This window comes from Epinephelus moara, chromosome 4 (assembly GCF_006386435.1).
Source record: "Epinephelus moara isolate mb chromosome 4, YSFRI_EMoa_1.0, whole genome shotgun sequence".
Classification (NCBI taxonomy): domain Eukaryota; kingdom Metazoa; phylum Chordata; class Actinopteri; order Perciformes; family Serranidae; genus Epinephelus; species Epinephelus moara.
In genome coordinates, this window is record NC_065509.1 from 13,170,966 (window position 1) to 13,224,595 (window position 53,630).

The following is a 53,630-nucleotide window of genomic DNA, read 5'->3' on the forward strand; positions in this document are numbered from 1 at the left end:
TGGAGTGCTCAAATAAACGGGCCTTTTTCCCGAACGCTCCTCTGGTCTCCTGCTCGTGAGGGATTCATTACAATATCGTAACATGGTTTAGATTTCTAAATAAACATTCACCTCGTCACTAGATAGACCTACTCCTGAAAAACTCGTGCGCAAGGCTTTTTGTCCCTATGAGGCTGCCGTCATTTACCCGACGGGAGGGGTGAGCGAGTGAGCCCTGCAATCTAGAATTTGACCACTGATGTCACTGTTTTCAACCCATTTTACACACTGGCCCTTTAACCTCTCTGAAATTAAAATATGAAAATATCTTGATTTGCAATTTCAAAAGCTGAATTTGATTTTTTTTTCTTTTTTCCCCAATGTTCACAAATTTAGGTCCAAAAATCAAATTTCAATTTCAGGTAGCTCAAATTTCAATTGGTCAAATTAAAATCTAAAAGTTCCGTGAATTTAAAGCAAATCAATTCAGATACATGGATTTCAAATTAGAATATTTCAGTACCATGAATTCAGCTGTGTTTAAGTTTCAATACTAAGTATACAGTGGCTGTTAAAATTCAAATATTTATGTCTCTTATTTGCCTCCATATTTAGGTGACCTGACCCTGCAGCTATAATAACTGAGAACTTTTTTTCGGTATCTGCTCGAAAGTATCAAACAACCTGAAACTATAATTGTTTCAGCTCAGACAAAGAACCACTGCTCAGGATTTTGAGATAAGTGGCAGCTGTCAGCTCAGCCTCCAGCAAACTAGTACTATTCTTCCATTTAGTGAGAATCTGATGCTCCTCTCATGAATCAGGTCAGCTGCTGCTGTCAGAGATCCACCGCATCCTCTGCTCAAACCGCCGCTGACACTGATGGAGCTGCTTTCACACTCATGTCCCGGGGTAAGTGCTCGGTGTTGCTCGAGCGCCTCTCGCACATACATGACTAGGCGATGGAGTGAACTGACACCCAGCCTCCATTTCACCTTCAGACACCACAACCACCCACAGCAACAGCCACAACAAAGACGTGAGTGGTGCTCCTGCAGCACAGTTTGTTTTTCCTCATATCTCCGCTATAATGTCGTGTCTCTGCACTCGCTCCTTTTGAATCATGTTGCTATAATGTCGTGTCTCTGCACTCGCTCCTTTTGAATCATGTTGGCGGAAAGAAAAAGTTAAGCTTTTGTATTTTGGTGTTTCGCCCCCTGGCACCACATGCAGCATTATTAGAATTCTGCTCTGCCTTCCTGCGGACATCTCTCTGAATCAGCCACCTCCCCCACATGATACACCATATCAATACAGGCTACTTCACGGCTCCCCATCACAAACACACACACACACAGAAAGTGATACTTCCTTCAGTCAAATCACAGCAAGCCATCTTCAACATTTAAGTCCATCAATCTTTCATTAGCTGTATGCTTCAATGAAGACCTCATGTTGCATTAGGCTGCACAGCAAGTCCCCCTGTTTCACATTTACTGGCCAAATTTTTAGCAGGCACAAAGTTCAGAACAATTACCGTGAGTGAAAACCTTCAGCTCATTCTGTATAAATTAATGACAAGGATATATTATAGATGACCAAAAAATAGGACCAAATTTGTACTAAATATATGAGAAGCAGCTGCATATTTCATGCTTTTATAAAATGTAAAACAAAAGCTCATTGAGACAGAAGAGGAAGAGCTAAAAATTTATGTAAATCCTACCTAAAGTAGGAGCCTGGCACCGTAACTCTGTCTCATTCAGGATATTACTTTTTAAATTTTTATGCGTTGCTTAAATATTGTCTAGGATGATGAAAGGCATTTCAATGTCATCCATGGATACAAAGGACATCATAAAATACAGTAAAACATGCCTGGAAAGTTTAATATAGTATGTCACTTTTTTTAAACAATGCACATTTTTCAAGTGAAAAAATTGAGTATAATTTATTCATGTGGAGAATAATGAAACATTTTGCAATAACCACTTGTATGTGGATCTACACATAAAAATCCTCCGCAAAAACAGAATATATTATCCCTGTTTGTAAGAATGACTGAAAGCACTGAATGCGATTATTGTTGATGATGTAATGTTTGGTAATGCAACTATTTATGCTCGCACACTGAAAAACAATAAATCAATATTAGATTATTCCAGTGGATCCCAACCTGCGGTTCAAGACTCCCACACAAAGTCGCAAGAGAGACCTGAAGGGTCCCAACAGAATAAGAAAGCAGATTATCTTTACTTTTTTTTCGGACTTTCATCTAATCTCTGCCTATATACATGGGATTTATTTTTATTTATAACCCCATTCACCCTGACTGTATATATTCTGTTTGTGTAAATAATCTTGTTCAGTTTACAATATATATATATATATATATATATATATATATATNAGTATTTCTGATTCTGATTCTGATTCTGATTTACTGGATAATTTTGCTCCTGAAAATGATTCATGAATCATTCTCTTTGCTTAAACTGGTTACAACTGGTGGAAATACACAACCACTGACAACTAGTTGAAAGCAGACGTCAAGCCCTAAAGGTTGAAGAACACTGTTACTTCACATTATTCCATCAAACCAATCAAAAACTTTACAAGGTCAACATCACTTTTCTCTGGATTCATGCCTCATAGTTACAAAAACATTTGTGTCAATGTGAACAGACTTCAGTATTTTATTGTAAGACATCTTGTGGCACAGTCAGGGCCACATCATGTCCTTACTGCAGGCTGCGTTAGGTTAGCTCAAGTGAATTTAGGGATGTTTTTTTTTAAAAAGTCTTCTCTCTCTCTCTGTAAATTTAAGCACTGTATTTCTTTTACAATTTAATTTGTTGCAACCTATGTCTCACGCACTTGCAGTACTTTGGTCCTAAAATCACATCCCATTACTGTATATTTTACAACAGTAGTTCCCAAAGTGCTGTCTTAAGACCTCTGTGAGCAGTGGTGTAGCGGCAGTTGATGAGGCAGGTGTATTACTGGGTAGGTGGTTAGGTGAGGAGGAAGTGGGTATGCTCTCTTTACATACCAATGGCTTTTTGGCTGATAGGTGAGTATACCGTAAATGGCAAGAATGTGAGGTGGGTATAGAATATCAGGAATGTTTTATGTCATTCCAAGTGCTAACAGTATGCATAGAGAGAGGCATTTCTCCTCTGATGTTTAAGTCTCCCTGTTACAACACATCTAAATACAGAACTCTTTGTCACATGTGGCTCAATGGGACAAATGTTAAAACTATATGAGCTTTTTATATAAGGTCTGTCTAATTAGGCATCTAATAATAAGCCACATGCTGACACTGGCTTTTGTTCCTTGTTGTGCGCTGCTGTATAATTACACAAACAGTAGCTAAAAAAATCAACCTATTTTTCCTTTTAATATTTTTTCTTCTGACATTATGAAAATCCAGTAACTACAAATGTATTGAAGCGGTAACCCCTCCCATTGTCAAAAATACGGAGATATTTCATGTTTAATGTGTTATATGGGCTACGCACGAACAAATATTCATCTTGTTGCCAAAATGTCATGTTTACAGGGGCACTTTGCCAAATTCCAACCAGCTTTGTTGACAGTGTGGGTGTTACATGTAAATGAACTGTGGTAAACTTCCCTCCATCTTACAAGTGTCCTGATCTCCCTGCTCCTCTTCTCTCACACCGTGTCCTGACTGGATGTGAGCATCAGACTATCACATCGCATTGCGTTACAATGGATGTGCTCTGTCCACACAGGATCCTTAAATATGGAACTCTGTCACATCATTTAAACAAACCACTTACCACTGAAACCACTAAATAGATGGGTAAGTACATACTTCCTTATCATTGTTATTTACAACAATACTATTGCGGGTAATTTGTTGTGTTGTAGCTCCCATACTATATCATACCACCATCTCCACTTTGTAAAACAAGCCAACTTGCTAGCATACCACACAATTCTTACCAGAACTGTTCATCTTCCTGGTGACCTCCCTCCAGCTGTTGCCAACTTATTTAGGTTTCTGTTGTAAAACAAGGAGGTATCCTGTAGGCATTCTCGGAACCCATCTGCTGTATTTGGCGTCTGACTTCCGGCAAACGGCGATACAGCCTCTGGGGGCAGACCCCCGATTTTTTGGCATTCCGGTTTGATTTGGGCAGAGGAGGCAAATTTCCGTTTCCGACTTCCATTTATATATAAGTAAATATGCTGAACCATTGCGATGGATTCAGAGTTTGCAATGACGCCAATTATGTTCCGCCTCGTTAGTTCACCACATGGACTGTTTATCCTGGATAACTGCAGCCGGCTCAAACGTGATTGATCAATATCACGCGGACTACAAACAGCCTAGCACCGGAAACCAGGGCTCTTCCGCTCTCCTTCCGGAGGCAAGATCTCCAGGGTTTGCCTACAGACTCTGTATATAGAGACTATCCTGTAGGTAACTCCTCATTTAAACCTCATGAATCAGCCGGTCCTCGACCATTGGGGCACTTCCAGCATGAGTCACACAATAAAAGTAAAGATAGAAACAGGGCATTTGATAAAAAAAAATCAGCTCAAAATGGTTCACTGCATGGCGCTGTGTCGCTCATGGGAAGTTAGTACAGCCCAATAGAAAACAGTTCAACCAAACTGATTTAGTCACTGAGGCACACTCGCATCGCATCCAGGAAGGACACCGTATCAGGGCTGCTAGGCTGTTCCTGGAGCGACAGATTGTACTTGCTCATTTTTATATGCTCACCACCACAGACACATAGACTAACTTTAGGCCTACAGAACCAGACCAAACTCAGATCAAACTGTAAAGCTAGGCAAGATTCTGTTGCTATATTGCTATATTGCCATTTTCTCGACCCAAATCTCTCTAGTTACATATTTTAGCGTCCTGTTTGTGCCTGTTACATGAGATTTGTGAGACAAAGCGACCGTCATACTGTTTCCTGTATTGTAAAAAGAGGATTAAAAAACTGAGCCCAAACAGAAAAACTAAGCAGTGCTGACAAAATATAAACAAAGATTATGTTACTGCGTTGTCTATTTCTCACCTTACATGTTTTCAGAAATGTTAGCTTACCATTTAACTGTAGTTCGGACCGTTTCTTAGCAGCCAGCAGCCATTTTGTTTTCTGTGTCCAAACTGCAAAGCTCACATTACGTCACCCACCAGTGAGAGCGGTTATGGCTCCGCTGCAGTGCATTCTGGTAGTTGTAGTTTTTTTGTTTCTCTCTGAACAACCGCACACATCACCGCCCCTTTCCTCTGTTTTCTCTGGTCATACAGCACCAATTTCAAAAGTATGTGTGTCTTTCTACTGCATCCAGCCTAAATACTTTGTTAAGGTCAGTTAGAGTTGGGATGGTACACCTCTAATGGACAAACTGCTGAGGAATATTTAATGTTTTACATCTGGGGTTACTTCTGTAACCCAAAACAGAGGTAATGCATGTTTTTTTAAGCTATACATAAAATTAGGAAACCTAGTTTGTAAAACAAGGATTACATATGTTTTTTGAGCTGTTAGACGAGTCAGATACAGCAGGACCTGAAAACACAATATTATATTCAAAAGTACTTACTGTACACACTATGGCAGAAGTTTCATCCCCTCAGCCATAGCATCACTCAACAAATCACACCAGTTACTGGCATGTGTAGGTGCTATGTGTCAAGGTAAGTGTGTATAAATGTGGATGTCTTTCATGTAGTTATGTTGTGGTGTATGATGTATGTATGTACCATGTGAGGCCCTGTACAGACGGGCAACACATTTCCCTGGAAAACCGACATGAATGAATTTTGTGCTTCATCATCAGTCACTTAGAGCACTGTACTACCAGGTCACTTAATAAAACTAGCAATTAATCTGCAACAGAGTAGCCGAAGGCATCATGGGACTGTGTAAACCAAACTACCTCTTAACTGGCCAGGATGGATTGTCCTTTGGCTGACTGGTGGATTGATTTCCAGGGTAAGTAATGGTTTTGTGCTGCCTGGAGTGCAGGGAGTCCAGCTCGGGCTGATTCCTCAGTGAAGGTGCACAGCTGGGCCGCTCTGCCTCACATTTGAAGGGAGGGGGGGGTAAATATTTCTCTTGGCCTGCTACAGTGATTCCCCCCTCTGACTGGCAGATAGAATGCTTGATGGCCTGAGTGGAGGGCGTGCGATTAAAGATAGATGCACAGAGAGATGAAGGGCTCAGCAGTTGGAGCTGTGTGCACCCACAGATAGGAGATTAATAAGAAGTAGAGGGAGCATGACAAAATATGCCTCAAAGTGCGGCGCACATCTTTCCTGCTGTTTGGTTTGAATCATTTTGTGATTCATTACACTCATCCGTGTTCACAGAACATTCAGCAGTATTTGGTAAACCTCTTTGAATCAGGTGGGGGTGAGTCGTGTGAGAATTGCATGCTGAGAATGGACAGAAAACTGTTAACCTGGAGCACTTCCCCGTGCTGACATGACACCAAAACACCCAATTAACATTTGCAGCTGGCTGTGATTCAGCCACACGAGAGGGATCTCCATTTACATACTGAATCAGAATGCATGCAACAGGCTCCAGCAGTGCACAGACATGCTGTGTTCTGCAAAATAGTCTTCTCGTTGCTCCTCTATCCCGCAAACACCTGAATTATTTCACCATTAGCTCTGAGAGATTTTCCTCACGTCTCAAAAGTCAAGTCACTTTTCTCAACATACGTTCCTTCCTCAACCGAGGCAGAGTCAGTGACATTTGAGCCCCAGGGAACAATAATTATCCCTTTGGATGATTGTATCTTTTACAGATTTGTTTCCAGGGTGGTCACAATTCATATCACACCACTAATCTATATTCTGTGACAATGTGGCAGAGGAAAAGCTGCCAAGAGCCCAGCCTGACTACGACTATTAATCAACTCTCACAAAGGAAGAGTGCAGATCTTTTTCTTTGTGTGCAGTCCATCATCATCTGCTGAACAGAAACCCTCAAACTTTAGCAGAAGACTCAAACCCACAAAGCAAATACCTGCAATAAAAGATGCTCGTATCAGCTTTCAGTTTTCCAGAGCACTGACCAAATCAAAGTTAGTATACTTGGCTACATGTTTGGATCAATACTGGAGGGAATCAATTCTGTTATTTAACAGCTAACTGGTGGTTTACATAATTCAACCTGCATTTTTAACAAGATACTTAATGTTTTCACAGCAGGTTGGTAAATGTCCAGCCAGAGGGATGAAGAGTGTGTGTGGGCTGGCTCTCACTGCTGATACTAGAGAAGTAGCAGCCTTGGAGTGGGGAGCAAAAAGGCTTGATGACTTAAGAGAAGTGATGTCCTCTGACACTGAGCAGTGGAATTAAATCTGGGTGTTTAAAGTCAGAACAGAAATCAGTTTCTGCCTACAGAAATACAATGTAAGGATGCAGTTATAACACATCATGTGCGTAAAACCTATGAAGCTACATGCACAAGCTTGATGTTGATGATAGTTACCTGACACCGGGGTTTCGGGGACCCACTTGGAGCCCGGATGCAGAGACTGAAACACTGTGCGCACCTCCTGGCAGGTCGGCACCTGTCCGCCGGGCAGGGAGAACAGCTGGAGGAAGGCGCACAGAAGGAGCGCAATGTGGACTGTGGGACCGAGCATGGCAGGCAAGCGGCACTTAAACCAAACCCGGACAGAGGAGAGCAACAAACAGAACTTCAACACATTAAAAGTTACAGGAGCATCCCGTGTCTGCGCTGATGAGGTGAAGCTGCAGCTCCCGGCTCAGCTCCGATCAGCATCCTCCCGCTTGTCTTTCTTTCCTCTTCCTCAGCGGTGCGTCCGCCTGGAAACCTGCTCAGATGGGCTTGTTGGTGAAGCTCCTCCGATGCTGATAACTTATGAGTCCCTCTTCACTCGCGACTCTGACTCTCAGCTTTCTGCACAGATGAACGAGCCCCTGATACATGCGCGCGCAACCCCCTAAAAAGCGCGCGCCACAGCGCGAACCTGCGCGTATAGAGATCTCCACTCGTGTAATAGTAGTGATGTGAGCTGATACATTGGCCCTGCGTGGCTGCAGGACTGGAGATAGAAGGGGGGAGTGTGATGCAGTGCACGAGCTGTTGTCGTGTTAGATGAATGGCAGTGTGTGTTATAGGATGGAATTAGGGCGCAGTACCTGGGGCGCGTAATGTGGCCAGAAGATGCACATATATTACAATAAAAATGACACATACGCGTCGGATATGATCTGAAAATGAGCTTTTATTATTCAAATACATGGAGAAAGTGTACAGAGAGCTGGTGGAACACTGCACTGGAAATGTGTACAAAGAAAGCAAAGTGAACATTATCAGCTTCCTCTTTAATAATTACAGAAATCCAGTTCAATAATTCTACTTAATGGCACTTAATTTTACACTGATTGTTCCTTCCTCCTATTCTGAGCTGACAGTTATTTTACTTTCACTGAGCCCAAAAGAGCCATTAAAGCTGAAATGGTGCCACCTAGTGTTCAGTCTGCATGGGAGCCACCAGAGAAGCCAACATTTGTAACTCATCCACTCTGCAGATTAAACAAAGTGAATTAAGCCACAGAGAAGCACATCTATCCTATCCTAGCTTCTGTGTTTCTACACAGATTAGTACAATCTAATATATGTGAAGCTGTTCACAGCATCTGGCGGATTGCAGATGGATACTGTGCAATTTCTTTTCTTTTGTCTAGTATTGAAATTGTGAAGTCATCCACCTGAAAACAGCGAGACAAAGAACCTTAATGTTAAGATGCCTGTAGAGTGTGACACGACTGCAACAAGGGGGCAAAATATAACAGCTGCTCTCTTGTGCCTGCGGTGAATGCAATGTTTAAGTCTTTCAAGTGTTCATCAAAGCTTGGAACAACAGAAAACGAAAAAGGTGCATCTCTTCCTTTGGCTGCGTGTCTGAGAAACAGAGAGCTTTGCATGGATTTGCACAGCAGAGACTGGCACAAGCTGAGAGCAAACCAACAAAACTCACTGTGAACCCACATGAGTTCCACCTTCGAGTGTAAACAGGCTGATGCATGAGGGAAGGTGACCGGCAATACCTGAAGTGCACAAACTGCAGTAGATCAGAGTGTACTACCTGCACTGTGAGCACTTTGGAACTGCAAAGTCGACAACATGTTTATTATAAGAGTCAGAAAGTCACTAAAGATGTCTGAGGGCACAGCCTTTACACATACACACTTATAAATGCAATATTACTTTCATCCTGTCTGTCCATGATACATGAAGATTTTTATTGGTTAAAACTGGAGAACCAAGTCTACAACATGTTGGCTGTAGCTGATAGGAAGCATTTTTCGGCACAAATGTAGTGAAATATATTTGAGATCCTGAAAAAGAACAAGTCCTCCAGCCAGAAGGAGCAACTAGGGCAGTAGATACTGAACTACTTCACTAACTACACTAGATGCACCTTAGCTGGAGGACCATAAGGAGGCAGAGGAAGTCAAAGGAGATCGATGTACTGGATTGCTTCCAGCTCCTCCAGGCAAGATGCTTCCAGTCCAGACCATCTGAAACAGAACGAAATCAATTGGTAAATGAGATGGAGACAAATATCTAAACCGATGCTGTAACTCTGTATTGGAGAATGAAAACACGCTTTGCAAGCTGCAGCCGTGTGTAGCAGTTTACCTTTCATGCTGTGAGGGCAGCTCATTAAAAACATCCACAACCAAGGATGTTTTATAAAGTAAACCAAACTAAAGTAATGCTTATAAATCTGCAACCAAATCCCTCAAGAAAAATGTTTAATACAGCAGAATAATATTAAAATAAAATGTTGGTGAGTGTTTTCCTTGCAATTATCCAAGACCACAGGTGGATAGGCCGACGTGACTTTAAAATATCTTCACTTAAAAGTTCATCTTAAAAAAATGACATCCACATTCTAATTCGACTTTTAAGGGAGTTTAATTTACTTGTTTAATTTGTCTTATTCTGCAAAATAACCAGCAGACATCAGATAAATGTAGAGAAGGAAACATAATATACTCCCTCTAAAATGGAGTGAAGTAGATGTATAAAGTAACATGAAATGAAAATGTTAAGTTTAGGACAAGTGTCTGAAAATTGTATTCAAGCAGTGGTGACATGTAACTAAATACATTTAATCAAGTACTGTGCCAAAGTACAATTTAAAAGTACTTGCACTTTACTTGTGTAAATGCTGCTCTCTACTTCACTACAATTTGGAGGCTATTATTGTACTTTTTATTCCATTACATTTATTACAAAAACAAACAGAAATCAACTAATAAATTATATTATTAATTATACAATGCAATAATTATTCCGAAATGAGCCATTCGGCATATTAAGTAATAGGCATTTTGGTGCTAACACTTCTATTACTTTAACTTAAGATTTTGAATGCAGGATTTGAGTATTTCTACAATGTAATATCGCTACTTTTACTTTAATAAAATATCTAAGTACTTCTTCCACCACTGTTCTACTTTAGTAGGCCTACATGTATTTATTTTACTTTCCATCACAGTTTAACAAGATCTTTAAACTTAGTTGGAAAATATAATTCTATTAAAACTCTTGAATATAATCTATAATCTAAACATGCTATACTTTTCACTTCATATTTCATGTTTGTAGTTTGTACGAAATCCCAGGTTTCACAGGCTGTCTTGGATAAAAACACTGATTTGCTGTGTGTCCGTGCAAAGCACACACGTGGGGAGAGTTTACACTTAAAAGCTCGACTTCAAAAATACGAGCAAAAAAGTTGCAATACTTTTTTTTTCTATGAGCTACTATCTCAAAGTGAAGTGTAGTGTATATAATTGAGCTGTGATGAGTTTATAAATGTGGTCGCAGCGCTCTGTGTGCAGCTTTAACAAAGTGGCGCCAACAGCGTCTTGTGATGTGGTGATGAGCGCGTCAATTAAAAAATGATCTCAATCACGTCCGCGTTTATTCCGTTACGTAACTGATACAAACAGCAGCTGGTAAACAGTGGGTGGCTGGATTTGTAACTCTAGACGGATTATTAAAATAAGAGTCTGGGTGAGCTCAGTGTGCTGGTGCACCTAACAAAGACACGAGGAAACCAGCTTTTGGTAAACAGAAGTTATTGTGACTCCGGAAGAACAAAACATAAAGTTTGAGCTTCCAAGTAAAGTTTAAAAAAAGACATAATATATATAAAGATGAGCGCACAAGACGAGTTAAACATGCCTTTCTTCTAATTAGCGGATCAGCAGTCCGATTACGATGCATCATTAATTGTTTTTCAGATTTAAAGTTTTTTAAACTACAACAAAAACTTCTGCTGACCACGTGCGTGTATGTGAGCTGAAATCAAGAGGAAAAGCAGCACCCAGCCTACCTTTGCTTTGTGTTGAGCTTTATTCTACTGACTGAATCTACTATTGCCACACATCCTGCAGAAAACTCCCAATATTGCTACGTACCTTACCCGCAGATGTTGCACCCTCTGCAGCCCTCTTTGCCACTCTCTTTGCACAAACAAAAAGTTCTGTCATGCATGAAATTGTGAGAGCATCTTTTATGTTGTTTTTCTCTTTGTGGGGGTGGGGAGAGGAGCGCAGGCGACGCACTCTTTGCGGATGTCGTCCTTAAATCCTCGCAGACGTGCAGTTCTTCGGTTTTTACGCACCAAATGTGGACTTTTCTTCTGGTGCGGCATCCCCGGGAAACTTTTTTCCTGCAAACTCACAGTTTGCAAGAAGTAGCGCGGGTAATTTTTATGAACCCATCTCGCTCATCCATTCAGCGCCTTGCTGGTCAAAGGAACCCAGGAGGCTTGTGACCTGTAACCCCTGTAAACCCTGCCCCCACATAGTCTTCTGCTGTCTGCAAGCGCACGTCCCTCCACCATCCCGCCTCATGTGCAAATATAACAAATATCACGCAATAACTGTTTTTTGCAACAGTTAACTCCACTGAGATCCTCACCATGTCAGATGGGAGCTGCAGTCTTTCCAAAGCATGGTGGCACTTCCTCCACTGTGGGAACGCGCTGCAGCGTTGCCTTACTTGCCTCCTTCCCCGATTGAACTTTAACCTACTTTCCCATACTGCATTTTCTCTGCCTCCTATAGGCTGTGACTGCTGTAGTTTAAAGGAAAGAAAATAAATTGCAGCTGCCCACTTTGACTTATTCTTTCACCCACTATGTTTGATCTCATGGAGCCTGCCAGTGATAGCGGCGGAGGGTTAATTATGGTCAGTAATATTTTAAGCTTATTTGCAGAGAAACTGGGGTGAGTTCATGGATGGAGGATCATTTTGTATTATGAATTTAATGTTACATTAAAAAGCTGGTCTGGTGGAGAGATAATGACTTTTTTGGGGGGGTTGTTTCTCATAAGTTAGCAAGAATTATCATTGACCTCCTCACAGACAATAGGCTGGCAGCCTATTGAGCAGGCCTCATGTTGGAAACCTCCTGGTAGGATGGAATGTGTCCCAGTGTTTTGAACTGGGCTTACTACTGGGAGGAGGGGTTATTTTTTAGCTATATTCATTTGCATCACTGGGTAAATACGTTTGACAAAATGTATATAGAAGAATGTATACAAGTTAAGCAAATATACTTCCACTCATTGTTAACACCACAGATCACATAACATCTGAGTCTTCTTCAATCACAAAAAAGAACACTATACTTACTGGCTGACTGTGGAGCTTTACAAACAGATTATTGAATCCTCAACATCTTGCAGCCAAACTACAGGCCATAGCAGGGCTGAGACTAACAATGATTTTAATCATTGATTTATCTTTCGACTAGTGTTTGATTCATTGTGCAAGTCTATAAAAAGTTTTAACATCTGAGAAAAAATGCCCACTAGAAGTTCCCTGGGCCCAACAGTGACATCTTCAAATATTTAGGTAATGCCTACCATACACTAGAAGACTTTGAAATGACCAAAGCCTGACACCCTCTCACATCAAAAGAAAATCTGAGTTTTGATTTTGCAAAGACTGGGGATCTTACAGGGTCACTATTTGCAAGACTATAACTAGATTCCTTTGCTCCTGGTGGAAAATATTACCATAAACTCCCTTTAAGAAATGTGACAAATATGTCGACAGTATTCTTGTCAACTCAGCATCAATATAATCCATACAAATAAACCGTTTTTGGACTTTGTTGCTACAACTTGCCACCAGTCTCTGTTGGTGAGCTGTGCTACTTTAGTTGGAGGAGACAGTGGGAATGAGAGGAGGACAGTTTCACTAAAATAAGTGCTTGTTGGTGGATCACTCACACAGCAAATTAGACTTCTCTTCACTCTACAACTCCGCACAGTCTCCTCCATGTTCCCTGTCTACCTGGTTTGCTGCTTCTTGTTTGGTGCTGGAGAGAGAACAGATATTCTTCACTGTTTGTATGAGCCAAGGCTTAAAACTTCCAATTATATTGAACATGTCTAATTTTGTAAGAACGGCGAGATGCAATAAAGACTAACTTGAGACAGCTTGGACTGAATTTTATGACACTAAATGATCGAGATCACAGGAACTGACATTGGAAATTTGTCTGCAACAATGAAACTGCATGAAAAATGTTCATTAAGGGGACCTTTAAGTGTAGGCTATTTTGCCGGATATACTGTTTCCAAGGGTCAAGAATGACCTTCCATGCTTAAAATTATTCAAATTTCAAGCATAAAACACACAGAAAGTCTATGAATAACCATCTTATGTTCATCATTTTTGCTTAATAAATGACTTAAATGATAAATTGATAAATTTTTATCCTCATTTTAGCCAAAGGCTTAAGAAGTTTGCATAACTCACACATATCGCTATACTTCAACAGCTGTAGGATGATATGCAGGAGACTTTAGTCAGTGTTACCGGGGGTCGGAGGGAAACCCATTTTCAAAATTCATACATGTTATTCCTTATGGTCTAAGACGGTTCAGTAACATTAGTTAACCTGAACAACTCTGCCCCAGATTCAAGTATAAAGTCTGGAGCTGCTCCACAGACAATGAAAGGCGAAGGATGTTCTCGATGACACTGAGAGCAGCCAGGGGAGTGTTCTGAGTACATGGGTACATTTTCTGTTTCAGAACTGGGAACACTACAACAGAATAAAAGCTAATTTGGGCATAAAGAAGACAACAAACATTCTGTGGGTCCACAAAATCAGGCTCCCATCCATTGTTTATGAAGCAGCTCCAGACTTTGTACTTGATGACATCACAAGTTTGAGACTTCTTTTCTGGTTTCTGGCTTTGAGACAAAGTAGCTCATGTTCACAAATATTGATTGTACTCTACTTTGCCAGAGAATTAACATATTGGAATTTGTAATTTAGCTTGTGTTTCCATTTAAAGATTTAGTTGATTGTGTCTGAGGTGAAACTGAACAAAAATCAGTGGAGACAGGTACAGCACGTCTGTTTGAATAACAGAACAAATTGTTTCCTCAGAAACTTAGCCCGTTTTATCAGCTCACGCCAAACTGTTAACCAAAGTTGAGCTCTCTCAGATCAACTGTCAGATGTGATAAATGTACATATTTGTGTAAATAAACTTAAGAATTGAACTCCCAGGCTACTGAAATGTACTGCTTACTTCTCAGAGGCCCTGTACAGACACATGCACTTTCACTCTGCTGATTAGACTTGGGCGTAGGTGGATGTTTGGTGGAGCTACGCTGGTGATTATGCAAGGTCATCGAACTTCATGTACCAATTAGAATGATTAAAGATGTTGTCCTGACCGAACACCTGCAACATAATCACACACCCATATCATTATTGCAGTAATATTGTGGGGCTGACAATTGAATATTTGATCAAAATATGAGGTTTTTGATAAATAATCATCAGTAATGTGATAAAATGACTAAGCTGGTAAATAGTAGAACGGCTAGAAGAGTCTGATAAGTTCAGAAAATTACATCCGATACTGTAATGCAGCCTGTAAAACCAGGAAAAGACAGCACTTAGGATATTTCGATATCCAAAATCTAAGATGATATCTAGTGTCATATCACAATGTTCATATAATATCAATATATTGCCCAGTCCTGGGTCTAATCAAGTACATTAAGTGGGTGAACCTGACTGCGTAGGGGGATCTTAGCTGCTGCCCATGAAAAGTAGTACATGTGTCCACTAAAGCACTGAAGCCACAGAAAGATAAATTGCCATAAAGTTTTATTTTCATGAATGCTTTCACACTTTTATCCTTTATAAAGTTATGTACACATAATTCGCTCCCATGGTAAATAAAGAAAATATCCAGAGTGTGGAAAGAGAAGGGGAAAAAAGAAGGCAACAGAGTAAAAAAAGTAAAGCACAACAAATATTGAGAGAGAGAAAAAAATCTAATCATGAAATGTATAATATTGATCTTAAGGAATTTGTGTAGATGTCTACATAATATCGCCAGTGATTTATATACTCATAATTAGAGGTAGGGTTATAGAGACACAAAATGCTTTGTTTGTCCAACTAATACAATTGGGCCAAATGTTGCCGACAGCTCCCCCTGATGGTGAGACTGTGTACAGCATGTCCTTCTCAGAGTGCACGTCATGACTAGACTCAATTCTCAAGAAAGTTCAGACACCAAGTTCAACAATATTCTGGATTATTTCTTTTTGAAATGTTTGTTTTTGAACAGTCTCGGACATTATGAAAGCCGTTAATGCAGCAGTTTGCCAGCAGGCTGTAAGTTTGTTTGTGCTCATGGATATATAATATTAATGACTTGTGTTAAGCCAAATGCATAAATAAAGTTTTGAAAAATTGTTTCACATGAAATAAATAATCACAGAGGAGTTGAAAAGTTGATCACTGTCGAATTTTTTTTGAAGAAACTTAAACGCACTTTCAGACAAACTTTCTTTCATAAACTGGTGACATGACGGTGCACTGTGTGCAGGACTTCAGTCTATTTGTGCATAATGTACCACATTCACAGCAGAGTTCCCAAATCAAATTATGGATCCGTACAGGTCTTTATGACTACCTGGTGCAGTGTACCAAATAGTGATTTGTTTAAAAAGCTAAGTAACCACAACTGAAAAACTGAGTGTAGTCTATTGATCCCTATTAAAATATATTTTTACACTCACAGAATCACATGAGAGCATAATGCAGTCGGTGATACACTTCACTAGATGTGGCTCTCACAAAGTAACTAGTAATGGGACTTGAAATGTACACTTTTACCCTTTTCATGTTGACTTTGGTTTAAAAAGGTCTGAAATTTTACATAATCATTACAATCCATTAAATGTCTTTAAATAAGGCAACTTTCATTACAAGGTGCCACACTGCAATTCATTATGAATTAACGTGTGTCTGGCACCACCCGATGAAATATTTAAGTTTAAAAATCTAGTTTTCCATCGAGAAAACCAGGTCGCAGTCCCTGTTCAAGTTTGAACATATACATCAAGTTTAGGCATGCATACAAACCACTGTTGTGTGTTTTAAACTGTCAAATAAAATATATCTCGTCTAGGAAGGAAAGGAAAGAGAACACAGCATTTGCAAACTCAAATCCCATGAGGTATATACTAGAAGACTGTGCGCACAGACAACATACTCTTGAAATCCCCAATGCGCCATTTTCATGACAATGGCAGAAGTAAGGCAATCATTTTAACATAAGTCTTTGTAAGGAGTAAAACAAATCAGTGATGCACGCGAGGAACGCAGTAAATTCAGTGCTTGTCATCCAGAACACACTCATTCCTGTTTTCAAAGTGCACGTGGTTATTTGACAATGTGTTGACATCTGATAAGACGTGCTGTCTGATGCATCACAGGCATGCTACAGTGTTTTCTATTAAAATGTATCATCAAAAAAAGAAACATGACATTTAAGGTCCTGCATGTTAAAAACTAGCGCATGTCTGCCACCCTCCTTTCTTATTGTATCTGTGGTGTCAAAGTAACCAACTGCATGGATGAGAGTTATTGGTTACGTGAGATTAAAGGGATAGTCCAGATTTTTTAAAGTGGGGTTGCATGATTATAGAAAGTCAGTGTATTACCTACAGTAGATGGTAGTGAGCGTGGGCCTAGTTTTGGAGAAGCTGGCAGGAATACAGACATGGAAGCTAAATGTACTGCAGTGGACGAGGGAAACAACAAAATGGATTTTATCCACCTAAAAAAAAATCAAAGTATTTAGAATATAATTGCATACTATTAGACAGCCCTTCCGATCGGGAACTGAAGCCGTTATATCCATCTATAGTCTCTTCAAAGCCACCAGACTCCACTGACAAAATCTGTAATTTTACCCTGCAGAACACAGGAGTTGCTCGTCTACTGCCTCGATCTGTTCATTAGTTTATGTTATTGTGTGACTTTGGTGAACCTGATCCGACTCTTTTAAAGACATTAGTCACACAATAAGACTAACTAACTAACTGATTGTGGCAGAGGTAGACCAGCAGCTCCTTTGCTCTGCGAGATAAAATTACTGTTTTCGTCAACAGAGTCTGGTGGCTTTGAAGAGAGCATCGATAACAGCTTCCGTTCCCTGTTGGAAAGGGCTGCCTGTCAGTAAGGTAGAGTGATGAAAATATTCTAAATATAGCATACACTTAAACTGATATTGATTTTTTTAGGTGGTTAGAACACACTGCCCCCCCCCCCCCCACCCCGACTGTGGATAAGTACCTCATACAACCTCACTTCAAAAAATTGGAACTATCCCTTTGCGCTGATCTAGTATCCCGTCAAATAAATGTCCATTACCTACAGTCTGCCCAATTCTCAATTCCAGTGTAGCAGTTATTCAAAATGTGTCAAATGAAAGCGAAATGAGGGAACCTATTCTGGAGAAAGCAATCCGTTCATAAAAGCTAGTATGAAGTCTCTGCAGCATGTCGACTCATTTTAAATAACACACACCATGCTCTCATTTGAGTATGATAGATTTACAGGGTAACATACTTATGATGCATCTTCATACACAACACCTCCTTGTAAACTGCAATATTATTTCTTGTGTTACGCAGTGCTTATGCTGTAAAAGAGAAATGCCTGAGGTGGCATACATCAAGTAGTTTAACACCCCATGAATTAAATGTTATTATTTTTAAATGAATCGTGTCTATCTGTGCTCTGTATGTGTGGATGAGATAGAGTGCTCCCAGTGAGATCAATTGGTATATCCTGGCTGTCCATGTGAGCGTTGGATGGATAGCTGGTACCCTGCAGCATTATCTGATGCCTTGTTTCTATTTCAGTCATGTAAGCCTCGCTGAGCGCAGCCTAAAAATCACAGCACAATTAATTGATTCCTCTACGGTTTTGATTTCCTCTTCCTGTGCCAGCTAATGCATTGTCGAGTACAGCACTGCAGGATCATTTTCTGACCTCTGTAACCTCACACATGCAACCAGAGGCCAAATAACTACACATTAAATCACCAAAAAGTACTTTGTGCTGACCTGGCCAGCATGATCCACGTCACCCTGCCATAGCTGTATTTCTAAAGAGTCTCTGTGTAACACAACAGCATACACTAAGGCAATAAACCAAACCTATGCAATTAGTTCATGTTAATGTCTTAATGTTCAGAGAGAAGGGTTACTGTGTGTTTTAAACTGTTTACCATGAAGATACATTAGAAAAATAATATATTTACTTCTCCGCCGCTTCTCAATCTCTAAAATATAGACACTTTTCTGAGAAAGACTTTCAAGAACATGTGTTGGTTCTAAATGGGGCGACGTTTTTGTCATTCTACGGTCTCTGCCAGCAACAATGTGTGTGGAAGGGCAACAGTTTAAGGTCCAACGTTACATGAACGGACTAAATGCATTTCATTACCACTAAAGAAGAAGCACTATGGTTTAAATAACAGTTCTTGGCCCACTCAGGTTGCTGGATGGAAATCACCTCCACATCCACACTAAAAAAAACTGAAAGTGAAGGAAGTAATCTTTTTCTATATTTTGTAGTTAATATTAATTCTTAATGAAGCACGTCTTTTAGACTCTCTCTGCAGCTCCAGCCACCACCTGTACATCTACCACCTGATGGAGCAGTCCTCCCCGCCGCTTTAAGCTTCCTCTGGAGCTGCGGGCCGCTTCAGGTCCCGGATCTGTTTAATCAGATAGTTCTTCTCGTCACAGAACTGCTCATCCTCCGATCTGTCGGTCTGGAAGTGGCTCAGGAACTCCACGAGTTTGGTCTGGTTCTTCAGCAGGATGTCCAGCACAGGCTGAGTCTTGTTGGGGTTTGCAACAAAAACCTTTCAAGAGGAGAGAGAGTTGATGTGAATGGACGATTTGAGTTTCATTCTAACATGAAATTAAAACTGAAAAATTTTACAGAGTAGTGGCGGCTGCATTTTTCTCTCTGTAACATTTCACAGTACAATTAGATTTTAAACAGGAAGTTGTTGCACTGATGATAGATGTTTTATGAGCACACCTTGAACACATGGAACGCTTCAAACTGGATGTTTCGGCTGTTGTCTCTGAGTAAGTTCATCATCAGCTTCAAGTTCTCAGCCCGACTGATGTACTTTGTCATGACAGTGAAGTTGTGTCTGTCCAGGAGAAGTTCCCCAAGCAGCTGAAAAGAAAATTTAAGTAATTTAAGACCTTGTTAAGTTTAAGTGGAAATAGACATGTTTATTGCTTGACTTATCATTCTGAAGTGAACATTGATTGCACAGTGCCATGGCTATAAAATAATGAAATCATCAGCATTCAGAATGGTTCCCTATAAGCCTCACTTTCACTGTGCAATTCTGTCCGCCACTGGGTACGATCTCCTGTGAAAATGATGGCTTGAATTACGGCACAAAGGAAGTGCATCAACCATTGCACAATTAAAGCGGGAAGAGGACAGTGCTTTTGTTTTCCCCATTAGCTAGTGGTAGCTATCTGCAGTTAACAGAGTATCAGTGTAAGTTCTTTGCAGTTAATAACACTTTGAAACGCTGGGGGGAAAAGTTGAAAAGTGGTCTGTTTCCACTTTAAATGCACAATCAACTGAAGTAAGTGAAAAGGTCAGTTACACTTGAATCTGTAACTCAAATACAAGTTTGACAGTGATTTTGTTTTTTGACAGAGCAGTGGAGCATCTACCTTCAAAGACTGTCGTTTGGTGACGTAGTTCTCAGAATGCAGCAGCTTCTCATATTCTGTAAACACCTGGGAGACATTTCACAAGCACGTTAGGCACAGCGTGAGCATTCTTTTGATTAAAGATCAAAATCCACACTGGAAAGCTCACCCTGTCATAATTGTTCTCCAGGAAATCTGCACACATAATCTTGTGTCTTGTGAGGAGATCCTGAGCGGGAGCAGAGGACACCGAGTTAGTAAATAAAAATTGTTAGTATGTAGGTGATGGAAACAGAAAAAAGTGGGCAGTGTACCTTGAATGAGGCAAAAGCATCTGAGGCAATGTCAAAGGTTGAGAGCTCAACATAACGGAAGAAGCAGTAGAATTCTTCAGAGAAGAGCACCGTCCGTGCCAAAGGCTCGTGACGCAGGCACTCTCTCAGCATCATTCCACAGTTCAGAGCCACTTCGGCACTCTCATATCTGTGCAGGTTAATACACGTCAGGCCCATGTCATGTCATTTGCATTATCAGAATTCAATATAGGCCAGCTATAAAACCAACACTGTAGATGTAACACAAACAACAAACAGGAAATAAAGTCACTTAAAGGAAAATCCACCATAAACACCTTTAACACTGTAAATGGGAACTAAATATGTATTTGTACTGGCATTACACTTCTATGCCTTCTTATCAATGGAGAGGTATTTTTGCTGTGCCTGAGGATATCTGATGACAAAATCTAGACGATCACCATGCAGCTAAAAGGGAACCTATCAGTTGAAGACTCATCTTACACATCAGTGTTAACTGTCAGGTTTTGATATCCATGTCTGACAATCAAACTGGGTGGTACTGATTAGAGACATAACAGTCAGCACAGATTCACTAACAGTAGCCTCAGTCGACCATAAGACACGTTGCTCTCCTAATAGGCAGGATGACTCAGGTTTTTTTTTTTTTTAGAGCTATAAAACCAGCACGCTACTATCACTCGCTTCATCAACATGTGTTACCCGCAGCTGAATGCAACAAGTTCCTGCTCGTTCCTCCGGGAGTTGTTGAAACACATACTGGGTAATGTAGAAAATCACATGAGACATGTTGAGGTAAAAAGTACCTAAATTAATTTTTGTCAGAGTATAAGATGATCTCAGGTTGGACTTGCCTTTAATATGTAACTGTACACATAAAGCATTGTTATCAAACATGTGTCAAATACCAAGTTCCTGTAGCCTGAAAAGATGAACTTACCCTTTCAGAAGCATGAATAGGATCTGTTGTTGCGTAGAGATGTATTCCACCGTGGGTGTACGGGTGCCAATCTGACGTCTCACAATATTGCTGAACAAATGAACCACATCCTTCTTCCCCTGTAAAATAAAAAAGCACTCAGAGAGATGAACTGGGTGCTGATGATATGCAAAGACATTTTTTGCTTCAGGCATAGATGCTCAAATCAGGCATACAGTTGGTGTGTCGCTGATCATTTGGTGTCTGCACAAAGGGATCAATACTTTTTCCACATACATAAAGTCATTGCAAAAATAAGTGCATGTTCCCCACCTCAAAATCAATCCTCTGCAGGTTTGCAATGAGAGCAATGAGCAGGTTGGTGTTGTACAGCTCTTGTGCAAGCTGAGCTACTGCTTCACTTTGAGGCTCCTTGTCACCTGTTCCACTGAGTACCTCCTTCAGTGAAGCCAGGTTTTTGGACACCTCTTCTGCAACCTTAATCATGGAGAAACAGTTAATTACTAAGACTATCAGCTGGTGTTAAGTATAAGAGACATATTTCAAATATGAGACAGTCCACTGCTGACCTTTTCACACTTTTTGCTGTCCCCAGGATCCATCTTTTCCAAGTATGCCACATTCTCCTTCAAACTCCTCACTATGTCAGCTGGACTTTTCTGAGACTTCCCAAAAGGAAAAGGCATGACTGAAGACTGGTGATCCAAGCCCCAAAACTCTGATGAAATAAAACACTGTTTCAAATAACTGACGTGCAATTAAAGCAATTCAACTTCCTGTACCTCTCTGCATCAGGAAATGGCCGAAAGGCTCTCACCTGCAGAAAGCTACGACACAGCTAACTTATCCTGTCTGACTGAAAGTCGACACTCAAAAGTTTAACTGTTGAGTTACAGTGTTAAAGACCATGACAGCACACACAGCTAGCTAACACTGCTAACGATACATTAGTTTTCAAAGATACTGCGGGTACATTTAGCGCTGAAGCAACACTGTTCCCTTTGATGGTTACTCTCTCCAAGTTAACTCTAGCTCCATCAAATAAAACACGAACTTTCTAACCTAAAACGAGGACATAGCGGGGAACAAGACGGCAACAATGTCAACGTTACAGCACTGGTGAGCAGCAATGTTGAGCTAGCTGGTGACCTAGTTAGCTGTAGCAAGAAACAGGCAAACTAGCGTCAGGACGTGGACAGGGAGTACCGTGAAAAACACACATAACACACTGCTGAAATATTCAGTACATGCTGTCAAGACTCACCGACTGAGCTGTAGTTTTGAAGCTGAAGGAGGCTCGGTGGCTAAAGGTTAGCTAGCAGGCTAGCAAGTTGTCCCCACTTTCCTTTTTCCACTGTAACGCTACTTTGAAACGTCTGTAACGTTATCTGAGATCTGTGGCTGTAGCTGTCTAACGTGTAGTAACTGTAGCTACAAGTTGCTCAAACAGATGACCTTCATAGCTGTTATATTTCATCTAAATCTCCCTACTCGTGACCGTCTGTCACCTAACTTGCTAGCTGCCTAGTTGTAGAAAGAGAGTTGCAGGGCTGGCCTGTCTAACAACTTCATTTCCCTGTTCTCTTCTGTTGAAACTCTCGTCCTCTCCTCATCCCGGGGACACTGGGCGGGTATGTTTTGCTTTACAAAATGACTGCCACTGATGTCAGCCAATCACTGTGAGCCAAGCTAAAATGTAGCCACGCCCTCTCCGCTGTAGGTGCGCGTGTTTCAAGGCTCGCAAATTTCATGTGGGCGGACATATAAGAGAATACATGGGAAGACACTTTGCCGGACTGTCCCGTAACAGTAATCAAGCGCACCTACCCTCTCGGCAAAAGATAAAGCACAGAAATGTCGCTCAGTTGAGACAGCCCCTCTCATGTCATATGTGTCGGCCTATGTTATTTAACTTTTATAAACAATCGTAAAATTAATACCATTTATATATATCAAGAGCTGAGGATTTATGGGGAAAACACTGGGTATTATTTTTTCTTATATTTAAAAATAATTTGAATAAATACATGGGATGATAGATAGATAGATAGATAGATAGATAGATGATTTGCTGACCCATGATCCAAACTCCACACTGACAGGCAGTGTGGGTTGAAATCATTCCCCAGCATTCTCAAACATACAGTACACCAATCCAGATGTTGAAAAAAATGTGGAAAGCATCAGAGGGTTTGTGCTCACTATCACATTATGCATCCAACTGTGGTCATCGTATAACAACTGCTATCCCTGACATTCTGGATCTATTGTTGACTCGTCTGATAAAAAGCAACTTTTCTTAAATAATCTATTTTTATTGGTTTTGATGAATCTTCCTACAGCTGATTCAAATCATATTTTTCTGGTGGAGTTCAAATTGTTGTTGCCAATGGTGTCAACTCAAGCCCTAAGTAAAGGTTTCCCTGAGGTCTCAATCTTATGTCCTATCTGATTCCACATAATAACTACCATAATAACATAATATATTTATTTAATATTTATTTCTACAATTTAGAACTCCAATGACAAGTTTGACACTGTCGCATGTGAAGTCCATGGGTGATTATAATCTGTTAAGGGCCAAAACTTTGCTGTGGGCCCCTATTGACCACAACACAGAGAATACTATAATGAAGCTTAATCATACACCTCATTAGGAAAACTTTTCAAAATGCATATTCACTAAAGAGCACAATAAAAACTTCAAAATGAGGGCGTACAGATTAGGTATTACCTAAGCAAGTACTTAACACTTAAAATACTTGTGTTTATGTGACAAATAGACCTTAAATTTGCTGCAACATTTTTTTCTTTAATTCAAATGTGACATAATTTCTTCTAAATCTGCGTGAAACACGTCCCGCCCTAATATCTGCCTTTGGGGTATTGATACTTCAAAATTAGTCATTTCCACGAGGTAGTTTTTGTAAAGCACTTTTGTTTCCTGCATACTCTGACCTGTATCTTTTCACGGTTGAAACTTTGCAACATACGTTTGTCGGTAAGACTCTTATTTTGAAAGCATAAACCCGGAAATCCCGCAGCCCTGAGCGTAGCAGCTAGCTTGATGCTAGTGCGAAAAGCTCACGATCACTTCTGAAGGACGGAAAGAAACAGCCACTGCTCAGAACACTTTCCCATCTTTTCCCCTGTCTCAGCGCGATAAGATAATATTACCAGGTAAGATGTGAGCCGTGTATCAGCGGCTGGGTGATAGCCGCTGTGTTTCATGGCCTATTGTCGTTTCAGGCCGTATTGCTGGCGTACAAGCCGAGCTGCTCTCTTTTCTCGGGGATACATCACGTATGGCGCTCTTTACTTCGAAACGGTTTGCGAAGACCCGCGCCTGTCATGATAATTTCCCACATTTAAAGGGAAATAATCGCAGTTTTTCGGCTTCCTGCTGAAATAAAATGTCGAAGTGTCATATTTTCCTACCAGCGACCTTTATTTCCCTGCATGAAAAGGCCTTGGGGGAGATTTCGGGGCGTTGAGATGTTCTTAGTTGAAATTTGTTTTCAGTTATCGGCAGTTTGCTGGAGACAGAGACACACACCCCCTTTAATTCAAAACTTTGTCGGAGAAATTTGAGGCACTTTTTATGTTTCACTTGTTCTCGTCACAGATTGACCACAACGTCGCCATGTAGCACAGGATTGTGACATGAGAGGGTTTCAGTGAAGAGCAGAGGGTGAAATAAAGGATATTTGTGTTATTTACATGGGTAGTATTGTGTGTGTGTGCACGCTGGCTCCGCTGCTGTAGCCGCCGCAGTGAGATCCTGGCCCTGCTATCATGGCTGTAATGGCTCTATCAAGGCGTCGCAGCACGCTGCTATTGTGATTTTAAAAAACACCCATTTTCGTTTGTGGACTATTAAGGATTAAATAGATCTTTTACTACTCATATTTAACACATTTATGGCGCCTGGGGCTAATTGTGGACCCCATCAAAAAGGCCATCTCTGCAAATGACAGCACACAATTATAGGTTTGATCCACTCCTCTACTTCACAGAATACAATGATGGATTTACAACCAATCTTTAACGAGTTTTAAGTAAATATTGATTAATACACAACACAAAGGTTTCATTAAAAACGATGCAGTAACAATCCTCAAATCACCCCAGCTCCTAGTAATGTGTAGCCCATGTCTTTCTTTACTGCTTATCACAACAGGAATTATAGTCTAAAATGCCATATTTCCACTGATTAATATTTCTTTGGAGAATGTGATGGCTGCAGATGAGATGTGGTAGGATACTGGAGCAGACTGTGTATGCAAAATGGAAAACATGTTGCATCATTTGCAGAAAAACTACTCATAGGGGGTTTGTGTGTAATTAAAGGTAGCCCCTATGTGTAATAATAGTAGATTAACCTGGATCCATCACATCTGGTGTTCCAGGTTCAGAGTCCTGCTCATGATATCCCTGTTCCTGTTTCCTGTTCAGTGTGATTTACACCAGAAATTACTTGGAGGTTGCTAATTTGCCAGCCTGTGTTGTGCCGATATTGTCTGCCACCTTTAATAACCAAACATAAATAGCATCATGGGTTACCCTCCTGAAACATAAGCAGGAGCTCACAAAATTATTGCCACGTGATAGCAGGTTTAGCACATACTTGTTCTGATGATTTTAGTGTTCACACAGCAGGCCTTGAGAAACTCTCCATAGCACAGTAGATCAAAATGAACTAGAATCAGAAGTTGACAGGTTGCAGTCCTGCCACAAATGTGTGGGCCCCATGTGCAATCCACCAGAGGCTTCGCCGATCAGCACTGTCAGAGTGTTTGTAGGACGCAGGGCTTTTCCTCTGTGACTCTCGTTGCTCTGTTTTGGAGTTGCATTTGTTGTTGAGTCAAAGTTTTTCTTCCAGCTGTTTCTTTGGAAAAGCATCTTAATGGCTCCCCTCCAAAGTGTTTTATTCACTATTTCACAATACTCACATTTAGCTGGTGAGAGAACTTGTTTCCAGGGTACAGTTTACTCTATAATAACTGAATCCTTAAGAGATGGACGGCTATGCAGATTTACAAATATTTATCCATAGTTATGAGCACATTAATTAGGAATCAATTGAAAACTTTATTATCACTTATTTATTACCTTATTACTCAAATGCTGGGGCATCATTTTCATCATTTACTTTTTAACTGCATTGCCAAGGGCATCACCTACATGTTGTATGCATTTGAAAATCTTACAGCATCCAGTGTGAATCAGATAAGCTGATATTATGAGATATATGGCAAATGCACCAGTGTGTATGAAAGCCATTATACTGATATTGTAGAGGACATGGCAGTGCTGGATGATTATGTTAATCGGTCAATTGTTTTTATCACTGCTTTGATAATGTCTGTTTAAAAGGATCTACCAGTCTGTTAATACAGTTATGTTCTCATCTTAACATGTTTGTGGTGCTTTATTATTTTCTGTTTTGTCTTTTGTTTTTTTAATTAGAGACTCGGTTAAACAGAAAAAGCCTTTGGTCATGTCAGGACAGAGGAAAGGAGCTGCATCGCGGCTGCTCAAATGTGCCTTCTGCAGAACCAACCGGGACAAGGAGTGTGGGCAGCTGCTAGTGTCTGACAGCCAGAAGGTGGCAGCCCACCATAAGTGCATGGTGAGGAGAGCACACTGTTCTCAACCGTTTCATGTCTGTGATCCCTCAAGACAAAGTCATGCTCACTTGCACACTTGTGTGCAGAGTAGTGAGTAATTTAGCCGAAAAACTGTGGATTTTGTTTTTTATTTTGTTTCATTTGTGTGTAAGGGGAAGCCTACACAAATAAATGCATTTCATTAAGCAAAAAAAGAGATAAACTCCAACTAAATTAGTATAAATAGTCTTGAAAGGCTCAGATTTGTCTTGTGTCCCCTGTGTGATCCTGACCTCCAGGTTGAGAAAACACTGCTCTACAGCCTCTGACATACCATTCAGAAAATCTGGCAAAACAAGAAATGGCAAATGCAGGATTTTCTGATCAGTGTATGACTGTCTATCTACTGCTAGCCCTCAGTAGTGTAGAAAATGGTGCATTGGCAGTAGTCTAGAGAAATAAAAATGCAGATATTCTACATATCATTATAAGCATCACATGAAAAGACCGCACAACCCAATTTACACTTCTCCTTATAAATGTCCTGTGCAGCTTTTCTCCTCTGCCCTGGTCACATCTCACTCAGACAGCGACAACATCGGAGGATTTTCCATTGAGGATGTGAAAAAGGAGATCAAGAGGGGAAATAAATTGGTAAGTACACGCTGTCCTTCTCAGTGAACCATTAATGACAGAGGAGTGGAGAAGAGTGTTATAGGGCCACAAGGTTGAGCGTTTGGACTGTGTTCCTACAATATTTTCTCATGTGGGAAATAAGAAGTGTATTAACATTTAAATGCATATTACTTGTTGGGGTTAACAGTTCTGAACAGCACCACACATCCAAACACAGTGATGATGATGGTGCATTCATTTGGTACTTTAATTGTGGATACTTGTGTCCTTCTTGTAAAGCCTCCTCTATCTCTGCCAGAGGGTGGTGTGTTTATTCTAATTTTGTGTAATCATGCTGTGTAGGGGTTAATGTATACCAGGCATGTCCAAAGTCCGGCCCAGGGGCCAATCGTGGCTCGTGGATTGATTTCAAACGGCCTGCTGCTCATTGTAGAAAATAAACTATAGGCCACCTGCCACACTTCTTGTTTAATTGCAGAAGATCCCTTTGCCTCATCCCGATACCTCTCATGTTTTATCTCACAGTTTAATGGGGAATATGAGCTTTATCCACCTAATAAAAGAGTCTCCATGCAACGATCTAGCTGTTCTAACACTATCAATTTGTACATGTATGTCAGATACTGAATGATAATAGGATGAACTACAGCTGTCTGTAAGACTGTGCTGCACTTGAATGTAATTTGATTTTTCCATGTGCAATTTAATCTAATTAGCAGTATTTCTAATTTAATTTGTAGAACATGGTGTAATGTAATATCAGTTTTTAACATATATTTTTTATTAACTTTTGTTTTACAATGGTTTTGGCATTAACTCATGCCACGATATTATATATAACTATTCTGTAAAAGATTATGCATATATTCACAGGCACAGGGTTTATTTATACTCACATCTTTAAGCATTATTTTTTACTGTAATTAGGCTTATATGTTTGTTTTGACTTTTATCCCATTTTCAATTCAGTTCATTTCAATAGAACTTTATCCCGAATGAAATTCTTGAAGCATGAACATTTGTTAGATGAGAACAAATGATAAATAATTATGTATATATGGGTAATGTGTCTTTGCATACATTTAAAAATGATTTAATCTTATTTACAGCCTGGTAATAATTAGCTTTCTCTGCTGTTTGTTTGTTTGTTTTTTTGATAATCTTGTGTGCTTCCATGCTCTTTCTTTATAATATTGCATATAGCCTATCAGACATTTGTGTACGTCAGGGCCTCATGTTCTTTGGAGAGAAATCTTTATCATTAATTATTTAGCCCCACATCATAAAATCACATTTCAGGTTACTTATTGACAAACCATATTACTAGTTGTCAGCTATTTTGATGTACTAATGAGTATCAAAGGCCATGGAAATGCTTGTGCGAGGCTGTTCTTCTTAATGATGTAGCTCTCTTTCTTTCTCCCGTCAGATGTGTTCTTCATGTCACCGGCCGGGCGCAACGATCGGCTGTGATGTAAAGACATGCCGAAGGACGTATCACTATTACTGCGCTTTGAAGGACAAAGCCCAGATCAAAGAGAATCCTTCACAAGGGATTTACCTGTGAGCCACTTTGTGTTTGGACTCTTTTGTACATTCATCTACAATTAATAAAGACATTTTCATTCATGTTAGATTGAATTAAAACACATTGTTTTCCTCTTGAACACAGTGTTTACTGTCGCAAACACCGGGATGCATCTGCGGATGGCATTCAAGGTGAAGTATGCTTGAACATCTGTTATATCACTAGGCTGCATGGATGATTGGATTTACAGCTGGGTACCTGTTTTCCCTTTCAATTGGGAAGCAGTGTTTGCGTAAGCAACACAAATCCAAACATTTCGACCCCATGAAATTGAGTTGATTGTAATGATCATTGTACATCAAATTCTATTACAACCATAAAAAATGCTCTTAGAGGAATCTCCCCAGTTATGTTTTGTGCTTGACATTTAGTGTGATCTAATTCTTGATGGGATTTTTGTCTCTGAAATGCCATAAAACCGCACACATGCTGGCTTCTTAGCCTGTATTTATCTTTTATGAACAGAAACGTTTCGCCTAATCATAAATGTTTGTTCATCATTAGATGAAGAGGGGGCTGTGGCCAATGATTCAGACGCATCGCCTCCTCAAAGTAGGGGCAGAGGAAAGTTTGAGAAGGGGAGAGCCAAGGCTGGATCTCGTGGCCAATCGGAAGACTCCCGCTCCACCTCCTCACAGGCTGCAGACGAGGAGAGTTCCTCCCATGTAAGGCAACATGTCTGTTCATGAATGCAATCTTTTAAATGTACTTTAATGATCTGTCCGCTGTATGTGGCCTGAGTGTTGTTCTGTGTGTTCTAGCGGGACAGGTCACCTCTTCGGACTAGCCCGGGAGATGGCGGCCAGCGCTGTGGCTTCTGTCATGCTGGTGAGGAAGAGAATGAAACGAGGGGCATGCTTCATACTGATAACTCCAAAAAAGTGGCGGCACACTACAAGTGCATGGTAAGACTGTTGTGTGTGAGTGCAACATGTTGCAGAACATTTTATGATGTAAATATTTTATGATGTAAATATTTTTATTTACTTAATTGTATTTAATCTCTCTGTAAACTGTGATCCCCTCCAGCTTTTTTCATCGGGGACGGTGCAGCTGACCACTACATCGCGGGCTGAGTTTGGAAACTTTGATGTGAAAACAGTCATCCAGGAAATCAAGAGGGGGAAAAGAATGGTGGGAAGTTTGTCTAACTCTAGTTTTAAAAACCGTTGAGAGATTTTAAAAACCAAATATCATTTTTGACTTTAAAAAAAATGTTTTTCTAGAAATGCACGCTGTGCACTCAGTTGGGTGCTACCATTGGGTGTGAAATCAAGGCGTGTGTGAAGACCTACCACTATCACTGCGGCCTGCAGGACAAAGCCAAGTACATCGAAAACATGGCGCGTGGCATCTACAAGTGAGCTCCTCCACAGATAAACATATTTTCAGTTCCAAATACAGTGCTTCAGCCTCACAACCACATTTACACAACATCACTTGACTTGAGTCCTTTTTGGTCTTAATTCCATTTAATACAGTACAAATACGATATACTTAATGTTCAAACTGATAAATTTAATGGGTTTTTGTAAATTTATACTCTCTCTAAATTTGATGCCTGCAACATTTTCCAAATATGTTGGGACAGGGGCAACATAAGACCAGGAAAGTTCTGGAAAGCCCAAAAAACATCTGGAACATTCCACAGGTAAACAGGTTAACTGGTAACAAATTAAAGTCTCATGACTATATCAATAATGTCATCAGAAGATTCAAAGAATCTGGAGAAATCTCTGCATGTAAGGGGCAAGACTGAAGACAAATATTGAATGACTGTGACCTTTGACCCCTCAGGCTGCACTGCATTAAAAACCAACATGATTGTATAAAGGATATTACTACATGGGCTCAGGAACACTTTGGAAAACTACAGTCAGTAAACACAGCTCATTGTTGCATCTACAGATGCAAGTTCAGACTCTACCATGCAAAGTGAAAGCCAAATATCAACAACATCCAGAAATGCCACCGTCCTCACTAGGCCCAAGCTCATCTGAGATGGACTGACACAAAGTCGCAAAGTGTGTTGTTGTCTGATGAGTCCACATTTAAAATTGTTTTTGGAAATCATGGACATCGAGTCTTTCCGAGAGGAAAAGGACCATTCAGACTGTAACCAGAACAAAGTTCAAAAGCCAGCATCTATGATGTTGTGGGGGAGTGTTGGTGCTGATGGCATTGGTGACTGGCACATCTGTGAAAGCACCATGAATGCTGAAAGGTACATACAGGTTTTGGAGCAACGTATGTTACCCTGCCATTGTTTATTCCAGCAAGACACATTCTGCACGTTACAACAGCGTGGTTTCACAGTAAAAGTGAGTGGGTACTATACTGGCCTGACCTGACCCCTATTGAAAATGTGCAGCGTGTTATGAGGCACAAAATACGACAAAGGAGACCTGGGACTGTTGGGCAACTGAAGTCATACATCAGGCAAGAATGGGAAAGAATTTCACTTTTAAAACTTCAACAATTAGTGTCCTCAGTTCCCGAATGCTTACTGAGTGTGGTTAAAAAGAAAAAGGTGATGTAACACAGTGAAAACATGCTCCTGTCCCAACGTTTTTGGAACATGTTGAAGGCATCAATATGAAACTGAGTGTTTATTTACCAAAAAAGAACAGTTACATTTATCAGTTTGAATATTAAATATCTTGTCTTTTTCCTGTATTCTGTTGAATATAAGTCAAAAAGAATTTGAAAATCATTGCATTCTATCTTAATTTATATTTCACACAGTGTCCCAACCTTTTTTGGAATCAGGCTTATAATAATTGCTTGTCTATTGCTGTATTGAGTCACTTACAAGCTCTCGTGTGTGTGTGTGTGTGTGTGTGTGTGTGTGTGTGTGTGTTTAAGACTATATTGTAAGAACCACAGTGGCAACGAGGAGAGGGATGAAGAAGATGAGGAACGAGAGAATCGCAGCAGACAGAGGGCAGCAAACAACCACGGAGGAACACAAGTGAATGGCAACTAGGTATGTTGTTCGCGGTTGTTGCACACAAAAACTATTTGAAAACAGACAAAATATTCACATTTACTGTTAATCATGAGTGTTAAGATTTTTCTTATAGCAGTAGTGGAACTGATTCAGAGTCCTGCTCTCTTAGTCACTGTTCTAGGTTGGACAAGCTTGACAAAAAGAAACATCGGCTCTGTTTAGCCGGGTGCCACAGATAGTTTTTTAGGCGTCACTCAGTCAGTGTAGCTTCAAGAAGCCAATAGCTAGCTATCAAACATTTTGCTAACATTAGCTAACTTAAAATTTGACTGTATTCAGTGTGATGTTACTGTGAAGATTTTTACAGTCCCCCAGTCACATCTGTTGACCATCTTCAAAATTTGGTTTTCTTTTCAACACAACGAGCCTTGCACATAGCATATCTAAGAATAACAGGAAAGGGGAAGGTTGACTGAGGTTCTGCCGGGTACCAACTCTGCTCAGCTGTTACTGAAGCACTCAACAAAAAGAAGTGGGACTTAGAAAAGGCTGATTGCAACAAAATGAGCTTTAAAGATTCCTGTCATTTCACTGATGCCGTTCTTACAGGTCGGCCTGATGGATGTGACGTGGGGGTGAACACAAAAGAGCTCAACAAGGAGGGAGAGATATTTTTTATAATGAATCTTAGCCTACTCACACAGTCGTGGTCCACAAGCTCCCACGAGTCCTTCACACGGTTTCTTCCAGTCGATGGACATGTTGTCCCGATGTGCCCCAGATGTCTTCTTCATGTGAAACCCTGTTTTGAGTTGACTGGCCGAGCTTTTCACAGACTGGTGGTACTCTGCGGAGCATTGGACCGCTGCATGATCAAGAAAAGCCATGGCTAATCTCTCCCCAAGAGTCAGTTATGGGCTCAGTTTCAAATACATCTATTATTTCCGTGAATAAGAGCTGATGGACTGATCTTCTGATTGTCACTCACTGCCCATGTCCCCCACAGATTACATGACACACACACACTTGCTGATATGGATACATTCTTGCTCTTCCTTCGCTTCTAAAAGACTCACTTTTAAGATGGGTCTGTTTGTTACTAGTCTCTCTATCAAGTTGTGAAGTTTGATTACCTTGTTTCTGTACTCATGTCTTAAGAATACTCTTTTCATGTTAGCCTTTCTTTCTTGATATGTAATATTTTGCTACTGTATTATCATGAGTCATTTTGAATATCTGGATTTCAGACAGTCGCAATTACAAGTTTTGCCAGCATGTACTTTGATTCTCCCACTGTTCAAGGTGGCATTTTTTTATTTAGCTACTAAAGGGCAATGTAGAGCTCTTTGGACGAGTTGGCTTTACTTTGTTTGATGTACTGTTACTTGTATCTCTACAAATGTATCCATGAATGATTGGAATAGAAAATATTTTATTTTACACATTTACTGAGTGAATTGAGTGTTTCATTTGAGAGTGTGTCCTATAGGGTGCTGTAAACACAGAGCAGTGGGGTGAAGATTTCTGGAGGGTTTGAGGAGTGAGGAATGTCACACTAGCTGCAGTGTCATGAAGTCAGACCTTTGTATTCACCTCACAGCCTAACATGCTCCAATCTGGGGCATTTCTAAGTACTTTATATGGATGAGTTTGAGCATTTAGATATATAGATTTCCTCTTATCTTATGCACTTAAGCAAGTCATCAGCAGGTCCACACTGTAATGATAATCTTATAGTAAAGCCTGGATGTTGATGTTGTTTATGCCAGAAGTCAAATAATGACTGTCAGCCGTAACATTTATGGTAATACCTTAGCTGAACAAGTAAGATTTTGAGGGTATGACAAATGTGATAAACCTGCAGATTTATAAGTTATATTGACAACAACAATGACATGTCTTGAAATATAAAAGGAAAAAATATATAGATTTCACATTATTGTTATGCCTGGTGATAGCCGTGGCAGGAGGAATTATGTTTTTGGGTGGTCTCTGCCTTCATATAAACATATGGACATCTGTCCGTCTATCTAATGCATCAGTCTTATTCTCATAAATGTAATACTTCAAGAACAACTTAAGGGAATTTCTTCAAATTTGGCACAAACATTCACTTGGACTCAGCGATAAACTAACTGGATTTTGTTGGTTAAAGGTCAAGATCACTGACCTTGCAACTGTCTCATTCTGATGACTGCAACATCTCAAGAACACCTTGAGGGAATTTTATCAAATTCTGAATTTTGGACAAACGCTCATTTGGACTCAACGATGAACTGATTAAAATTTAGTGGTTGAAGGTCAAAGGTCAAGGTCAGTGTGACCTTGCATCCATCTCATTCTGGTGAATGTGACATGTCAAGAAGGCCTTGACAGATTTTTCTCAAACATGGCACACATGTCCACTTGGCCTTAAGAGTAAAGTGATAAAAATTTGGTGGTTGAAGGTCAAAGGTCAAGGTCACTGTGACCTCACAAAACATGTTTTGGGTTATAACTAAAGAATTTATATGCTAACAATGACAACATTTCACGTAAATGTCGAATAGGTTTTAATGATAAAGACATGATATCATAATGTGACATCATAATGTTCTGCAAAAAAACTTTTCTGGCCATAACTCAACGTCATAACTCAGGAACAGATGTGAAGACATTCAATCAAATACTTAATTGACGTGTGTGTGTGTTAAACATCCATGTTTTCACAGATATGGATGTAAACTGTGAGTGGAATTTGACTGATTCATGGAGGCCTACAACCACAAGGTGGAAATTCTAATTTTACACTATTTTATGGCTCAGTTTTAATGTGTTAAGCTCTGTCCCTATTCCACGTACTGACTGATAAAACTTCAAGAAATGTATGTACTGTTTTTTAATTAGGGGAAATGATGCAACATGTAAAATTTGTCAGTAAAATTGTGACTTAAGAGTGCCACAGCCAAAAATGAAAGCAAAAATGTATTTTGAAAGACTTCAACACTACAATTACTTTTAATGTTTTGCAGCTGTGAGTCGTTGCCATCTGTCTTGCATTGTGGGATACCTACATACATCAAGAGTGCACTCAAAAATCAAACATCACTTAGATTGCATAGACTTTTAGAGTATAAATCTTGTCAGTTAAAGTGTGAACACACTACAGAGTCAAAACCTTCTTAGAGTTAGTGTGTAGTATGGGAAATAGCTCAGGACTGATGAATCTCTCCTTCAGCTAGTGTTGGAAATAAACTGTATCCTTTATACAGTATATCCTGAACAATAGAACAACTGTTATCTGTGTAATACTGGCAGTTGCACTACTCAGATACATTAAAAAAAAAAATCCAGCTTAGTTTTCCGGTTAATAACGGTAAATATGTGATTGCCATCTAATGGAAAAGGAGTCTTTAGTGAATAACATTAAGTGAGGTACAATGACCCATTGTCAGGGCTGTAACCAGGAGTAAAAACGTCCCGATCCCCCCAGACACCCAAAACAAGCCGTCTTTTAAATATGTTTTTAATCTAAGCAATTTCTTGATCATGAACGCCAAGAATAAACTTATCTTGTGTTTGTTTTTTAAATAACCAGGCCATTGTTCCCTGAGTTGCAAAAACTCCCCAGACCCAATAAAGTTAATAAATAAAATAAAATAAAACAGGACATGTTAACTGGATGTCTCATGGTCCTTATCACAAATAGTCTCTTTACCCACCAATACATTGCGACTGACGTTACGCATAATGCTCATCTTGCCCTAAAAAGGCAAACAGTAGTTGTATTCAGCAGTCCGGGGTCATGTTCGGTCACCAAGTGCAGACTTCAAGTTAAGAGTCGGGTGGTACTTATAAATATATTAATACTCTCATTATATGCAAAGACGGGAGTTAATGACGATAATGTGGTGTATTATCATAAAAAATAAAGTCATGAGTTTTGTTGGTTAGAAGTTGGCAGCACTCCTCTCTTCTTCACGGCTTCACGCACAGCTCGAGCACCGCCCCCCCCTCTCAAAGGGGCGGATATGGATTTGCCCGCCGCGCTCTTGCGTCATCATATCCACAACAGCAGCAGAGCTACAGTAGAGCTGCATCCCGGAAAAAGACAGGAGCCTCTTGTAGCAGCGGAGCTAGCTACCTCCATGTGTGTGCTGTCACAAGGGTGAAGTGCCCGCAAAACTAACCGAAAAACACGTTTTTGTCCTCTCTCTTTGAAGGCCACGATAGGCTACGTAAGCCGAAGCGACAGGGACTGACACGGACATGGCGACATCCAGCCCCTGTGTTGTGGTAAGATCTCCCCATTAACCAAAATGTGTAAGAGCTACAAGGTGGTCGTAGGTTACCTCGTCATGCCCACTGGACCAACATGCTGTGTACGGGCCCCACTGCGTCTGCTGAAAATGTAACACCTACTGCAGGTCGTTAGCTGTAAATTACCCCTCTGTGTTACCTGTATGATCACCGTGGTAACACGTTTTTGTGTAATCAGTATAACTGTATTTTCTATGTAGCGTGGCCCGCGACCATGGAGACAGTCAGACACGCGCTCTTCACGTTTGGCGTACATGACGCAGGAAACGCTTTTGGGTGGACAAGTTCAAACCTAATGTGCGGGTTTCTGTCCTAAAGCAGTTGAGGGGCTTTATTTGTGTAATATACAAGTGTAAGCAACAGCAAGCAGACAGCAAGAAACGCACGAGCTGCAAGTAAGGGGGTGTGTTTGAGCTCGCGCTTCATAATTATGTATCTTAAGCAGTGTAAGGTATTATGTTACTGGTGTAATTGGCATAAAATACAGCTGATTGGCTCTACAAGTGTGTCCAAACATGACATTAAATCAGTTTAAGGCGTCATGTCTACGGTCATGACTGTAATGTTGTTTACAGGACAAGATGAACACACAGATAGAGTTTAAATTTGCCCCAAAGTGCAAGAAAGGACAAACAAAACGTACAGTTTGGTGTTTTTAAACCTCACTGGGAGCAAAAAAATGTGTGATCTCTGCAGTGCTTAGCTGTTTGTTTGTGCATTTTCTTTCTGGAAAGATTTTCTCCAGTAATAGTTTTTCTTCGCATGCATTTTATAACAGTTTGAGTTACAGCTCAGAGTCCTCTCTGTGGGGTCTGTGTGCATTTGTGTGACACGTCTTATAGATATTGACAGCCAGCCACTGATGACCTCTATACTAGAATAAGTAAATAGATAACCGATGTGCTCTATTTTCCAGGTCACTCCCAGGAAGCCAGTGTTTTATTTACTCTATTATGCTGACAGTAAAATGAAGCTAGCCTGCAGGCGTATTTTGCAAAAATTGAAAGCAGTGGTGGATGAAGTGCCTGAAAGCCATACTTTAGTAAAAGTACAGATTTCTTACCAGTAAATAAAGGCACCTATCAGAATGTTACTTGAGGTAAAGTCTTAGAGTATTTGATATTTACTGTACTTAAGTACATTAGTATTGAAAGTAAAAGTACAAGTAAATGCTGTTAGTTTTTTAAAAAAAAAGCAAGCGGTCAGAACTGAGGGTTATCAAGTTTGTTCCATTGCAAGATGTGTAACACCTTTAAAAATGGAGCCTACGTTACACTTGAAGAAAAGCACGGTTTTGTTTAACAACTTAAAAGTTTTAAAGAACAACATTCAGTTTTTCCTTCCCTTCAGTTTCTGTCTGTCTGTTACTTCCTCCTGCCTTCCTTCCTCTATTACTCCCTTTTTTTTTTTGTAAGTTAGAAAGATGCTTAGGTAAAATGTTTCAGAGTAATAGACAGTGAAGGTTGACAGAACTTTAAAAACTCAAGTAAAAAACAGATTCTCCCAAAGTGGAAGATTCTGTCTCACATTAATGTCACAAAGTCATTCTAAGAGTGTAACTGGAGTTTTGACCCACTGTAGCACATTTTTGTCTCAAAGTTGTTCTACGAGTTCTGACCTGGATTTGGAGGTGTGTCACATTTGAAATGAAATTATCTGAATAGTGCAGTGTTGTCAGACGTGGACTAGAAATTAAAGGTCACCCCTCTGTTGACCTTAGATAACTTCATTGAGTTGTTTTTCGTGTTCTACTTTACACTTTGTTTCTCAAATAACAGACAACAGGACCATGTCTAATACTGGAAAACGCTCCTTCAGATAATGAAAACATGAGGACATCTGCTCAATATCAGTCATTATTATTTGGAGTTGAATGGGTGTCGCCTAAACAGATGGGCATGTTTTTCCATTTTAACGGGCATAAGTGGAAATGCTTTGTTCTAGTTCAACCACATATGTGAGGACAGGCACTTTGCAATCCAGTGTTTAGTAAAGCTATCACAATTTGTTGACTTTAGAGGATCTAAACTCTGCACCGGTAAAAATACTTTTGAGTATGCTTTTGGTCACTCACATTATTCCCACAGCACCTCCGGCTCTCCACCAGCTGTCACATGATACCAGTTATGTTGTCTGGGTTCATGTGGCATGCAGTTAGAGAATTTATGGTTCGCTCCTATCACCATTAACATCAGTCTGTTGCTTTCTGAAGTGTGCAGAATTAATGATTGATCTCAGAGTTTGTGTTTTGTGGCAGAAAAACTATGCAGGCAGAAAAATATATGGCGGGAGACTATGGGAAAGTAGACCACCACTGACCTCATCCCCTCCCCTCGTACTACCCTGTATCAGATGAATGCCCCGTGTTCCATGTTAGGTAATACCACTGAGATTTTTTTAACCCCATTGTGTCGTGTTTTATTTCAGATCAGCGATGAGGAGCAGGGGTATGACCTGGACCTTTTCTGCATACCAAAACACTACGCCTCTGACCTGGAGAGGGTTTACATCCCACATGGACTTATCTTGGACAGGTGGGGTGCCATGTTTTTTATATGCACTTTGTGGTAGGATAGTGAAAATGTGATGAATTGTCGACATAACAAAGTTGGACACCATTTAGTATTTTTTTCCAGTAGCTTAAACTGTTCCTTTTAATTGTCAAGAACTTGTACTTCAGTTGGAGTATTTCATTCTTATCTTTGGGAGTGCTTTAGAAATGACATCTGTGCCTGTTGACACTAACAGAAAGGAAATGGGAACTACTGCTGACTGAAGCAGAAAACTGAGCCGACTGTCCTCTCTCTCTCTCTTTCTCTCTCTGCCTCCCACGTGACCTCAGGACAGAGAGACTGGCCAGAGAGATCATGAAGGAAATGGGGGGGCACCACATCGTGGCCCTCTGCGTGCTCAAAGGGGGTTACAAGTTCTTTGCGGACCTGCTGGACTACATCAAGGCTCTGAACAGGAACAGTGACCGTTCCATCCCAATGACAGTGGACTTCATTCGCCTCAAGAGCTACTGTGTAATTTACTAGTTTTTGTTTTTCGTTTTTGTGTGTCAGCTGAGATGTACTGCACATTTTAAAAAAAACAGTCACTTTGTATTACATTTTGTTAGCACCCGCTAAACAAAGAATACAATAACATGGAAAATTCTTGGTAAATTGAAGTCATAGGGGTCCCCATTTAGAAACAGTATCCGTTCACAGTATCCAGGCAGTGGTAGACCAGCAGTTCCCGTGTTCATTGTGGTAAGATTGCTGTTTATATGCATCCACACTGGCGATAGCTGTAGCTGGGGGCATAATGTTTTTGGGTTGTCCTTCCGTCCATCTGTCTGTGCCATTCTTGTGAACCCGATACCTTAAGAACGCCTGTGGAGAATTTCTTCAGATTTGGCAGAAATGTTTACTTGAACTCAGTGATAAACTGGACAGTTTTTTATGGTCAGAGGTCAAGGTCACTGTGACCTTGTATCTGTCTCATTCTCGTGAATGCGATATTTCCCAAACACCTTGAGGGAATTTTTTCCAAATATGACATGAATGTCCACTTGGACTTGGAAGAATAAACTGATGAGAAGTTGGTGGTCATAGGTCAAAAGTCAAGGTCAGTGTGGCCTCACAAAACATGTTTTTGGACAAAACTCAAGAATTCTTACTCTAATTATGACAAAACTTCACACAGATGTCTAATAGGATAAAATAATAAAGTGACATTTTACATCCAAAAGGTCAAAGATCAGCTTCACTGTGACATCATAATGTTTACAAGAACATTTATCTGGCCATTACTCGACGTCATATCTCAGGAACAGAAGGGGAGACATTTGGTCAGATACTGAATTGATGACACTAATCTTGGGTGTCCACCTTGAAACAGTGCTGATTGTATAGATCTTCTGTACTGCCAGAAGAAAGATGTGTGTGAAGCCTCCATGTTTTCACAGACATGGGTGTAACTTTATAAAAAACTTGACTGGTGTGCAGAGGCATACAGTATTCTAGTTTTCAATGGAGTCTGGCTTTGAAGAGAGCATAGATAAACTCAGTTCAGTTCCCCCTTGCAAAGGACTGTCTGTTTTGGAAGTACTGAGCATACGACTTGATACATGAGACTTAGATGATACTGCACGACTTGTGTGAGAGTTTATAAACAGATGTTCTTATATTGTTTTGCTTTTGTTAAATGTGGACCCCTATGATTGCAATTCATCAAGAATTTTCACTGTTTTGGATATTTGTTCACTGTGGAGGCATGTGAGAAAAACAGTGTTACTCACAAATCCAAGGTAACACAGGGTGACTAATTGATATTCAAATGGTCATTTGGTGGGTGAAGTATTCCTTTAAGACACCATGTTGAGTTTTTCTTTTTACCACTAGTAGGATTATAGTGCAATTTTGGTCACTGAACTATGCAGGGAAAGAAAGCATAAAGAGATGGTGTAATTAAGTGTGGCAGTCAAATCTGAAATGGTGGAAAACCATGTAGAAACATGTTTAATTTGAGGACAATTCTCCTCATTGGTCCACACAGATGTGCTGTTTTGTGTGTCGCTATTTTTGTTTCTCCAGTGGAGCGGAAACTTAAGTGACAGATAAGTCACATGCTTCATGTGCGTTGAGATTTATTCTATTAGTCTGTTTCCATTCTAATTTTTCGCATTTTAGTTTTAGTGATACAACCACTTTTCCACCTCCGCCAAGCCCGAAAGCTTTTTTTGAATGTCTGGTGCTTCCACTCAGTGAAACACCTAGTGTGAAACACAAAATGTGTTTCAATGAAAAACACAGACAGTCAAGATAATTTTACTGGATTTGTACATTTTGATGGATAACATTATGTATAATTTAATGTGCAACAAGTTTAGTTTGTGATGTTTTTAAGTTAACCACCATGTTTTCTAGTTTTGGTCCTTGATACACATTCTGCACCTGTAAAACATATAACCTGAGGTCTGTAACATGCCCACTTCACACTTATCCCCACAGAACGACCAGTCGACAGGTGAAATCAAAGTCATTGGAGGAGATGACCTGTCTACACTGACAGGCAAGGTGAGAAGAACAACATTAGTATTAATAATGTTAACTTAAATTCTGTGAACTTAAAAATGAGACACAAATTTTACTGCTCTTGTTATCCATATCTTACTGTAACTTGCCACTATTTTCAGCATGAGCAGGCATTTTAAATTAATTTATAATCAGTATTTTTTTTAAACAAGTTTGTTGATTAGGTTATTAAAAATAATAATAATCATGACTGTGCAAACCCAGTGCTTTCACATATGTTTTAAGCTAATATGATTGTTTTCTTTTTACACAGAATGTCTTGATCGTCGAGGTATGTACTGATGTTTGCTTCTATAGTAAAGCAGACCACTTTTTATTTCAAGACAGCTAATATGAGCTTCTCCCATGCTGTGTTTCAAGGATATCATCGACACAGGGAAGACAATGAAGACGTTATTGCAACTCCTCAAACAGTACAATCCCAAAATGGTTAAAGTAGCAAGGTAATTTGATCCCTTCATAAGCTTTCTGAGCACAATCTACTTTTTCTTGTGGAATTATGATCTTGTTTTTCTGACTGTTTCATAACAGCGGTGGTCTTCACTGACAAGCTATCTCAGACTGTTTTTTATCAGTCTTTTGTGCTGCTAGCAGTATTATGATTGATGATCAACTTGGTTTCTGTCCTCAGTTTGTTGGTGAAGAGAACACCAAGAAGTGTTGGCTATCGACCGGATTGTAAGTTTGAGATAATAAATGTTTGTAGACTATTTGTGATGTGTATAGTGAGTATAATGTATGTTACACAATATAGCTGCTACAAAGTGTACTTTTTGAATACCTTCATTTAAGTGTAATTAGTGTTCCACTACAAAGATAAGTAATTGATTTATTTGCCTATTTGTTTCAGTTGTAGGATTCGAGGTGCCTGACAAATTTGTGGTGGGATACGCGCTAGACTACAATGAATACTTTAGAGATCTAAATGTAAGTATTTTAGATAGATAAAGAAACGTTCAGGGTTCCTACACAGTATGGAAAAATATGGAATTCGATTTTAGTCATTTCCAGGATAAGTATGCAGGTCAGAGCGAGCTTGATGTCGTCCAGAGTAAAAAGAGAAATATGGCTTGCAACTGCACAGAGCTGCATCTACGCCCGTACGTCAGAGCCTGCAAAACAGCTCTACCCCAAGTGCCTTATAATTGAACCAAATCCAGACATCCACACCCAAATTAGTTTGAAAGAAAATGCAGCATTAACTTTGAATTGCATATAAACATAGCATCACAAATGACCAAATATTAAGCTTGTCTGAACATGCACGAATTATGCAGCCATATAGTTATCAGGAAATGAAATGGACTGTCTTTTCTGTTCAAGGAAACCATTATATCTGTATTCTCTATGGTTTCATGGACACAGTAAAAGAGCAAGGCGGCACAGATGCTGTCGAAATTGCATTATTTCACCTTTTTCAACTGATTTTTGGTTCTTATATATAAAAGAAACTAAAGAAAATGTGGGGGAAACAGTAATGAAATATTTTTTCAATATGTTAAGGAAAATGAAATGAATATATGTCACACAGGTTAGTTTACTTTGTCTAAGGGCAGAGACGTTTGACATTGAAATGTTGTCCAACTTTCTGCGTAGAGGTGTGGACCAAACAGTGTTAATTGTTTTTATGAGCTAAAGTAGCTAGCTACAATCTGAAGGTAATTATTTGGCAACATAATAGCATACGTAGTCAGACTGTAACGTACATGTTAACAGGTGTATTTTTAAACAATTTATTTACTTAACTAGAAGATCACTCAGAGAGTACAGACCTCTGCCAAATGTCCTATCTCACAGTGTTAACAAAAGTGAAAAATAATTTGTCCACCCTGTGATTCGGATCCACTCTGAAATTGAATGGTTCTTCCTTGATCCATGCTACACCCTTCCACCAAGTTTCATGAAAATCAGGCCAGTAGCCTAACCAAAGACATCCCCTTGGCAAGGTTAATAAACATCTAGCTATTTGTAATGGGATGTCAAGTACAGTCTGAAAAATCTACTGGGGAGTCTGGAAATTTCAGTCTGGAAAAGTAAGTAATTTTGAAATGAAAATGTGTGGGAACCCTGAACATTGTATGTAAAGTAGCTTATGTCTCATGCTCATTAGAGTTTGTATAACAGTTTGTACCTGTGTGTTTTTATCTAACCAGGACAACAAACATATGAATCAATAACATGCTGCAACACTCATCGATCCTTTTTCTGTTTCAGCATATCTGCGTCATTAGTGAAACAGGGAAGGAGAAGTACAAGGCATGAAGAGCACCTCGAAACAATTTTTATTGTATGGTTATATCTTTTACTTTTGCGGTCCATTTTATATTTTATTACTTCATATTTGTGTCGTAAAAATACTCAGCCTGCTCAGGGTCCCAGGGGATTCACTGTTGGAGTGATAATCCTGACACACACTCAGTTCAGCTTTTGAGAAGATTGAACAACGTCTGGGTTGAACAGCTTCACCTGAAATAAGCATAATGTTTTTGTGCCCCCACACTGATTAATTTTTTAAAGCAATGTTGTAATTTATTCAGAGCAATGCTGCTAGCTTTAAGTAGAATATCACAACTGTGGTGCCACAATATCTCTTTTATTGTAATTCTACTTTTACCTTGAGCTATCACAGCTCTCCTACGGGCACTCTTAAAGAGGATGTCAAATTTTCTTTTAATCTGTATGTATATTTTGGGACAAAACACATTTCTGTTTTACTTTGGTGTGTGATCAGAGTTTCTTCAGATACATTGTTGAGAACAGTAACACAAATGTCCTTAATTAAACACATGGATATGCTAAAGATGAAATATCCTTTTATTTATGAGTGTTAATGATGTTTTATGGTACACAAAGACATTGGCTGCATGGTGCTATGTTCAGAGATCTTGCTCATGCTGGAAAAAAAATATGTGCAGTTTACAGATGTGTTATCCAATTATGTTTTAAATAATTAATCTGTATTTACCTGTCAGACATAATTTAACCAGCTTATTTGTTTTTTTACATTTCTACTATATAAAATGCTCCCATTCAGTGGTGCCATCACTGTAAATCAGTGTCAATTGAATTTGACAATCCAGCTATTAAATGTTCACACCCATCCTGAGACTAGTGGACTTCACTACAAAGCTTTGTATACAATATAACACCAAAAACTTGGATTGTTGAAATCATCTCTGGCTTATAGATAGTGAAAATACTGGGAAATGCAGTGGTGATGCAGATAAGATTAAAAAAAAAAAAAAAGTATTTGGTGATTTAATAAGTGTCACATCTGGGAGCTAACATCATTCCCAGTTTCCTTGTAAGAAAAGCTTACACACTTGACTGAAATAAATACTTGCTGAAGGCTATCATTCTTACACAACAACATATTTTTCTCACACTTTCATGTGTCCAATTATTATATGAGCTTATTTGAAAGCAAGAAACCTTGAATAATTTAAATACATGTAAATGATTTATCATCTTATGTCTATTCAAATCTTTATAAATGCTTATATTTACTTGTTTTAATCTGATTAATATTGAATCAGTGCTTTGGTTTTTGGCACAAAGCTCTGGGATTGTAAGAGAAAACCAAACACTGTAAATACTCTGAGTTGATTTTACTGGGGAAATACACCCTCATATGAGCAGTGGAGTGACTGGCTGCTGTAAATGATTTGGGGAAACAGTATATGTGCCAGATAAACCATACTTACAGCCTCCCGGAGTATCTGCACAGGGCCTCCTGCAAGCAAGATGCCAGGGGACAAGGTAAAAACAATAACTGGATTTGTCATATTAAAGTGTGATGACACATTTTACATTTCAGGTGGTGTAAGAGTTTATCCATGAACCAAGGGATGCAGGTCGCCCCATTCCGCCTGAGCATGCCGGCAAATGAGGCGGTTTCATTGGACAGGGCTGCTAACGTTAAAAGGGGCGTGAAGTTTTCAGCTAGCGGCTAACCTAGCTCCTGTGAGACCATCTGGGATCTGCTTCATTCTTGGCGGCGCCCAGCAGAAACGAAAAACGAAATAGCAGAGCGAATAATATTTCCAGCACACACGGTTTAGTTTACTTCTGTACGCCGTGGAAACTATCAGGCTGACGGACAGTAACAGTTAGTTGGTGTAATGTTTACCCGGCCTCTCTGTGGACATGGCATTGTGGCTATCGGCGCAAATGCTAACTTAGCTAGTTAGCCTAGCAGGCTATGTAGCTGCGCTGTTAGCAGTGGCTAAAACAAGCTACACAACACTAGCTTGCATTAGCTAGAAGGTAAACTCGCGTCATGAGAATCTAAACAGCAGCGTCGTTAGATAAACGCAAACGTCACCTACGTTAGACTCGAGACGAACATTTTATTTTGCACTCAAAGTGAGCAGCTGGTCAGTTTGGCTAACGGTAGCTAATTTAGCGCGCTAACATGCAGTGGTAGGTGGGCTCAGTAGCCTTTCAGTCGTCACCCACTGCTGCCGTGCACCAGCAGACTAACGGGGCGGTAGCTATCAGTTACCGGGCATTGTGCGGTATGTAGCCATGGCATGCTAACACCATCCATCAGGAAAGTTTGTGACTGGTCATAACGTTACAGACAACGTTAGCACAGGCCAGTTCAGGCTGACAATACAGTCGTGATATGAAGGATTATAGAGATACTGTTGTTATGAGTGATAGCCAGTGTTAATTTGCTTCAACACCGGAGTTATATAGTCGACAGGGCCTTGCAGATTGCAGTGGGTCAACTACATTGCGTTAAGCTAGTTTGTCTCACGTCAGCCCAGTTGCCTGATTGATGATGTTTGTTGCAGATGATGTAAGTTAGTGAAGTTTGGAGAGCAACAATGTAACACCACTGAGCACGTTAACGTTAGCCATTTTAAGTTCATGAATTGGTGGCGGGCAGCGTTAGCTAGCAAAATGAACAATTCAGGAGTCCTGCCACAAGAAAAGATGGAGCTGGATCTGGAGATCCCATCTTCGTTAGTTCAGACCGATGGATACTTGAGACGATCCAACAGTGCACCCATGATAAATGGCTTAAGGTTTCTACAACATGTCATAGTTACACTCATTTACTGCATTGTGTTTCAGTTAATGTTTTTGCCCTGTTTCATACACACTGATGTAACTGCATTACTCTGACCTCATGGGTAGGAGACACATGACACGTGAATTTGTCATTCCAGTGATAACTCCCAAGTGTTCCAGAGAGAGGTCCTGCGCAGCCGGAGAAATAGCACTACAGTTGTCAACAGGCCCAACATGGTACCATACTTTACATTAGACATGTCTACTTGAGTCATGTGTCTGAATCCTTCCATGTTGAATGTTCTCTTCTCCACATCCGTCCTTCTTTGCAGGTCCCTTCATCACCTATTCGTGTCCCCAGCACCAGACTTCACCAAATAAAACAAGTAAGAACAAGAAGTGTTGTTTTGGAAATGTTGAAGAGGAGCATGTCAGACCACTGTTTCCCTCTCAAGCCATAGGGAGTGATGGTGTCTAAAAAACATGCGAGAGTAACACTTTGTGGGGAGTCTACAGGGCCATCGATCTTACAGAATTGATCCATTGGTAGTATCAGACTCCAACAGAGGAAGTAGTTACTCTGAGGTGTCCAGTGGTTGAATTTGATTTCCATAAGTGAAATGAATAACACTAACGTTTTTAGCTTTTAAGATGAGATTAAGGGTGTACATTTGAGTCAGAATTAAGATTTACTGCAAAGGCATGAGATAAAATAATGTCTTGATATTACGTTTGAAATCTGTTAAGAATATATGCAATGCATAAAAGCTAAAATGACTTAAACTAAGACTTTCTAACCATTAACCATCTTGTGTGCTCTTGCAGGAGGAGGGAGTAGACGTGATGAACAGGGAGACTGCCCATGAGCGGTAAGCTGTGTATTTATGAATGGGATTGGTGGGTAAAGAGATCTGTTTGGTGCTTTGTTGTTGGTTAAAATGCTAAAGCCATCAAAGTTATTCCTTGTTCTTTGTTTTTGTACACACAGGGAGGTTCAAGCTGCCATGCAAATGAGCCAGTCATGGGAAGAAAGCCTTAGTCTGGTAAAGAGTGACTCTTCATTACAGCTTATCCAACCCCTGTCACTGCTCATGACATTTTCTGTTGCCTGAATCCTTTAAAAGTCAACTTTATTTTGCCTTCCCACTGCATGTTTTGGCCCTGGGCCACTGTTGGCCTCTCTGTTTCTGTAGAGTGGACAAGTACAAACATGCTAGATTAACAAAACATTTGGAGTTAACAGGGCCACCAGTCTTTCAAGGTCAGGCTGAGTTGGTAGTATAATACTCTGACACTCTATTTGAATGGTTTTTACTACTTCACTGCATTGTACTGTAGAGATATGATGTAAGATAACACGGTAGCTAATGTGTTTGGTAATCATGTGTTCTTAGAGTGACAATGACCTGGAGAAGTCTGCATCTTCGTCTCCAAAGCGCATCGACTTTGTGCCTGTGTCGCCTGCCCCATCCCCGACCAGAGGGATAGGAAAAAAGGTACATCTGACCTCAGTGTGTTTACATGCACATAACCTGATTATACTGTGTATAAGCACATTAAGGTAGTAGTTGAAGCATTTTAATGGTTTGCGGTAACCTGATCTTCCTAACTACTTGAAATCAGATTAATTAATGGAGGTCTGTGTGGCATCCTGCAGGAAGCAATTTAGTAGCAGCAGAACAACAAAACCTTTTTTCCTGTTGAGCTTTTTTTGTAAATTTGTTTTCCTGCAGCTTGAAAAAAAAAAGACTGTACTTACTGTTTTAATCTTGTGCATCTTTCTCTTTCTTTCAAGAAGCAGTGTTTCTCTCCTTCACTACAAATACTTGTAAGCAGTAATGGCCTAACACCCAGCCCGATACCCAGCCCAACGCGACGCTTCAGGTGAGCCTGTGATTAGTAACTGCAGTTAATAACCCTGTAATCTACTAGTGTTACTTTACTCCTGTGCTGAATCAAAGTCAGTTTGATTACCTTCTCAGTAACACCATTTGTCTCCTGTTTCACTGTAATTTCTCTTTGCCAGACATGGTAGAAAATAGTAGTTAGGAAGAGTTTCTGTAATGCACTTTGCAACGGTTTCATCAAACGTTCATCATTTAGTCTGAGAAGTCTACAGATGACAGGTGTAACTGCTGATGGTTGCTGAATGTGGCTGAGTTTCAAAATATACTGGTTTGACAAAGTTTGTTTTCTTTGCTCCTCAGCCGACGGAGTCAAAGCCCAATCAACTGCATCAGAGCCAGCATACTTGGGCCGATGAAACGCAAAGGTGAGGTACCCGACTCGTCTTAAAATTCTAAATGCTTCACTGAATGCTTTGAAAGTATTCTCATATTGTCTAAAGCCTTTTAAAATGTCTATTTTTTGTGGTATTCATAAACCTCAGTTGGCTTGCTTAAGTTATTTTTAGGGATCCTCTTCAAACATTAAACCTATTTAAACCTCTTTAGATGTCTCTTTTTGAACAGTTTTATGATTCAGGTTTTTTATTCTAGTCAAGTGCTTTTCTTGGACTCTGCTAATAAGTTCACACAATTCTCTTTTTGATTTTGTTGCATTCACATTGTACTTTAAAGATTTAACAACTGCCTGCACTGGCTCTGGTAATAAGCTAATGAGATCTGAAATTAAAATGATGAAATAAAACACACTCATCCAACTGTCCCTTTTAGAGCAACAACAGACGTGTGTATTGAGATTTATAAATGTCAGGTTCCCTTTTCTGCAGGTGAGATGGAGACAGAGAGTCAGCCCAAGAGGCTCTTCCAGGGTACCACCACCATGCTGTCCTCTGATGTCTCCAACCTGTCAGACCTCAGTTCCTGGTAAGACTTTGTGGATCAACAAAAAATATCAGAACAACTGATCAAAATTACACAGTTGAGATTATTCAGTCAACTTATTCAGGTTTAGGTAACTGAAGCAAGGTGAGATTGTGAGGGCAGTGAGCAGTGGTTTATCATGATCTGTTAAAAACATTTGCATAGTGTTCAAGTTATTGACTCAAATTGGAGATATAAAACTGTGGGAAAATGTTCAAAATGCTTTGTATTTTCACCCAGTAATAAACATCAGCACACAGTATTTCATATACAGACATGAGACAAAACTGCATCACTGAATGGTCGGGATAAACCAATTATGAAATTCTGGGCCGATACAGATACCAATGTTTAAGGTAACAATTTGACCGATACCAATTTATTATTTTGTTTTTGTTAATTTTGTTTTTATTGTTGTTTTTAAAGGTTTTTGTTGTTGTTGTTTTTTAGTCCCCCTTTTGTGCCAGGGAAACAAAAATCTTCATTATTTAAAAAAAAAAAAAAGAACATTAAACTGTTTTTAAGTCATTCAGTCTCAACGCTATTTTTGAATGAGCACAAATTCAATAATACAACTTTAAAAGATGATTTTTTTTTGTTTTTAAAGAACCGCTTGAAAAGTTTTTCAAAGTATATAATACATCTTAATTCCCTCTCTAAAATCTGTTTTATATTGCTGTTAAAACATCAACACATTTCTCCTTCAAACAGCTGTATTTGATTGAGGTTCTCACCAAAACTGCATTTTACAAAATTACATTTGAACAAGTCATGATAATTTAGTATTTGCCTTCACCCAATGATAATTTTTACTGAATATAGCTTGAATGCATCAGAGTTTAACTCTGCAACCTAGCAGCTAGTGACCAAACCGCTAACATTAACAAGCACTTAACACACAGCTTTAGTCTCAAGCCCTGCTTTTTCTGCCCAAGCAGAATTTATGTGACACAACAGGAAAGCATCAGCCACTGCCATTGAAAGTCAGGACTCTGTGACTGTTAAGCATATTTTTTTTTTGTTTTACAGGGTAATGTTCTCGTATCAAAAAGGGAAAAAAATCACAGTAAATGGGCTCTGAGATTTTCATTAGCTCCTTCCCTCACAGTAAAAGTTTAGACTGTAATACAACATGTTTGCCACAGTTAGCCTGTTGTCTTGCTGAGCTTGCCTTTTTCTTTCAGTCACTCTCCAGATTTGTTGGATGGCAGCCTCAGCAGCATCGGCTCCTCCACAGACTCGCCAGGCAAAATGGAGGGAGTGTCGCCCTCGTCGTCCAGCAACTCGCCCTTCGCTTCCCTCCAGGATTTGTCCCCAAAGTAAGCACGGGATAGCAAGAGACACTGTAACGGACTGGCGCCAAAAGCATCTCTCCAGGGAACAAGTTTCCTTCTCAGACCCTCCATCTCACCATCGCCTAGATTTAGTCCAAGTGGAATTTTCCACTTATGTTTTCGAGCGGCAGTCATGGCTACACTGTGGGGGGTCTAGATGTGTTTGAAGTAAGGAAACTAAAGCCATGGATGAGTTTTAGCATAGAAGGAGTAAGCCTAGTGAAACTAGGAATGACTGAAGACACTGTGAGCACCAGCTGCTAGTAGAGGATTTGGATGGTGCTTGGCTTCATAGTGATATTGTGTTCATAAGTGGCTATGCTTCTGTCCTACCAGTTCCCCTCACTGGAGAGAGACATTGAGCACTGGACAAAGAAATGACTATTTGGATGTGTACATTTGCCCTGTTTTCGTGCTGGAAAACTTCTGTCCACATGCCTTTGTATGTACACAGTCTGCAGATTTTGTAAGAAAATATTTAACTTATTGTTTTCCCGCTTTGTTTGTATTTATGTACATAGTAACCTTGTCAGATGTCGTACATAGTTTTAAGTTTTGGCTGTGAGGTGAATGTGGGCACAGGTCTTCAACAGCATATGTTTTCTTTGTAAAGGAACATAAACTACTTGTGGATTACACCTATGGAGACTTCCTTACTGTTATACTGTAAGATGTTATGTTTTCAGCAGATTTTCTTAATATTTTTATGCTATGGGCTTTGAACTGTGGTGATTCTTTTTTTTTCTTCCCCAGTTTGGCTTTTATGCCCCATTCCCCATGACTTGCTGCATCTTTAATTGCCTAGTGTGAGCAGTTAATGCACCTAGCAGTTAACTGTGGATGAAGTGAGATGGTCATCACTGTTGGGCGTTGAACACTAAAGGTTCCTCTGTATCCTGTGTTTTTGTCAGGATGTTTTTGTAGATACGCAGAAATTATTCCGTTTTCTTTCTAACGGGGAAATGGTGTTATTTATGATGTAAAAAAAAAAAAAAAAAAAATTTATTATAAGAATTGGATGGTGATAGATTTCTATCCCCAGTAAAACCGTTCGTATTGTCATTCACACCAAATCAACTGACTGCTGGAACGTGCAGCGAAAACAAAATGGCACCGTCACATTGTGAGTAAAGAGACTGCTGTTTCTGCTGTGGTTACTTTTTTAAAATAGCTTTTTGCACAGGATGCTCAGTCCTGTGATGTTTCAGCCTGTGTGTAAAGCAGAGAAGAAGTGAAACTTGATGTTTTCTTCAGACAACATTCATGAAATACAGCATGTAGAGGTTTCGCCTGTACTGTGATTTTTTTTTTTTTTGCACCTAAATTTGCTCTCAAATGTCCTGGCTCTTAGTGTCCATAGCTCCTGTGTAACGTAAACATCTGAAGAGGGTTATGCTGTATGAGTTAAAGGCTAACTCTGTAACCTTTAATGTGTATGTACAAAAGAAAGTGATTGTAAATCATTTTATGGAAGTGTGCCCTTTAATTTATAGAAGAGAGTGGGTGCAGTTTTTTTGACTGAATGTCTTTTTCCTTTTATACAGATAAGACAATGGAAAAAGCAGTCAGCTTGCCCTGCTGTTAACAAGATATTTTTCCAAGATCTTTTTTCTCAGTCATCTAATGAAGTGTTCAGGGCATGACTTTGGCAAATAATCTTATACCATTGTAAGACTGCAATGAAAAGGCTGTAATCTGCCAAGCTGGCTCACACCTCGCCTATGCTTGTGTCTTTTGTGATTGCAATCGTAGCGAACATCAGGACTAAATAAATTATTTCTTTATTATGTGTGTATAGCTGTTTTAAATATGTCAAGATCATATCATTATGATCATCCTTCATGAGTTACTCTATTTTTGGTGGATAAAGGTTAAGTAAGGATGATATGGCACTCAGCTTGTGGTTGACAGGTGTAGTTTGGTAGAGCGAAAATAGTTCCTACATGAAACTGCTCACAACAAAGTATGTAGATTATCTTGAGTAACCGGGTCATGAGTTCTGGAAAGAGACATTGTGCACTTTGAGCACAGCAAGCCAAGTGCCATCTAGTTCATTATATTGGAGAGAAGGCAGACATCTCTGCAGGTGATATCTCAAACACTCAGCGTCTCACACCAAAACAATCTAGACTGATAAATAGCAACTCTGGATTTTCTGTACTATGAAGCTGGTTCTCACTTTACTAGGATAAAGCTTTGTGGTAACTTATGTTTAACAGCTAACCTGCTGCGGAGCAAGTTAACTTCAGAGTATCAGATCACAGCCTTTCAATACCCCGACCTCTGACCAATCAGATCACTAAAGAAAAAAGGAACCATGAACGAAAGTCTTGAGTCTCAGGTAAAAAAAAAAAAGGGTAAACTATATATTGTTAGAAGCCAGTAGTAATAGTAGGTCATTTCATTGTTTCAGAGGTCTATTACAACTGGTTTTAAAACCATTGTTCGTTTACAACACTTAAGACATGATTTTAGCAGAATTTTATTTGAGTCTGCAGCGATAGCGTTGCTGTTTTACACTCTGATAACATGACTGCAGCTCAAAATAGCATGAGACACCTGTGTGACTAGAACTAGTAAAAAAAATATAATCCATACATTTTAAAACGTCTCCAGTTATTACAAATGCAACATTTTGGTCAAACAGACATCATCAGTCATCAACTACTTTCCCACCTGTTACTTCAGCAGCAGTAACAGTCTGACATAACTTTGAAGTGTTTTATGTGACATACTTGAAGTAGTTTCATCATCAGATAACTAAATAACAAAAAACACTCTGAACTAATGTCCCATATAGGCCTAGTGATACCTAAACATAATTTAAGTCTCGGCTGACAGTAACTTTATGGATAGTATTTTTTATATTTCTACATTTCTGTTATAAAATGGGATTGTAGAGTATCCTCTACATCCCATGCCATTGACATTTGACTGTAGTCGTTAACACTTTGACTGAA

General features: G+C 39.7%; 5 protein-coding genes and 1 non-coding gene across 8 annotated transcripts in view; 4 read left to right on the forward strand and 2 right to left on the reverse strand.

The window, feature by feature from the left end:
• The window catches only part of gpc3 (glypican 3), a 147,976-nt gene extending 140,041 nt beyond the window's left edge, over positions 1 to 7,935 (reverse strand). Inside the window, exon 1 of the mRNA XM_050043077.1 lies at positions 7,479 to 7,935. Within this exon, the coding sequence (XP_049899034.1) occupies positions 7,479 to 7,635 (157 nt within the window). The 5' untranslated portion in view covers positions 7,636 to 7,935. The remainder of the gene's footprint in view (positions 1 to 7,478) is intronic.
• Positions 7,936 to 15,166: 7,231 nt separating this feature from the next.
• cab39l1 (calcium binding protein 39, like 1) lies at positions 15,167 to 22,948 on the reverse strand. The gene is made up of 9 exons (XM_050042165.1): positions 22,594 to 22,948; positions 21,899 to 22,047; positions 21,642 to 21,806; positions 21,330 to 21,448; positions 20,387 to 20,555; positions 20,242 to 20,301; positions 20,094 to 20,159; positions 19,432 to 19,575; positions 15,167 to 19,249 (listed from the first exon to the last, which is right to left on the reverse strand). Exons 2-9 carry the CDS (start codon positions 22,013 to 22,015, stop codon positions 19,058 to 19,060), a joined length of 1,032 nt encoding a protein of 343 aa, XP_049898122.1. The 5' UTR covers positions 22,016 to 22,047; positions 22,594 to 22,948; the 3' UTR covers positions 15,167 to 19,057.
• Positions 22,949 to 24,347: 1,399 nt separating this feature from the next.
• Positions 24,348 to 33,557, forward strand: phf6 (PHD finger protein 6). Its single transcript, XM_050043222.1, has 11 exons — positions 24,348 to 24,509; positions 26,799 to 26,961; positions 27,491 to 27,592; positions 29,004 to 29,137; positions 29,247 to 29,293; positions 29,667 to 29,827; positions 29,924 to 30,067; positions 30,192 to 30,296; positions 30,389 to 30,522; positions 32,028 to 32,148; positions 32,722 to 33,557. The coding sequence occupies exons 2-10, from the start codon at positions 26,830 to 26,832 to the stop codon at positions 32,146 to 32,148; spliced, it is 1,080 nt and encodes a 359-aa protein (XP_049899179.1). The 5' UTR covers positions 24,348 to 24,509; positions 26,799 to 26,829; the 3' UTR covers positions 32,722 to 33,557.
• Positions 33,558 to 36,143: 2,586 nt separating this feature from the next.
• On the forward strand, positions 36,144 to 43,891 carry hprt1 (hypoxanthine phosphoribosyltransferase 1). Its single transcript, XM_050043226.1, has 9 exons — positions 36,144 to 36,387; positions 38,839 to 38,945; positions 39,254 to 39,437; positions 41,409 to 41,474; positions 41,746 to 41,763; positions 41,853 to 41,935; positions 42,124 to 42,170; positions 42,343 to 42,419; positions 43,707 to 43,891. The coding sequence occupies exons 1-9, from the start codon at positions 36,361 to 36,363 to the stop codon at positions 43,752 to 43,754; spliced, it is 657 nt and encodes a 218-aa protein (XP_049899183.1). The 5' UTR covers positions 36,144 to 36,360; the 3' UTR covers positions 43,755 to 43,891.
• A 10-nt stretch (positions 43,892 to 43,901) lies between these two features.
• On the forward strand, positions 43,902 to 52,454 carry pabir2 (PABIR family member 2). Of its 3 annotated transcripts, none has more exons than XM_050043225.1 (10): positions 43,902 to 45,251; positions 46,670 to 46,748; positions 46,844 to 46,897; positions 47,337 to 47,380; positions 47,500 to 47,554; positions 47,906 to 48,007; positions 48,307 to 48,395; positions 48,719 to 48,783; positions 49,243 to 49,339; positions 50,521 to 52,454. In XM_050043225.1, the coding sequence occupies exons 2-10, from the start codon at positions 46,746 to 46,748 to the stop codon at positions 50,657 to 50,659; spliced, it is 648 nt and encodes a 215-aa protein (XP_049899182.1). In that variant the 5' UTR covers positions 43,902 to 45,251; positions 46,670 to 46,745; the 3' UTR covers positions 50,660 to 52,454. The 3 variants fall into 3 exon arrangements, with proteins under 3 accessions (XP_049899182.1, XP_049899180.1, XP_049899181.1); XM_050043223.1 differs by lacking the exon at positions 43,902 to 45,251 and adding an exon at positions 45,278 to 46,525; XM_050043224.1 differs by lacking the exon at positions 43,902 to 45,251 and adding an exon at positions 45,278 to 46,525 and having other exon boundaries at positions 48,310 to 48,395.
• On the forward strand, positions 47,658 to 47,808 carry LOC126389534 (small nucleolar RNA U109). Its single transcript, XR_007569875.1, has one exon. It is a non-coding gene; the product is annotated as a small nucleolar RNA U109 (small nucleolar RNA).
• Positions 52,455 to 53,630: the final 1,176 nt, after the last annotated feature.

Coding starts and splice junctions, on each gene's coding strand:
- cab39l1 (XM_050042165.1), bottom strand. CDS start 22,015: ATGCCTTTTCCTTTTGGGAAGTCTCAGAAAAGTCCAGCTGACATAGTG. Junction 21,449..21,641: donor TGCAGAGGATTGATTTTGAG/GTGGGGAACATG, acceptor TTTATTTTACAG/GGGAAGAAGGATGTGGTTCA. Junction 19,250..19,431: donor AAGCGTTCCATGTGTTCAAG/GTGTGCTCATAA, acceptor TCCTCTTGAAAG/GTTTTTGTTGCAAACCCCAA.
- phf6 (XM_050043222.1), top strand. CDS start 26,830: ATGTCAGGACAGAGGAAAGGAGCTGCATCGCGGCTGCTCAAATGTGCC. Junction 29,828..29,923: donor ACGAGGAGAGTTCCTCCCAT/GTAAGGCAACAT, acceptor TGTGTGTTCTAG/CGGGACAGGTCACCTCTTCG. Junction 30,068..30,191: donor CGGCACACTACAAGTGCATG/GTAAGACTGTTG, acceptor GATCCCCTCCAG/CTTTTTTCATCGGGGACGGT.
- hprt1 (XM_050043226.1), top strand. CDS start 36,361: ATGGCGACATCCAGCCCCTGTGTTGTG. Junction 39,438..41,408: donor TTCGCCTCAAGAGCTACTGT/GTAATTTACTAG, acceptor TTATCCCCACAG/AACGACCAGTCGACAGGTGA. Junction 42,171..42,342: donor TGTTGGCTATCGACCGGATT/GTAAGTTTGAGA, acceptor TATTTGTTTCAG/TTGTAGGATTCGAGGTGCCT.
- pabir2 (XM_050043223.1), top strand. CDS start 46,368: ATGAATTGGTGGCGGGCAGCGTTAGCTAGCAAAATGAACAATTCAGGA. Junction 46,898..47,336: donor GACTTCACCAAATAAAACAA/GTAAGAACAAGA, acceptor GTGCTCTTGCAG/GAGGAGGGAGTAGACGTGAT. Junction 47,381..47,499: donor AGGGAGACTGCCCATGAGCG/GTAAGCTGTGTA, acceptor TTGTACACACAG/GGAGGTTCAAGCTGCCATGC.